The sequence below is a fragment of the Argentina anserina genome, chromosome 4 (genome assembly GCF_933775445.1).
Source record: "Argentina anserina chromosome 4, drPotAnse1.1, whole genome shotgun sequence".
In the NCBI taxonomy this organism is placed as follows: domain Eukaryota; kingdom Viridiplantae; phylum Streptophyta; class Magnoliopsida; order Rosales; family Rosaceae; genus Argentina; species Argentina anserina.
In genome coordinates, this window is record NC_065875.1 from 15,669,700 (window position 1) to 15,741,788 (window position 72,089).

At 38.1% G+C, this 72,089-nt stretch overlaps 4 protein-coding genes across 5 annotated transcripts in view; 1 reads left to right on the top strand and 3 right to left on the bottom strand.

Moving 5' to 3' along the window:
- The window catches only part of LOC126791211 (E3 ubiquitin-protein ligase MIEL1), a 3,002-nt gene extending 1,344 nt beyond the window's left edge, over positions 1 to 1,658 (bottom strand). Inside the window, exons 1-7 of the mRNA XM_050517632.1 lie at positions 1,442 to 1,658; positions 1,200 to 1,287; positions 1,049 to 1,105; positions 923 to 955; positions 749 to 826; positions 532 to 575; positions 364 to 404 (exon numbers count right to left, since the gene is read on the bottom strand). Coding sequence (XP_050373589.1) covers positions 364 to 404; positions 532 to 575; positions 749 to 826; positions 923 to 955; positions 1,049 to 1,105; positions 1,200 to 1,287; positions 1,442 to 1,491 — 391 coding nt within the window. The 5' untranslated portion in view covers positions 1,492 to 1,658. The remainder of the gene's footprint in view (positions 1 to 363; positions 405 to 531; positions 576 to 748; positions 827 to 922; positions 956 to 1,048; positions 1,106 to 1,199; positions 1,288 to 1,441) is intronic.
- Positions 1,659 to 23,537: 21,879 nt separating this feature from the next.
- Positions 23,538 to 27,867, bottom strand: LOC126791207 (lipase-like). The gene is made up of 10 exons (XM_050517628.1): positions 27,602 to 27,867; positions 27,129 to 27,214; positions 26,816 to 26,881; positions 26,691 to 26,738; positions 26,537 to 26,604; positions 26,172 to 26,244; positions 25,928 to 26,089; positions 25,078 to 25,272; positions 24,220 to 24,308; positions 23,538 to 24,088 (listed from the first exon to the last, which is right to left on the bottom strand). Exons 1-10 carry the CDS (start codon positions 27,669 to 27,671, stop codon positions 23,875 to 23,877), a joined length of 1,071 nt encoding a protein of 356 aa, XP_050373585.1. The 5' UTR covers positions 27,672 to 27,867; the 3' UTR covers positions 23,538 to 23,874.
- Positions 27,868 to 37,608: 9,741 nt separating this feature from the next.
- On the top strand, positions 37,609 to 44,960 carry LOC126791195 (ISWI chromatin-remodeling complex ATPase CHR11). The gene is made up of 25 exons (XM_050517609.1): positions 37,609 to 37,849; positions 38,559 to 38,690; positions 38,793 to 38,899; positions 39,041 to 39,153; positions 39,295 to 39,392; positions 39,583 to 39,762; positions 39,851 to 40,072; positions 40,339 to 40,473; positions 40,563 to 40,845; positions 40,932 to 41,005; positions 41,113 to 41,333; positions 41,453 to 41,540; positions 41,624 to 41,717; positions 41,807 to 41,995; positions 42,101 to 42,132; positions 42,277 to 42,350; positions 42,427 to 42,516; positions 42,614 to 42,683; positions 42,793 to 42,850; positions 42,928 to 42,986; positions 43,073 to 43,238; positions 43,776 to 43,954; positions 44,031 to 44,246; positions 44,377 to 44,478; positions 44,574 to 44,960. The coding sequence occupies exons 1-25, from the start codon at positions 37,646 to 37,648 to the stop codon at positions 44,589 to 44,591; spliced, it is 3,204 nt and encodes a 1,067-aa protein (XP_050373566.1). The 5' UTR covers positions 37,609 to 37,645; the 3' UTR covers positions 44,592 to 44,960.
- A 2,003-nt stretch (positions 44,961 to 46,963) lies between these two features.
- LOC126791200 (serine/threonine-protein kinase PBL27) lies at positions 46,964 to 53,054 on the bottom strand. Of its 2 annotated transcripts, none has more exons than XM_050517615.1 (5): positions 52,562 to 53,054; positions 51,541 to 51,744; positions 51,248 to 51,433; positions 48,268 to 48,659; positions 46,964 to 48,145 (listed from the first exon to the last, which is right to left on the bottom strand). In XM_050517615.1, the coding sequence occupies exons 1-5, from the start codon at positions 52,692 to 52,694 to the stop codon at positions 47,516 to 47,518; spliced, it is 1,545 nt and encodes a 514-aa protein (XP_050373572.1). In that variant the 5' UTR covers positions 52,695 to 53,054; the 3' UTR covers positions 46,964 to 47,515. The 2 variants fall into 2 exon arrangements, with proteins under 2 accessions (XP_050373572.1, XP_050373573.1); XM_050517616.1 differs by lacking the exon at positions 52,562 to 53,054 and adding an exon at positions 51,832 to 51,927.
- Positions 53,055 to 72,089: the final 19,035 nt, after the last annotated feature.

The window sequence follows — 72,089 nt, forward strand, 5'->3', positions numbered from 1 at the left end:
AAAAAGCATACAGTAATTCAATAATCTACATACGAGTGGCATAAAATTTATCGTTGCCACTCTTTCCATGTACAGGAAATTGCACACAAGAGGCTTATCTATCTTCCATAATTTACTACCCAAAAATGGGAACTCATCAAAACAATAGAAAATATGTTTAATCAACTAATTCTCTAAAACTTAATGAGAAGTCACTTGAGAAGACACGTACGAAATTCCAATATTCAAAATGTGTTTTCCAAAACTCATTGGTCCAGAAAAAGATGTTATACATTGGAAGAAACAAAGAATTGATAGAAGTACACTAAACACACATATACAATATCAGAAATCATATTTGTCATAATGATTGCAGGCACATACCACACTTCTTGCAGTGATAAAAATTTTCACGACCACCAATTCTGTATTCACATTAGAAGTCAGTTATAATAAGTTAGAAGTCAGTTAGACTAAGCAGTTTCTGTAATCTCAAACATATTACATGGCAATTCAGCCATGTAGCAAAGTAGATACTGAAATTGGACTAACCTGCAAATCCCACAATCATCACAGTGAAATTGCCCTTTATCGGTCTGCAAGTCGTAAATGAAAAGGCTTACTTTAAATAAGAGCCAAACACTCATACATAAGATCACACACCAATATCAAATCCGAAGCAGACTCTAGATTTGAGACTGTCAAAATCAATTAAATCAAAGACAATTACTTTCACTGAATTTGATAGAATTCGAACATCCCCACTTACATCATCATCATAGAACTTGCAAATATCGCAGAAATATTCCCCCATACTAACGCCACAGTTAGTACAAACTCGAGCCACCTAAAACCAATTCAGCCATTAAACATAAACCATAACCCACAAAAGCTTCTTCTTTCATCTGTTTATGGATCAAAATCAACACAAGTCCACACGTACCGGCTGCTCTGTGTCACAGACTGAGCAAATAACCTGAAACAGCACCACAATCACCACATGGGAACAGACAACCATATATTACAATAAAGAGAGCCTTTTCTTAAGTCATGAAGATGAATCACATACTTGCTTAACATCGTGTCGAACGAGCTCATGCCGATCAAAGGGGTTTCTCAACATGCTCTGAAGAAATCAAATACAACTCAACATAAGAAATAAAAAATCAACCAAAGCTAAGAATTGAAACAATGATTCAGTAAATATATTAATCAATCACCGTGGCTTCATTGTGACAATGACGACATGGGTAGATCTCGTTGCAGCACGGAGCTCGAATCCGGCATCTCCTTCTGTAATGCTTGCACCTACAAACGCATCAAAAACAAGACAACCCATCAAAAACACATCAAAAAAGATTAAAACTATGATCAAATCAACCAAATTTTATGACAAAAAGCAACAATCTTTGAGAAAATGAAGAGGGGAGGATTAAAGGGTTGTTAGAGACAGAACACGCACCCGTACCCCATCTTCCCAAAACTTTGACGTTCATTGCCTGAGCCTTCCATGGGAGTTGGAGAAGAAGGGTGGAAGTCTGGAAGACAAAGCAAAGAATAAGTTTCCCGATTTGGGAAGGATGGGATTGGCTTCTCTGTTTGTCTGAATCCCCCCTCAATTAGAAAGAGACAGCCAGCCCCATCATCCTTATGGGGAGAGAAGTCACCTTTGCATTACTTCCTCCATTAAAATAGTCCCTTAACCTCTTTTCCTCTTTTCCATTTTTTTTCTTTAATGAAAATATAAAACAAGCCCACAATAAATCTTGTTGATGCTATTTTGGGCAATCCCATGGATGCAATGCCCCACTTGAAAATGAGGATAAGGTGAGGAGGAAGAAAAGGACAGGCGCCGTTTTATGGGCGAATCAGAAAGCAGAGGAATGAGTGAGCAGGGTAACTAAATGAAGCAAACACAGTTGCAGTGGGGAGGGGTGCTATTATTTGATTCTTCCCTTTTTCATGGAGAAGGGGGAGTGAACCCAAAGACACGGATCACTGACCAAAGGTAGGTGTTCTGCTCTACATAACTCAACATGATTCACTATTTTAATGCCATTGTAACAGTATGGTCATTAATCTTTTCCTACAATTAGAGCTTGAGCTTGATGAGAGCATTGACAGTTTTGGAAAATTGTAGAGTTGGTCCAACCAGAAGATACATGTTGATGCAGCAAACAAGTTAAGGGTAGAGTGGCCACTCGTTTTCCCTAATATTCTGTTGTTGGTGTTGGGGAACTTTATGAGGCTGTGGAGGGATTGAGCTAGGGATAGGATCGCTGAACTTGGAACTTGTTTGTAACTTGTGAAAAGTTTAATGAATTCTGTGCATCTTGATCAACGTTGGATCATAGCAAGTCCACTGTTCTTGACATGGCTTGAAGTAAATGTCTCTATGTAAATGGTTTGATGAATCAAGGACAATTGTGTAAAAATTAGGACCGGTACTTCCATAAGCTAGATTGACTTAATTAACGATTTTCTCGGTACATTTTTCAGATCTTTCATGATATACTATTGTTGTTTACATTTTTCTTTTGAGAGGATAGACTTTACATAATAAATTATAAGAATACAACCATGAGAGATACCGGTGTGGAAAAAAGTTTCTCACACTCCTCACTATTTGAATACACCGACGATTTTGTGGAAAACAACATATGGAGGTTCAGTCGTGCAAAAATAAATACTAACTTGGACCGGCTAATCTAATAACAGTAACTTTTAGATATATATTTTTTGCGAGTTAGGTTACACAATAACAGTAGAATGTGATGAGTGTCTCTCTCTTTTTTTTGAGAAATTTTCTATTACATAATTAAAAAAACATGCATTTGATTAGAGTAAACATATATACATGAACCTTGCAGTTTGAAGGTTCAAACGAGATTGGCCGCCCAAAGAAACAAAGATGGATGAATAAAGAAATTGCTAGATCTAGATCGAGTAAAGGCCAGGAAGAACTAGAAGAGAATAGAGACCTTCCATTCTGGAAAATCTGAATGTGGATTACTTGGGTAACATGACATCACATGCATGTAGAGGTTGTATGGGAACTCTTTCTTTCTTGTACATATTTCCAACTTCTTCTGCCATGGATATACACTACTGCAGGCTCTGCAGCCTTATACTTTTCTAAGATATAAAGAAATGCAGCCTTATTTCCCATATATTACATCTCTCTCACTCTACCTCCTAGAGGTCTGTGCAATCGGATGTCATGTTGGACCTAAGATAAATACAATCTTCAATTCCTCTCTGCTTGTGCAGCGCAGCACATCTTCATTGGTGCTTGTTTCCTTCCCCATCTGCCATGTATCTTTGACTCTTTGAGGTCCCAAAAATTTGCAGACCAACTTTGGTACTTCCCAACTGATTTCAGCACTTTGTAACTTCTCAAAATAGAAAAGGAAACCAAAGGGATGGTGATGATCTCAGAGTCTTGGACTTCTAGGTTTCTTGCATGCATTACTTTATTATGACATCTGTGGAGTGTGGACCTCTACTTGCTTCTGGGAGTTCTGGCTATAGTGTGGAACAAGTCTTGCTCCATAGGAAGGGAAGAAACTCAAGGAAGGAGCATATCCTCCCTTAACTTCAGCTTCTGGCCCTCTGCTTGGTTATATATATGGTAGTCACCTGTGACAACTACTGCATTTATTTGCATGCATGTGACCAGCTTACTAGAGTAGTAGAGTCTCTGACTTTCAATTCTATGGGCCAGAAGAAAACGTTCATAACATTGAGTACAATATTGCCAATTTGAACCTGGTCATATTTAACCAAAAAAAAAAAACCTGGTCATACATGACAACACAATAGACTCATATTCAACACTAAAAAAATAGATCGGGATTTAGAAATTATCATCGAATGTTAAAATATTTATCAAATATGTAGAGATTATCTTTGCAGACATTAACAACTCGAAAATTATAAATATTGAGTTTCTATTAAGATGGTAACATCATGTTGATCAAGTGCATGACATATATGAAAGCGAGAAAAATTGTGAGGAAGCCAGGAATGTATGTTCAATATCCACTATTCTTCCATCTCACGGCAAAATTAAAGCGAGTTACGTACATATGAATGATGAATCAGTCCAGTAATATTAACACTAATCATAGGACAACTTTCTCACGTTCACTCTCTTTGTGACTTGAGTGTGTGTGTGTGTGTGTAATTCAGTACCCTAATTCCCTGAACATTTTTCTTGGAGTACTTCCAGGGAATACGATGAGGTTATTCCCAATGTACAAGCCAGATATCTTGGAATTTCAAACTATAAATGCGCAGTTCATGTTGAAATAATAGTGTTGGGTGATAAAAAGAAGGTACGCTTTAAAGTTTAAACCAACATTTCATTTGTAGTCTCATCATGTAGCCATGTTATCGTTCATTACATGGATGAAGGTATGAAGGTACAGACTAGTTTTTAACTCACAAACCAATTATATTTGGTGATCGAACATCGAATATATAGGAGCATTCTAGCTGCATGCATGTATGTACGTCTACTGTAGGAGGCTAAATTTTAAGAACAGTACATGATTTTTGCTCCACTAATAATCAAGGTTATTTTATTTTCAAAACTATCATTTAAGTACATGAATTACGTAATTCGATCTGCTTTTGATACATATTTCTATTCACTTAGTTAGTTGATATAGTTACTGATATACTTTCAGGAGTAAGTTGGTCTTCTCAGTAGTAATGAAGAAAAGAGGTTATTCTTACTCGTTTTACATTGTTTCTCAGTCACTTCTTTGTATGTGTAATGGAAATGTAATACCCCGAATTTTCGAGTTTGCGTTGTATAGATTCTTGTAAGTCATTTAACTTGGAAATTGAATAAAAACGCATTTTTCGTTTTCCTTGTCGATGTCAAACGAAACGAAACCGACTTCGGAAATTTAAATTGAAAATGTTACGTTTTCTTTGACTCGAGAGTCGACTTTTATTCCGTCGCTCGTCTCTGAAAAATTCATTCGCAAAAGCTGTAGAGCTCGTCGATACGAGTTCGTGGATACATCACGCACCTTAATCGGACGTCGTATGTGAAAGTTATTGTCGACGGAAGTTGGTTTCCGAATTTGAAAAATGTAATAAAAAAAGGTTTTTGGGAAACCCTAGTTTCCAAATACGGAAACACACACACACACACACACTCTCTCTCTCTCTCTCTCTCTCTCTCTCTCTCTCTCTCTCTCTCTCTCTCTCTCTCTCTCTCTCTCTCTCTCGACCCCATCCCTCCCTCTCAAAATTTCCTCTGTCGATCCCCTCAGCTCCGGCCACCGTAGCTCTCACCGCCGGCCCCAAGACCACCGGAAGCTCGACCGCTCCAACCCCCGGACGAGACACGCCCTCCCTCGCCGACGAACGGCGTTTTCTGCAAAAATCCAAAGATCCTTGCAAATCGATCCTTGGGTTGGGTTTAGCACGAAATTGGAGCTCAAATCGGAGGTTTTAACGTCGGAGGTGAGCTTGGAACTACCGAACCTTTCCAGCCATTTTCTGGCGATCTGGGTTACAACGAAGGTACGGTTGTGATCTTCTCCTCATGTTCTTCATCTTTCATGTTGGATGTTTGTGGTTTTGTTGAGTTTTGGGCGGAGGTGGTGGAGTGACACGTGTCGCCGTCTGTGGCGGCGCGTGGGAGGAGTTGAGGGCGGTAGGGTAATGGTTATCCAGCTAGGACGGCGTAGGAAGTGGAGTTTCAGGTTTTGGAGGTTGCGTGTGGAGTTCACGCGCGGCTATTGTTGGTGGCGCGACTGCCGGAGGGTGGCGCGTGAACTCCACGCGCCGCCACGTGCCGCGGTGCGTGAACAATGATTTTGTAAAAGTAATTTCTGAACGGTAACTTGTAAAAGTAATTTCTATATAGTATATCGGTGAATAGTAATTACGTGAACAGTAATATATGCACATTAATTACATGAACAGTGATTACGTAAAAACTGTAATTTTGCTAAACATTAAACAGTTGTATTGTTTTGGCATCTGAGGCTTTACGTAACGTTTCTAACCAGTTTATTATACAATTAGGTTACCGAAAAAACGAGTGAATGAATTGTTTTCGGTGTCGTGGAAATTTCGCTCAGGAAAATAAGTGAGTAAATCTCACTCTGACGAGTCTACCCTCGGCGGTAATTCATATTTATATTTTATTAAAGAGATCAAACTATGACATGTATATAATATAGTGGGTTGTGTATGTGTATAAAATGGTAAATACGATACATATATATGAGTTTCTATATTATATACTGTCACATTCTTATTTCCAAATGAGTTTTATTGTGGCAACTATATCTATATTATTTGAGCAAGAGTCGCTTGGTTGTTGTACAATAACATGTGTAGATTGTTATTGTACGTGGTTTTAACTTTGAGTCTTGTTAAAATGTTTTTCTGTCTTCGGAAGTGTTGGCAGTAATCGTGACCAAGCCTTGGTCGGGTGACAGTTACGATTTAGTTAGAACTCTAGTCTGTTTGTAAGTGTACTGCATGAGAGGTAACAGATGGGTTGTCTGGGTCTCATGATTACCATATTTTTGTACGATATTGGGTAACATATGGATTGCCCATTATCGGGCGGCGTACTGCATGAGGGGTAACATATGAGTACATGGGTCTCATGAGTATCCGTATTTTAAATGTAATTGGGTAAACAGATGAGTTGCTTAATGTGTCATTAGTGCTTATATTTTCAATTGTTATTGGATAACCAGATTGGCCGACATTTATTTTTAAATGTCTTTGGTATTTTCTTATCATGCGACATGTGTTATACTATTGGATTACTCATACGAGCTGTAAAGCTTACCGGGTTTATGTTTACAATCCCGGTGCACCTATTCGATGGTGTAGGGGATAGTTCTGCATGTGCGGATTAGCAGAATTTGAGGGCTTTCACTGAAGATTGTCGAAATTTCTTTATTCTATTTGTGGTGAGGACTAAGTGGATTTTACATTTCCATTTGTTATAATATTTGAATTATAAACTGGTTTTGTAATAATCAAATCGATTGAATTGTACTCTTAACTCAGTTTTGATACACTATGGCTATAAGATGATTTCAAATTATTTGAGATTGTTTTAGAGTTTTTCATGGTTTCGATTTCGAGTTTTATCACTTGAAAATTCGGGGTTGTAACAAGAAAGCTTCCTCAAAATTATGTTGTAAGTGTAATCAATAGGATTATTTGTCTTAGGGTTATTAACAATTTATCTCTCGGTATCTATGTCTTAGGGTTATAAATAATTTCTCTCCCCCCCCCCTCTCCCATCTTGCCTCTAAACCACAGTTCCCGTCAAATCTGGGTACTTTCCTTGCAATTTGCTTCCTTTCTCCTCCTCCTCCTCCTCTTGCATAATCTCAATTATTAGTTTAATCAACATGTTATGAAGGAGGAAGAGAAATCCATAAATTTCAAAGAAAGAGGAGGGGGGAAATTATTTATAACTCTAAGACCTAGATACCCAGAGCAAAATAACCTCAAGACCAATAATCTCATTGATTACACTTACAACATAATTTTGAGGAAGCTTTCCATTATGCAGAAAAAGAAGTGAGAGAGAAACAATGTAAAACGAGTAATAGTAGTTTTCCTTTCTTCATCACTATTGAGAATATCAATTTATCCCTAAAAGTATATCGGTAATCATATCAACTAACCGAGTGAATAACAATATGTATCAAAAGTAGATAAAATTATGTAGTTTATGTATTTATATGATAGGGCAATAAAGTAACCTCGATTATTAATAGGACAAGAGTCATGTACCGTTCTTAAAATTTAGTCAACATAGGATTACTGACGTAGCTAGTTGTTGCATATGCTTTTGGTATGTTTATGCTATGATAACAATTTACGATAGATCATTGAGGGTTAATTTACTTAAGTTTTACAATTCCTATTACCACGTCATTGTGTCCCATGCTAGGGGAAAATTCTATGTTGCAGCGTTGTATGCGTGCAGCGGTCCTAATCCACCACACACACCCCACGTGCATTTCAAGACAGCCCTCCATCCACCGTCCGATTTAGTTTGTATGGTATGCAGCACTGCACATCAGCTAAACCCCATACTAGGGACCCTTTTCGTGGTTATCCATAGGCAATTAAGTAGTTTATCTTCCTTATAGTTCATTAATCTTCTATATATGACCACTACGTACACTTGAGAATATATAGATATTTTGTTGAGATGCATACAACCCAAATAAGGATATAATTACTGAAAGCCTAGCTAGCTCTAACTCATCAAGTACGTGAAGTGCTTTGATCGAATCACCTAATTAAGATGATTGAGTTGATTTGATGGAAGCAAGGAACAAAATCTCCCCGATATCCTCTGATATCTCTATTTTTCAAAAAAAAAAACGATATATTTTAAGGATAAATATCTTATTTTTTCCCGTATCTGCGATATTTCTCCGATAACATAAAATATCTCCGATATTTACGATATATCCGAGATATCTTCAATATTTTAGAGAAATATTTGAAAATTTTCAGTTAAAAAAATTTAACTCAATTTGAGGATGTCTCAGACTCTCCTTGACCTGGATTTTTTGATCAATTAATCACTTCGAGGCTCGAGAGATATAAAAAATAAGACTAGAAGAGTAATCCTTTAATCGGCTAATTTTTAATTTTTCGTAAAAGATATCGAGATGAGGAGTGAAAGTTCAAGTCTTTACTCTTAAAAGTCAAGCCATATCAATGACCAATGTTCTCCTTGACCTTGAGAGAATCCAAAATAAAGGGTCACAACATAGTCTCACACTCTCATGACAATCATAAAAGAATATCCAGAATTTTAGTAACAATTGTTCTCCTCGAGGAATATAGAAAGAGTAGTAATTTTTATCTCCTTGACATCCTCTCAAATGATATCTAGATAAGGAGTGTTCTCCTTGAGCACTATTAGGGAAAGTAAGAAAACATGAGTCACATTGTAGTATTTGTCTCCTAGAAGTTCCCTCATACATTCGTAGATTGCTAGCAACCTGTGAACCCATCATGGAAGGATGATAATACTGAAATTTGACATGCGTATTTTAGCACAAACGGCTTCCTCTTCTGCTTGTGAAAGAAGTGGAGTACTTTTGCTCTTATTCATACAAAGCACAGGAATCGTCTTGAATATAAGAATTTGGAAAAACTCGTATGCTACTACTATAACATGAAGTTACGACTATGTGATAAACGAGCAAAGGATAATGTGATCAATTAAAACAACTATATCAATCTACTTCATGTTGCTAGTGAACCACTTCAGAATAACATTGATCATCTTCATGATTGGATTATGCATGCACACCTCGATGATGAAAATGGCAACCCTCCTCCACATGTCGTAGGAAATGCAACTAATTTTGAAATTGATGTAAACAAGGTATTATCTGATGAAGTTGGAGACCCGAGAGATGATTCTGATAATGCTAGTGTGTGGGGCGGTGTAGCAACTCCAGATAGTTCAGATAGTGATGATGATGGTGGTGGTGGTGGTGGTAATGGTGATGGTAGTGGTGGAAGTTGACAAGGTGGTGGAGATATAAGGTTTGAATATGGACAATTTTATGTAAGTGGAGAATTTGAGCAGTTTACTTGTGAAAGTAATTTTGATCATGCTACCAAAGATGAGAATCATGGATCTAGAGCAGGCGGTCATGGTGCGCAACAGCAGAATAGGTGCATAAGGAGGACAAGATGAGTCATTGATGATCAAAATATTTCATCTGATGTTAGTTCAGTTGCCTTAAGTTTTGATTCTATCAATTTAGGCACATAGCACAGTGGAATGTCAAACGAATCACATGAAGTCAACTATCAATTTGTTCATCCTATTTACAATTATGGACAGTTTGGAGACGTTTATGATCAATTATCGAGTTGGGTTCATCGTTACTATCCCATTCTCGGAAAAACTATTAGTAGCTCAAAAGAAATATATGACTATCATGTTAACTATTACAATTCGTACTATATGGCTCGTATGTCTTGGGTAAAATATTATAGTTTTGTTGACTAACGTGCATCTTTTCAAGCACCTAAAGTCTCTTTCTGGTACTAGATAAAATTAATAAAATTGTTTGTATGTAATTCAATAATAAATAAATAGATAATTTCGGAAGAGGAACGATATTTTTTTTCCAATATCCCCGATATCTCACTTTTTCAAAAAAACGATATATCTCCCGATACCGATATTTCTCCAATGTGAATATATGCATGAACAAGATATATCCCGAGTCGAATCTTATCTCACAGGAATTTTTAAAGAATAAACAAAGCAACTGAATTCCATGCCACATCGATGTTAAGCTAACAATGTTGATAAAACCATTCATAAAACAGAACGACGAAATCGGTGCCGGTGCTATATTTATAAACTTTCATGACACCAAATTACACCCATGAAAGTTACAGATCCAACACAAACAACTAACGAAATCAAACAAATCAACATCGCTCTCCCACATATTAAAAGGAAAGAGATTAATACATTGCGTCTCACTAATTATATCTCTATCTCTCTGACCTCAAATTAATAATGGGATGTGGGGATTCAAAGCTCGCCGTTGCCACCAGCAATGCCATCCTGTGCCGCAAGAAATCCAATGCCGGGGAGGCCACTAAGAAGAGCAAAGACATCGGAACCATCCCGGAGACCACCGCGGATTCTGACAACAGAGTAGCAAACCCTAAGGGACAACAACAAAAAGAGCAAGAGGCACAGGCTGCAGTTGTTAACAAGGACAATGTAAGTGATGTGGTGGCCGATGATGTGAAGGACATCAATGAAAAGGAAAAGGAAATTGAAGGTGGTGACAAAGAAATAATAGCCAAAGGTAACAATGTTTCAGTGGTTTCGGAGCATGAAGCCGGGAGATTGATAACATCTGGAGAGTCATTCTTTTCGTCAAGGAAATTAGATGATGAAGGGATTGATGGGTTAATTTCTGAGGGAAGATCAGGAACGTCTGATTATTACACTCCACGGCATGGACATGGAAGTAAGGGAGATTTGTTCTTCAAAGTGGATGATCAGGGAAACAAAGTTGTAGAGGAGGACAAAGAATTGTTGCCTGCTGCTGAAGAAACAAAACTAATTGTTGACACGACGTCCTCAAAAGAAAATACAGGTTTGTGATCATGACCTAAAGTCCTAAACATGTTAATTTATTTCTCTATTGCATAATAATGCATGCATTCAAATTAGGTCTATATCAATGTGGTAAAGCAACCAATTGGTGTTGGTGTACCAGGGACCTCTTGCTCTTAGCTCATGAATCACTTAGAGCCTTAGAGTAAGTTCACCCAATAGCTCAGGGTCACTTTTCTTAGGCAATGCCCCTCAAACACCCTCCTACACTCCTCCTTGGAGAAATTGCAGTGCAAGATGATCAACATATATAACATACCGGCGAGGACCAAAATCTAATATTTTTCTTAACTACATTGCAATGCTTATGACACCTCTTACCAGTGACTCGTCGGACGTCGGTTGTTTGCTATTTAAATAATCAGATTCACGAGTGATTATCTGCTTAGGTTTCATATGCTTATACATGTGGATTTATGTACAGGAGATCCCGCATTACTAGTGGAGGAGAAATTGGTAAAGGAAACTGCAGAGTTGGAAACCAAAACCACTACTGTTGAATCCAAAGTTTCTAGCCCTGCTGATCCTAGCCCTGCAGCTGAGGAAGAGAAGATAGAAGAGACGATAGAAGAAACAAAAGAAGATAAAATAAAAGAGAATAAAGAAGAGAAGAGTTAACGTGGGTGATTTACTTGACATGAATCAGAGAAACAAGCTATGCATTTAACTAACATGTTGGGAATTGTATTACTAACATAGTACTGTAGTACTGTGTATATATGACATGTGCTTAGCATCACTTCCAAAGTTTGAATTGTGAAATTTCGATCAAATGTGCAACATTTAACAAGCAGCTAGCCTCTTAATCAAACAGTCTTAAGGTAAGATCTGGCGAAACCAAAGTTGTGGTGAAAAAGAGTCCAATACAATTGCTCACTATGACAACACTGAATCGAGTATATCTATAGTCGATACAATCAAAACCTTCTAAGATCGAGCTCTCACTCCAGCAACGTTGTACTATGGTGAGAAAGCTGACCTTTAACCAAGATGTATTAGTCTACCTAGTTATAACTAATGATATTCCCATATTTACATGAGGATAATATGAACTAAGCCTCAGCGTAAATATATAAAAAAAATTGAAGAAGAAACCGTAACCAGAACGCAATTATACGTTCCTAATTGCAAATAACGTTCTTAATCTCATATCTTAACAACTATGTAGCTGCATGCTTTCCATTCCCCCAACTAAGATTTTCAGATTTTAGCACTAATAAGTAATGACATATATCATTACAGTGAAAGTCCACAAAATCTTTGGGATTATATGAACCCTGCCACTATCCTGCTTTAGTGAACACAACCTGTTTATATTCTACTACCAGGAGTCCAGGACCTACAATTATACGCATGCATGATAAAATTGAGGTTTTAGGGGTAGTTCTCGGCTTAAGAGAAGAGCGCGCACACACTCAGCTTAAGACGGGCCCTTGATGTTATTAGCAACTCAAACCAGTTTCCAACTTTCTGGCAGAACCTTGCCAGAGTGGTAACCCATTGTCTCTAAAAAAAAAATTTGAAATGTTTGCTAAATTGTTTGGCAGAACAATATTTTTCATTGATATGAGTGAAATATATAGAGACTTCACTTAGGAGACTTACAAGGTAATTACAACTAAGAAAACTAACCTACCAAATATGTCCTTAAAAAGGACAAAGATATATAGTTCCAACAGAAATTTGTATCTCCGACACCTATAAGGTTTTGGTGTACGCGTACGTGACTATATAAGCACTAGTTTGCCAAGTGAAAGCTCTCAGAAACTTTTGAATCTAGTTAGCCATGAGTGCATTCAAAGAAGATACAAAAAGAAGATAAAATGAAATATGTCCAACAGTTCACCGCTCGAAAAGATTATCAAGATCATCATCAGCAACATCAACAAGGCCATCCTCGTCGGAATCGAAGAATGCTTGTATCGATGATCTCCCTGACCTTATTTTGGTTGAGATTCTTTTTAGGCTTCCTTGCTACAAATTTGTTTCTCAGTGCAAGTTCGTGTGCAAGCGTTGGTGCACTCTCATATCTGATGTTCATTTTATTCGCCGTTTTTTGTATGATAAGCGAGCTCAAGGTACTATAACGCGCACTTTAATTAACTACCAAGGCCAAGAATTTCTTCCTAAAATGTAACGACCCTAAAATTTCAAGCTTAAAAACTCAAAATTTTAAAGTCGTTAAACACAAAATAATCTCAATGAAATCGAAATCATTTAAAATGTCACAGCGGATCAATTCTGAGTTCTCAATACAACTCAGTCAAACCAATTATTACAAACCAAATTTATAATCCATACATAAAATGGAAATGTAATAATCCTCACAATCACTCACAAATCTCATAAATAAAACCACACCAATTCTCACACACAAATCCACGCTAAAAACCTCACCACAAGTAGGATTCGAACGACTTCGAGCCTCCGGAGTTGTCACTCAATCTCCACTAATCAACACCTGCGGAATTATCCCATACACCATCGGATTGGTGCACCGGGATTGTAAACACAAACCCGGTAAGCTTATAGCTCGTATGAGTAAAATGAAAATATAATCGCATATCAATATATACGAAAAATCACAAATCATCAAATATAAATGCACTCATGAGTCAATGGACGGCCCATCTGGTCGTCCCAAAGAAATATGAAATAAAACGCTCATGAGAAATTAAGTAACCCTTCTGGTTACCCAAATGCATTTATATTACGGGTACCAAGAACGCTGGTACACATCTGTTACCCCTCTCGTAATACACCGCCGATATTGGATAGCCACCCGCTACCCAACATCCAAAACAATCTGAGTACCCATGAGCAGATAACCACCTGTTACCTCACATGCAGTACTAAGGCAGACAGACTAGAGCTCTAACTGTATCGTAACTTTCGCCCGGTCAAAGGCTAGGTTCCGACTTGCCAAACACGTACAATAATCTCACATCATATTGTACTAAATCACGTCCGAAGACAAATCAACATTTTAACAATCTCAATGTTAAAATCACGTACAATAATCTCACATCATATTGTACAAATCAAAATCACATGCTCGATATATCTTGTCATCAAAATGACATCATCACAATAAAATCATAACAGTATATTATATAGCAAACTATATATATATGTATTTATTTACCATTTATATGATATATATATATATATAATTCATTATATCTTATACATGTCATACTTTATAAACACGTCCGAAGACAAAACGTTAAACAATCTCCATATTAAACTCACATGCTTGTCATCGAATTAATCTAATCCAGATGAACTCATAACAGTATATAATATAGCAAATTATATATATATGTACTTATTACCATTTATACAATATATATAGAATCCATTATATTGTATACATGTCGTATTTCAATATTAAAAACTCTTGCAAATATGTGAGATTTTACTCACCTTATCGAGTCGAGCGTAATTCCACAATTTCCGAAGATAATTCCTTTCCTTGCTTTATAGATCACTTTGAAAAGATAAGAAAAGAATTTAGAAACGTTTCGTAAACCTTTAAATGCCGAAACAGTAATAAACTGTTACTGTTCAGCAATTTTTTGTTTTTACGAAGTTAATGTTCATGTTACTGTTCATGTATTACTGTACAAATACACAAAAGAATACGTATTTCTGTACGTATACATAACGTTTACGTATTTCTATACGTATACATACTATTTAAAATGTAAATACAATCTCAGTAAATAAAATTTACTAAATTACCTTTTACAAATTACTTTTTTACAATTACTGAAAGTAATTTAATTTACATTTACCGTACGTAAATAAAATTTACATTTACATTTACCGTACGTAAGTAAATTACTAAAATACCCTTCTTGAATACTGTTCACACCGCCGCACGTGGCGGCGCGTGTACCACCAACGGCGCGTGTCACGCTACCGCCGCCCCATTTCTCTTCATTTCTCCTCCCTCTTCCTTCCTACGGTCTCAGACCATCCCTAGGCTATCCCACGCCCCCCCACGCGCCATCCATGGCGGCGGAAATCTCCTCCCTCTCTTCCTCTGTTCTCCCACTCCGATCTACCTCAAAATCTCTCCAATACATCCACAAATTCACCAACAAGCAATTCAACAATTGAATTAACCAAATCTTTACCCAAAACACGGTTTGAAATCATTGGAGCTCATTGGTTGGATCAGACCGACTGTGCTCGGTTCTTGTGTGTCACGCCGAAGCTTCACGGCGTCGCTGGAGTCCGTGCCTTGCTCGGAGGGAGGTCGCGTCGTGGTTGTGAGGCCGCTGATGCCGGCGGTGAGGAGCACGGCGCACGGAGGGCGGCGATTCGTTGGTGAGCCGAGAGGGTGAGAGAGTTTTCGGGAGAGATGAGAAAAGGAGGCGGGGTGAGAGAGAGAAGAATGGGTTTCCAATTATGGGAACCCTAGCTGAAAAATTTCCTTTTATACCCCCCTCTAAAATCGGAAACTAACTTCCGTCGTTAATAACGTTTACGTACGACGTCCGATTCGAACGCGTCACATACTCACAAACTCGTATCGACGAGCTCTACAACTTTCGTGAAGGAAGTTTTCGCAAACGGGCGACGGAATAAAAGTCGATAATTTCGTTCGGAAACGTAACGTTTTTCTTATTAAACGTTCCGAGAACGTTTCCGTTTCCGTTCCGTAAAGTTGCAAACAATCATATTCATTTTAACTGAATTTCATAACTTTATAGAATTCAAATCAAATCAAATATTGTATTTGAAAATTTAGGGTTATTACATAGAATGTCAACCTCATCCAAGCCATTAGCTCCTTTATTTAATAAACTCATGAGTTCGTACCATTTGGAAGGAGAACCGCTTGTGGTAGGCACCTATAATGACTTGGTTTTGTGCTGCGCAAGTAGACTTAATCAACGCGATTACTACATCTGCAATCCATACACAATCCAATCGGTTCGTCTTCCTCCCGCGCCTCAAGTTGTCAACAAGTATGTGGTAGTAGGATATATCTGCGATTCTCCCTATTATGACTACGGTGATAACAAAGACCAACACAATTTTGTGAAGGTTAACTCTGAGTATAGATGCAAGGTTGTGAGAATAGTTTATCCTCATGCCGATAATTACAAATTATCCAGGACATTCAAAATGCAGATCTTCTCTTCGGACACAGGTGAATGGATCGAATCAGCAGTTATGTTATCCCCATCAGAGTTTAGATTTGATGGCTGGCTCAGCTTTGCTTATAATGGAATGTTATACTGGTGGAGTAAGGGTAAAAATTATTGGTCTGATGATCAATTTATTATTGGCTTGGATCCATTCGTGATAAACAAGAGCAAAACAAGCATCAATAGCAGCGGCACTACTGGTGGCGATGACTTGAATGATGATAATATCTACCGATGCCGTTATATAATATTTAACAAGTCTTCTGGGAACTACGGGCCTCCGTGCCATGGTGTAACTAGTCGAGGGTGTCTGCGGTTGTGTGATTACGACTGTTGGTCACCCACTATTTTTCGTGATTTGAGTGTAGATGAGGTGACCACGATCAATGAAGGAACCGGCCAAGTATGTGCGGAAAATAGTTATACCCTCGATGGTGAAGAAATGCCTCCCGATGATCAAATTCAAGAGGTTGATATGGTAGCTTTCGACCCCGATGACGGGGACGTCTTTTATTTTAGGCTTCTGGACCTAGACATAATCAAGTGCAACATTCGAACAAGAGAGTGGTCAAAGATAGTTAATCAAGGAGAGAGTCAGGTTAGCTGTAGTACGTACTTCTTTCCATTAGCGCTCCCATGGTGGCCAACGTACACCAGTGCCCACACTACCATGCACAACTAAGAAATAGGAAATGGCACATTCACAACATGCAAGTAACAATGTAAGTAATCTACATGATTGACGCCTCGTGAGTTTTGATCAAGTTCTCGTTACCTCGTAAATCATACAGCATCATTGAGTTACTTAGAATTAGATCAAGTTCTCTAAGATTTTGTTTGCTAGTTCATTTTGAAAGTTTGATGCTATATGCTTTGTCGGCATATATGAATTGAATCCATTCTCTTTCTGTGTCTGTAATTACATCAGATTGTTTTTAGATTGTATTGTCAAATTTGATATGCTCGTTAAAACTTGGCGTTGTTGTAGATTCAGAAACCAAAGGAAGGAATGATTTGATGTCTGACGCGAGTTGTAGGTGAACTTTCCCAGTGCTGTGTGATCAGCTCTACCTTTTTATTTTATTTTATTTTCTTGATGTTTTCCTTTTGCTCGTTAAAACTTGGCGTTGTTGTAGATTCAGAAACCAAAGGAAGGAATGTTTGATGTCTGACGCGAGTTGTAGGTGAACTTTCCCAGTGCTGTGTGATCAGCTCTACCTTTTTTTTTTTTTTTTTTTTCTTGATGTTTTCCTTTCTCTTCTGCGGAATCTATTAATTTGCTTAAAAACTAAAATGGAGCCCTGAGAATTAAAACATTATGTGTATGCAACTATGCACAAGAGTTATTAAGTGAAACCATCAATATGTAACTTCTGTATGGATGCATGAATATGAGAAGCTCGAGCGAGCAGTTGTATTGGCCTTGTAGTACTTTTTGTGATGTCTTCCAGGTTTAGTCGGTGTCCTGTTGCTTAAACTACTACGTTCTCTATTAACTCGGGGCTTCAAAATGAATTCTCTACGATTTTGATTGCTAGTTCGTTAAGATATGTATGACATGAATCACCAAATTATTTGGTTCATTATTGAGAGAACTTGATTGCAGTGAGAATGAAATGTACATAGTGACTAAGCATGAACATTAGCAGTTGCAAAATAGTCTATCTCACTACGTACACTAATTCTTGGGGCTTTCTATGGGGTGCTAATCTATAAGGCAGTCAAGCTGCCACATGAAGATGGTGACAGACTGACAGACACGAAAGTCTTCACCAAGTAGTCAGTATAATGCAGGCTGGCATTCTGGTATGATGTAGATCATATGACATGGTTGTGAATCGACTATGAAACCAGGTGACAAGCATCTCGCTCTTACCCTTTCTACATATAGCTTTCACTGCGTTAATAGTAGCAGATACAATATCTATCCGAGGAAAGCGAGCCATCTAGGATTCTAAAGTCTCAATTGTCAAACAAAGGGTATGCACGCATGACTAAAATGAGTAAAATCTAATACCCCATAGACCATAGTAATCTTGCAAGAACTATGTAGTTTAACACTAATAGCATGTCCGATTATAGCGAACACACCTGTTTGCTTCCTACTAACAAGACCTATAATTAAACTTATAATTATATTGGGGTTATTGTTGTTTAGATTATCGTGCACACCCAGTATAAAACCTTTCAGTAGAGCAATAAGTGCATGATATCCAAGTGCAATAGAAATGCAGAATTGCAACGCCAAGTAAAATAAGCATGGTTCCAGCATAAGTGTCATGCAAGAAAATCAGAATAAGCTAAAATATAGAAAGGCAACCCAGTGCAAAACAATCTATGCATCTTAGTGATCTAACTAACATGTTGGGGATTGTAGTATTAACACAGTACTACACATAACTTGTGCTTAGCATCACTTCCGAGTTTCAAAATTTGTGAAATTCGATCAGATGTCACATTTAACAAAACACCTAGCCTCTTAATCAAAGTCTTTCGGTAAGATTTGGCGAAACCACCACTCCGTTGATGTGTCTAATATAAAGACCGTGTAAGAGTTCTCACTCCATAAACATTGCATAAAGGTGAGAAAAGCTGAAACTTAAACTCAACCGAGATATATTAATCTACCTATAAATGATAATATTTCCATATCGTGATAAGTCTCCATTCAGAAATGAAGCATCTCATAATATCTGTGTATGAGGATCGACATATGAACTAAAAAATGGAGGAAGAAAACTAAACCAGAATGTAATCGTAGGGTAGAAGCACGCACCAGTGTATTTGGTTAATTGATGGGACATACTGCAATGAGGAGGGGAATTAGTGTCAAGTAAATTAGTAGCCCTCACAATTTTGCATGGTCTCCATATATATATTGGCTATTCAAAATAAGCTAAATGGTCCAGAACCATCTTCGGAACTCCTAAATATGTAAACTGATGTTGGTTGTTGTTGATGAAAAAAGAATCTGAGACATCAGAGCTTTTCCCAACCCATGAACAAGACTTCCCAATACTGAATTCAATTCATTCATAAACTAAAGACAGGGATGTGATTGATCTAAATATAATAACTAGGATCAGATCCTAACTACATGTATCATAAGTAGACAAACAAATCCATATGAAAGGAAACCAGATACCTCAAATAACTAATACTAAATATTGGCAGGAGCTGCCAAAGCCGGTGGGAAACAACAGGAGCCAATGAACCCTTCGAGAACATTAAAAGGGTTGCGAAAAGCTTGAACCTATATGGTATATCAGACTATCACTCTATCACAATGCACCAATTACTGGGGCACTCTATATGGTGGTAACCTGGAAGCTGCTTTTAAGAAAACCTAAACAGCAGTCAAGCTGCCACAGCAAGAAGGTGGCAATCATGGAAAGCCTTCATCAAGTAGTTTCATACCTTTTATTATGCAAGACCTATATCAAAACTACAGATGCAGGCATCAGGGTGAATTGCTGATGAGATAGCAAAAGGAAGTGACATGAAATACAGTCGCATGATGTGTCAATTACTAGCTAAGGTGGATAAATAAAAGTAAATTGGAATAGTTGTCTATCAATAACTAGGAAAATTAGAGATTATCTCCAGTCTCTTCCCAAGGAAGATTACCTGGATGTGAATCTACTATGAAACCAGGTAACAAACATACGGTAGCAAAGATAATATCCAAGGAAATAGCAAGCTTCTAGTATTTTGAGGTCTCAATTGTCAAACAAAGGACATCCATGACTAAACCTAATATTGTATATCATATGTCTCGCCAGTCCCTTCTCAACTTAAGGAAAATCGTCCCATACTACTCTTAACTTAGAAAAACTCTGCAGTTTTGCCTTCCCCTAACTAAGATTATCCAACAGTAACATTATTACTTATTAGCATCTCTGATATATTACAGTGAAAATCTACCCTCTACAAGATTGACGGAAAACTTGCTATCCTGCTCCATTGAACACACATTGTAAATATTATGAGCTTGAAAGAGTGTGCGCACAAACCTAATAGAGAAATAAGTGCATCACATCTAATGCAAAAGCAACACCAAGTACAAACGCATAGCTCCAACATAAGTATCATGCAAGAAAATCAGTATAAGCTACAAGCCTACAATATAGAAAGGCAAACTAGAATTAAACCCAAAAGCAAAAGTCAACTGCAAAAACCTCATAATGTAGTAGCTTAAATCAGTTTCTAATATTCAGTCACAACATTACCCAAGTGGTAACCCACTGTCTCTACTATGTATCTTTACCCTATACGTGTTATTTTTATTTGTATACCTTATAACTAACAAACTACCATCAACAAAAGTAAGAACATACATAGGGGATATGAGCTTAATTACTAACAACGGATAAACAATCAAAACAGACGCACCCCTAAAACTAAAACAGCAACTTTCCAGTGCAATTTTAAAACAGACAAAGAACTCCTAAACTAAACTTAGGAGAAACGGATAGCAGAGGGAAGCCAAATAACTAACTCTGTCCCACTAGATGTCTAACACTCTATCCCACTAGAGGTCTAACATTGTAGTCCTTCAAACCTAGCTCGCCATTCTTTTCACTAATTTAGATTCCTCAAACAAGTAGGCTCTGCAAAAAGCTAGATCACTCTATCAGCATCAGCCTATAAAGCTCATGTCTGTCATAAAGTCATTGAAAGGAAAAAATGACAAACACATGATCTGCATTTCAAGATAAACCAATAAGGTCAGAGAAACTACAAAGGTCATCTCCTTTGAACCAAATGACCAATATTCATCCTCCGATGGCTAATAATACAAACTACCACCAGTACATTCCTTTTAGAGGACCTCTGACCTTCCAAATTTCAAGAGAAGGATGGAAAAAGGGAAGAGAAGAGATGGACAATAATTGTTTTACAAGATAATACACCATTACACCTGAATGTTTCAACTTTCACACTGCGATCCAGCCTAGATGGAACTCCATCTGGTAAAGATCAGTTGAATGGTTGAAGTACTAACTCCAGTTTGAAAGTGGCAGAATCATGAGTTTAGAGGCAACAATCTAGGTTTTATCCCAAGGCAACAAGTTAATACAAGGTAGCAACATATATCCGCTAAAAATTGATCTTAATGGATCAATACCAAGGAAACTTGCATAATCGTAAACTTTTGAGGCAGCAATTCATAAACTCCAAGGCAGCAATTCATATCATCTGAAATGATCAAACTAGTTCAATAACTGTCAAGTTTCTAATTTGCAAACTGTGAACTTTAAAAGCAACAACTAATGAGGTTTCATCCTAAGGCAACAATGCAAATGAGTGATTGGTTCAATATCGTCTCAAGTTTCAGACATTCTCAATAATGACCGTAAGGCAACAATCTCAGTGACAGGTCAGTATGATAACTTATATGGATCAAATGTTGCTCAATGTAACTCAGTGATATGGACAACAATGGCAACACTCCAGAAGAAAGGAATATCACATATATTCCAAACTTACAGAAAAAATAGAATGACAAGTCCCTCAGAAATTCTTATGCCTGGTTTCGTCCTGAACAGTACAAATAAAATCAAAATGGTTCCTCCAGCCCAACAAAAGCTTTGTAGGAGGGGGAACCCATCTTTCAACCGTCAAATCATACATGTCCCTCATATATTAAAAGAATTTTCATCATTGGGATAATGCATAGGAAGCAACAACCATATAAATTTGATATAGATAGGAAAATCAAAAGGTCTAATGCAGATTATATCACATTATTTTCACAAGGAAACAATCTCAAAGGCGATAGCCTCAATGATTTCTAAAGTGCAGAATAATGAACTTTGAAAGGCAACAAAATCTCTCTTTTTGGGAGCCCAATTGACCAACGTCAGATTTGTTACTCAACAATATCTCTCATTTCGGGACATAACTCTCTATTTTCCAAGGCAACAAAATCCTTCCTTTCGGACAAAAATTGTTCTTTTCCGAGGCAACAAGCTCACTTGAATTGTTAAAAAGTATCAAAGTGCAGAATCATGAACTTTGAAAAGCACTAATCTCAAAGGCAACAATCTTTCGAGGAGGCAACAATAATCGTTCTTTCCAACAATTTTTTTTCTAATCCAACAATTTCTCGTAGATACCTTCTGTTTTTAGGGACCAATAGTCATGAATTGGGAACCGCCCAATTTTAAGACAACACGAAGAGGCACCAATTCATTTCGAACAGAATGAACCCAATCAAATTCTAACGAAACCCAACACTTTTGAATTCATCTACAAAAGAAAAAGAAAGAGTTAGAACCCTAGAGAATCAAGATTCGATTCTTTGTAGGAGAGTAGAAACCGAAATTTCGGCTTTTAATTGACCGAAGAGGAAGAGAGAATTTACCTTGGTTGTGTTGTGGGACTCGTAATCTGAAACTCTCTCTCTCTCTCTCAGAAACGGCGAGACCAAACTAGTTTGAAATTTGAAATAAAGGCAAGACTTCAACAGGTAGGCAGACTTTTCCCCCTCTTTTTTTCAGTGTCTCTGAATTAGTTTATAAACATTGATAATTAAGCTTTTCTATTTTATTTTATAAATTAAAAGATGTGTTCGACTAGAGAACACTATGGCACGGAATCATCAAATTGTAAATTTTTAATCCCAGGGAAAAAACGTATTTATCTCTACTACTATAAAATCAGCACCTCAAGTATTATTAAATTACGAACTTTTAAAAATACTCTTCCACTTCTCACATTGACGTACAAACAAATAGGGATTTTATAGTCAAAATTTAAATATTTTCAGAAAATCACATCTTTACAATAATAACCGCTCATTTTAGCAGTTTCTAGTTGTTAGTTAAATGATGATGTCATATACATATCTGAAGTGGGGTGTCATTTGGAGGTTCCTTGTAGCATTAGGGGCAAGGGCGGATACATGTGGTTGGCTCTATGGGCTGCAGCCTATACGAAAATTAAAGATATAATTAACCAACTGCAATTTTGTACTGAAATGAGCTCTCGTTTTAGTTGGCAAACCCTCCAGATCATTTCAATTCCTCTGAGGACAGAGGTTCGAATTCTCTTAGCCTCCAAACACAAACACTTTTTCTTAAATAATGAATTTTCCACTTATTTGTTACAGTTCTAGCATAAGTAGATTTAAATTTCTATACTTCCGTAGTATTTTTAATACAATATTCTTCTATTGAGACCATGCTACGGTTCTAAATCTCTACAAAGAAGAATGAAGAAAAAAGAGTATTTCCGATTAGCTAGACAAGTTTATAACGCTGGATCCGCCACTGATTAGGGGACCCGTTTGATTATATACGCACGTACTGGTGGTATAAAGAACTTCACAAATATCAGATTATTGGTTATTTACACAAGTAAACACAGCCTCAGAGGCAGCATTCATATTCCAAAGAATGAAGATGTACAGGTACAGATACATATATACACTAGCATCATTTGTAGCCCCAGCTCCCATCTTCATTGTTACGGCTTTTCTCTAAATGAAATGCTCTCAAGCATAAAGATGGAACAGCTTCTTTTTCAGGACACATTTCTACTGCTGACATTCTACAGAGGCTTTCCCCCGGCATCTGGTCGTGTTCTCAATTTGAGAACAGGAGTTGCAAGATCCCTGGACAGTACAAAATTTCCTTCCAGATCTGTTCTTTTATGCTCCAGTAAACCAGGACCCATCACAATTTTGCACGGTCTCCATGTCTTGGCCATTAATTCGACACCAAAATAAACTAAATGGTCTGAAATACTATTCCCCTTCACTGACCTGCACAAACGTCACAAACAATTGTAACATCTTAATTGACAATAACATTGTAGCTTCCATATTTCATATGTTACTCTAAGACCATTCAAGCATTATGGAAATGACTCAATATCCGGCACAAAAGAGATTACCTGCTGCAGGTTGGGTCCTCACCAGAGGAATCACAGATTTTCTCAACCTTATAAACAAGACTTCCCAATCCAATGTTATAAAGCCATACCTACAATAAGAACAAGGCTCTCTCAACGGTCTGAAAAGAATTAAACGATCCACATAATACCTAATAATCATATATATATATATATATATCTGATGTTCCAACATTATGATCTCAAGCGGAACAGGTAAAAGAAGGATTCAACTAAAAGTGCTCGTGGCATGTGTATTTTGGGTTTGGAGTCATACTCCCCCCCCCCCTTTTATTTATATACAACAATTTCTTCACGAAAACAGACAACTTATTCTGTTAACCAGAACCAATTATTCTCTCGGCTTGGAGAGTACCAATACACCAAATACTACATTGAGTGCATCAGGCACATACAACAGTCGATATATCTACTAAACTTATCTTAAAAGTGTCAAGTGTCAACCCAACACAGCACAGGTTAATGTGAACCCAGTTGATTCTAGAGTATACATACCAAAGCCAAAGTATGAAGGCTGGATGACCAGTATGCTTGAACAAGTTCAGACTGGGGAGTATTCAGAAACAAGTAGGAAAAGTGCTTAGGAGAAAATAGCATCCCCAGAAACTACCAGTCCAGACACCAAGTAACTTAAAGCAACGCGGAAGATAGGCATGTACAGAAGGGGAACAAAGCTTAAGTTGTCATTATTCTTTTACTTATAATTTAAAAGTAAAATTATTCTGAATTAACTGATAGGATATTATTAAGGAACACAAAACATTAACAGCTCGAACACAGAAATATCACAGGTTTAAAAGTAAATACAGAAGTAAGCTACCAGTGTGGGCAAAAACTTACCTCCCTTGGGAAGTGGTGGTATGTCTTCTGAGGAAAGTAAGTATAGTATGGAGGCAAATGAGGGACAGCGTCATTTCCATTTGTTATTCGTATAGTGTTTGGCACAAGTTTGCTATAGTAAGTTGCAAAGACTGCATTACCAATACGAGGTTGTCCAAATGTCATAACTTGAACATTTTTCTCTTTCTGATTGACCTGAGAATTTAACGAATAGAAAAAAGAAAATGGTCAATACTATGTCACTAGCTTGAAGACATGCTTCCATTCCAAACTACAATTAATATTCAATAGACCAACATGAGAGCATCAAGAACAACAAACCGCCAAGCACTAAAATACAAATTACACATTCAAAATTCAAGTCAGGTAGGCTTCCGTTAGAAATTCACTCTTGTAACCATTCAAGAATTCTGTTTGATTAGTAAAAGAGAAGGTGCCCAGTAGATTTTCATTAAGGTCTATATTAATAAGTAATTAGGCAGGATAAAATAAGTATTCAAGTGCTATATGGCTATTGCATATTAAGTCTTCAGTTTACCTGCCAACTAAAACACTATAACTTAACTTTTGTCCTGACAAATTGCCACAAGTTATTTTAAGTGTATACCATCATGTTGTGGAATATAAGTAAATAACTTTATGTAATGCCCACAAACTACTCCAGCAAAGAAAGAGACCTACTCCCCTCCCCTCCCTTCCCAGAAAACCAACACTAACTAAACCCCATTTCACAATCCGTAGTTATGCAAAACCTCATGTCATGATGCATAAAAGAATGAAAGAAAATGGACTAAAACTAAAAAGTTTACACAAGAGGAAACATCACGAAGACTGATATAAATAAAATTACCCTTAAATCAAGAGCACAAAATGAAGCCATTGCCCCTCCCATTGAATGGCCCGTCACTATGATGCCAATATCTCCATAAAACTCTTTGGCTCTTGCAACAGCATTCAGAATTCCAGAGCGTATGGTGGTGTTGTGATAAGCGCTATAAAACCCATGATGCACCTGAAACAGTGCAAAAAGAATGAGAACTGAACCCTCACATCCAGCAGGCAAACAAGAGGAGAAACTTCACTGAATTAAGTACCATTGAATCAGGCATGCCGGGATAATCTATATCAAGTTGTTTCCAAAATAAGTCTTCAATCCAATTCTGTATGCTGCAAGCATAAAATTAAATGTTAATCAACAAATAAGTCTAGTAAAAGCACAATTTAGAAAGTTTGTATATGGATATGATTAGAGGAAAGCCCACAATGGAATACAAATGTAAATTTTCCACTAAGTTATACAGAAGAAACATAAAAGGTAGTTCAACGGCACAATTGACCAGCACAGAACTAATCAGGATGGCCACTTCTACTGGCCAGACAATAATTTACAATAATAAAATTAGAAAAATAAAGATATTATTTATAAAAATTAAGCAGGAAAAACATAAGAGTAATCTACCTGTGTTCCTGAGTCCCTCTAAAGGCAATTATAATAGCATTAGGATCTGTTGCTACTCCAACAAATGCCTGAACACAAGTAAAGAAATGTCAAAATGTGGCAGCTAAGAGATGAACAAAAACAATTTTAACAGCAGGGAAGTATGAAATTTCACCTGTAAGCAATGCTGGATGTCAACAATCAGCTCTACCATTTCAAAATCCTGTTTCCATTAAAAAAAATATGAGGATCACAACTTTTAGATAAAAGAACTTCATATAATAATCTAAATTTGAGTACCTTAATCAAGCCATTACATTGGTCGCATGTCCAAGAAAACAGATCTGTCAAATCTGACACGTACACCTACAAGATACAGGAATAATTACAATTGTTACTGAACTTAACATCCAATCCACCAAATGTCTTTAATTTGAGACAGATTATATACTCCCTAAACTAGCCATTCTAAATGTCACGTTCAAGGAAGTTCAAGATAATGTGAAATGACAAATAACAAGATTATCATGTGCATTTACAACGAACATGCCAATCTGCTACAAAACCAAGATCCCCGTGAATGGTCCCAAAAACAGAAATCCATGAAACTTACCGTAGAAGCATACCGAACCAGTATTGTAGCAAGCGTATGATTGTATACAGGGCCATGGCCATGAACCTTGTGCTTCAATCTCAGCTCTGCATTAACAAAACAAAAACTTCCCTATCAAACATTGGTCCGAAATTTCAACAAAAACAACAAATCCGCGTCCCGACACGCTTGAAATCTATACATTCACAAAGCTACTAACTCAAAAGCACATCAGCAGCAATTACCCTAAGCAATTCACATCCCTATAACTCTCAACCCTGACACCAAAATGCCATGACCTTTGAAGTATCTACCAAACTATAATCAATTTACACCCTTCAAGCAAATCATAGTTACTACCATATCTAATCTCCCATTCACTCAATTACAGTATCTCTTACAATTATAATCCCAATTGACCCTAAAGTTGACTCCACCCAACTTCATTGAATAGTAAAGTAACAAACTGTTACTGCGGAAATTGAAGTATTTACCTCTCCCAGCTGAGCAACCAACCAGGCAAGCAAGTACTGCCAGCAACAACAACCATCTCCTTCTCTCCATGATCAACCCCAATTTCACAATCCAAAAGTCTTGCAAAGATCACAGCTTTAGGGCACAATTTGCCACTAATCAACGAAGCGACGCGGACCCAGAACGACCCGGTCGCCCGGAGGCTTCGGGGTCCGACAACTGCAGAGACGGGTGTGGCCTGAAACGCACCGTTTTCAAGGCTATCGCAGCGGTCAGGCGACGTAATGAGGAAGAGAAACAGAAATAAGACGTTTCAAATAAAAAGTTAGTTGGGTCCGGAATGGGAAGAAGGTGCTTATTTTATTGGATTGACGAAAGTACCCTCCTTCCCGCCGCTATTGCAGCGTTGAATTGTCTCGTTGCGTGTGAGGTGGCGGGTAGATGGGAGACGTAGTCGGGGGTGTTATAGTAAGTTGAGTGTATGTCACGTGTCCGGTTGACGTGCTGATGTGAATGTTTATTTTTATTTGGATTGGGTTTCCGGGTCGCGGTCAGATGTGTCCATTTATTCCCTTTCCTGTATGGGATCGTGAATGATATTAAGACGGAATGAAGGAGGAATGAGACACGGAATGAGTGATTCTTATTCATGTGTTTACTTATATAGAAATCGGAAAAAGAAACATAAATGACTTTCATGTGTTTATTAAAATTTAGGAATGGGAATCAGTGTTAATTTAATTACTAAAATGCTCATGTTATTTGTATACTCACACATATGACTTATATCATGCTACTATTTTGATATTGTCATGAAAATTTGGTAAAAGTGGGATTCTTGTGGTGCGTAAACGCATGTAAAACTTGAGTATCATGTTTGATATGAATTTGATCTAGGAACTTAATCAGCCAATTAAAAATTAAAAAGAAAACTTGATGTGCTAAAGTAAAAATTCAAACAACATACTTAATAATTATATATTACATGCATAATAAACAACACAGTCTCTGCATATCAGAAATCCACAGTCTCTGCATAATATAGAGAATGTCAAACAACACAGTCTTTGCATATTAGAAACCACAAATCCAATAAAATAGCACAAGGTTACCAACATCTGACATATTTAAATAAAACAATATTAGGTTCTACGAAAGACTAAATTCTGAAATCGTCATTCATCTTTGATCATGGTAAGCCAAATTGAAGTGGGTTGTTCACATATTTTGCTTGCCTTGCATCACTCATAGTAAATAACACCATGAGGAGATCATGTTTATGTGCGATATTGGTGGCATGGTACACTTGAATTGGAGTAAGAAAATCAATTTTGCTTAACTCACCATTAAGTTTGGATTGCAAGCCCATAAGGTCCTTGTCAGTGGATAAAACATTGGTCAAACCATCAAGCTTAGACATCATTCCAACCATAGCTTTTGTCATTAGACCAAAGTTCTTACTCATTTCATCAAGTGCTTCTCCTTTCCAGCGACTATTATTAGAAGTGCTGGTTTATGTAGGCTGTTGTTGTAGCGGAATTAGGGTTTGAAGACTTGGTTGTCTAAATGAAACACCAACATCCTCACCTCCTTCATATTGTGATCCCATATTTGTAGCAACTAGATTCACATTGTCAAAGAGAATGTCATCATCTAAAGTGACATCATCAACAACAACCTTCTCCCGCCTAATTTCTTTTTCATCATCATCAGCATTTTCCACATTCAACCCATTGGCACAGTCTTTTCCATAGATCTCCCCAAGAGTATAATAATGTCGAAACAACTTATCATATAATCCAACCGCATCTTTGTTTCTTTTCTATAATTACACAAAAAAATATCAATTGACAAGATAAAAGCAGCTTCAAACAGCCACTTATGTATATAATACATACTAATGTGTATATATATATATATGCTCATACGTATTTTGGAGTTTGGCTCTGTTCAATTATACACACACATTACCAAAGTGGTAAGTACACGTTACAAAAGTTGCATGGACACACAATTTGGTATAGTAATTTGACCATAAGGTGCAATGCAAAAATACCAGATGTGTTTCAATGCTATTCATGAAAGGTAAAAGTTGTACAGATCTTCATATAAAGCATATACATCAAAGAATTGTATATCAAATTAATATGTAAATATATAGAATTCAGAACTTCAAATTTACTAACGTGTCAAAGCATACCAACATATAAAGCAAAATACTGGACATATCACAATGGCTAAAATAAAAGTATTAGCAAAGAATTCAGTAATATACACACTTAGTATATACTTATCTCTACTCACTCAATGTAAACACTTTTTTCACGTACTAACATCATCTTTGGCTCATTCCAGCTGAATCTGCTATGATTTAACATCTCAGCTAAAACATAATTCACACTTAGTACATACTAGTTGTGTATAATTTTGTCTTACATAGATAAATTCGTATTAAAAGTTTTTACCAGGTATTACACTCTCCCCCGAAGTTTAAAGCAGATACAAGCCAAATTGATTCATAACGCTAACATCTTCCTTACTGACTTCTGCAACTTTAAAAAGAGATTGTGTAAGAAACATGGCAAGTATTTCCTTTTTCCGATAAATTTCATCGCTTATTATTGTTCGCTTAATATCGTTCAAAGAGACTATTATGTCCCAAATTTAAAACCTTATGACCTGAGATTTCCTGCGCACATGCTCTTGTTTTCATAATTACATATAGATCAAAAAGCAATCAACAATACATGGTTGCTCAATACACATATTTTTCTCTTTGACTCGTGAGCCTAAATATGATTTGCTTCACATTAGCATTAATATTATTTTGGTTTTTAATAACAAAAAACTACAACCCACATAAAATCACATACATATGACCAAAATATTTGAAACTGCACCCACATTTGATCATATATGGTGTTCCAATTTTAAGTAGTAGACATACATTTATGTAAGAAACCAAATTATAGATCTAACATCCATGAAAGGCAATCCATCCCAAGATATATTGAAAAGATTATGAACTTATTCAAAAAATTAATACAAAACTCAAAACTTATCTTGCAGTACCATAAGGCAACCAAGTATGACCATATATACTATAAAATATTGATAACTAATCCTATATTTTACTCAAATTTATCAAAACAATCACTGTCATACATGGTATTATAGATAAATAAAACCTATATACATATTTTTGGGACACTTGATTCAATAGAAACATAGTTTTATACTCATACAGTCTCATTCACACAGTCAGTAGCTAACCATGAAATTCATGTTTAACCATCATTGGATGTAAATCCAAGGGTTGAAAACAAAATAACTTAATTTTAAAAAGATTATCCTTACTTTTATATTTACATCAAATAGTGGTTGAACATAAATTTCATGGTCAGCTACTGACCGTGTCAAAATATGACTAGTCTTATTCTCATTCAAATATTGTCAAGCAATTACGAACAAGCTTAACAAACTTACTATAGATTACTTATATGCATTGTTACAAATATTTTTGGTTGCTTGATTATGTGGAAGAGTCCCTCAATTATAATTCCAAGTTTTAGAGTTATAACGTTGGACATGGACTATTCCTCTTGGAGACATGTTACATCCAATATTCATCACACAACATATCCATCAATATATATACATATATAGTCATACTTGAACTTACTCATGAGCTTCAATGACTTTAGCTCACCAAATTAATACAATAGCATCATGACCTTTTCAAAAGTCATCAACAGTACTCACCTTTTGTTTCCTCTTTTCTCCGGTTATGACTTTTTGCTCGAACTAAAGCTACCGAGCACACCCCGAACTACGCGGTATCCCAATCAGGTTTTGGTTTTTTCCCTTAGGAAGACACAATTCTTACTTAATTTTATCCCGCCTGAACTGATCCAGGTTTAGGGTGTCACAAAGATGGTACATGAAGAAAGGACCCGACACATAATATCACGGCATTCTCAATGATTTGAATTATTACCTTTCAGAATTTCCGAGGTTGTGTAGAGGTAAGAGATGCAGAGAATACTGAGGTAGTGCAACTGTCTCAATTTCTCTGAAACAAGCAATGTATGAGTGTTGTGAATGTAGGAGGTGACAAACAATGATAGAGGTTTATGGAAAGGAGAGTGACAATGATCAATCGGTCTCTTCCCCCCTTCCTTAGATCGGCTTCGAATTCCTCCCCCCCCCCTCCTCTTTTTTCTTTTTCCCCCTTTTTGTTTTTCTAATCCGTCTGGAAAATCTCTCTAGAAAACACCAGAGATATGAGGCAAGTGGTGCAACTTTGCGTCCCCTACCTCCTTATCCTTATTATCTTATAAATATATACTCAGATTAGTATAAAATAATGACGAAAAATCTAAAAGTTCAAATAGAGTCTTATAATGTGATGTTTTCAATTATTATGTTTTTCTTTCATAATTAAGTACACTAGTTGTGTATAATTTTGTCTTATACAAATAATTTCGTATTAAAAAAAATTACCGGATATTACACTTATGACATCACTCACATAAACAAGTTCATATAAATATGACAATTGCCTAAACATTAGCTATAATTGATAAATATGGACTTGTGATTCGTTTTCAAGTCCCTAAAAATGCATGAGTGAAACCAACAACACAAACAACAAAATAACCCGAAGGTAAATAATTAATTCTTTAACAATCACTAGTAGCTTATGTTTTGTGGTCAAACCTAAATGAGTCATTTGTCTACGAAATATGGGGGGGGGGACAAATAACAAGAACAATTAGTAGAAGTCTAATACAATGAAGCACATGTATATTAGAAGTACAATAAAATTAGTCTTCTACTAATAAAACTACTATTATTCATTGTTTTGACAAAATGACAAGTAGATAGATGCTAATGTGGGAAACAAGATGATCAAGGGTGGCATGGGGCATGCTAATTTAGAAGAGTTGAGATGATTACGATGATCAACCGAGTGGTTCAGACATCCACAATATATAGAGCCAAAATCCTTATGCTTTTGAATTCCCATCATCCACAAAATTTTGACTATGCAAGCATTACTTTAGTTATGCCTCAAATCTCATATGGCACTAATTTACTACCACAGTTTCACCAAATTTTAATACTTTCTACTCTATTAGGAAAAAGAAGAAGAAGAATGTACGTAATGAACGTAATCACTTTCACATTTGTAAAAAATTAAAACGATCAGATCTTATTATTAAGTTTTCCCCAATCTAAAAGAAAAAAAAGGAGAGAACGAATCAAAACAAGGATGAAATTCATAATTCATTAAAGAGGTAGAGGATGAATCCAAAAACATATGAGGATAGAAAACTAACGAAGGAAATGAATCAACAACTAAATTGAAAATTGAGAGTGATTCTGGTGGAATTCTTACTTGAACAAGGAGAAGAACGCGGAATTGCAGCTCATAAGTGAGTATGAAGTCTTTGAGTAAAGAGAAAGGAGAGAGGCGCGAGAGTGAAGAAAAAGGCGTTGAAAAGATATGTACGATTTTGTGGGTGAATTATGGGTTTTATTAAAAGACATAGATATTTTTGGAATTGCACATTTTCATTCACTCCGTAATTAGATTCATGACCTAACCCCTGCCTTCCCCCACCTAGGAATGGAAAGAGGTGAATGAAACCTGATTTTAAGTGGACCCATATTATTTTTCTTTCCTCAAGGGTACAAGTAAACAACAAAAATACAAGAAATGGGAATGAAATCACCATGAATCATTCCCATTGGGTGCAAGTAAACACACCCTTCAAGTGTTCAACGACGTCAATCATCTCTTCCTTTGGATTCTAGATCATTAAGCTGCAAATATATCATTCCAATCTATAGTGATAAGCAAGTCGGCAACTATGGAACACCCAAAAAAAACACAAATTCAATGTAAATAATAACTTTTGGAATTAGAACATAGATTGAGAATTTGGGATTTGAATTTTGGACTCTTAAATTTAATTAGGTGTTGAAGGATCTCAAAATTACCTCTAATACCTAGGCTCTAGATTGTATTAAAGCTGAAAAGAGTGAAATTAAGGCAGGAGGCTTAGAGGCTGCAGAGAAAAAATTGTTTGCAGTGGAGTTTTGTGTCTTTTGCAACATAGATGTTACTAACTTACTAATATAATTTTTTCTCTTATGCAAGGGGGATTTCACTCAACCATATCTCAATTATTGGTCTTTCTAACTTTTTGTACCTTACATTTTGAAACTATCGTATTGGTACTTCAAGTCTCTATCTCAACCAATCAGCCCAATTTTGGTTCATTTCATCAATTAACACCGTTAATGATTTCATTTCCCACCGATATCATGGGCATTTTTGTCACTTTGTTTCCCTCAGATTTCATCTTTCATTTCTATCCAATTTAATTTCTATTAAAAAAAGAACAAGTTGATTAATATATATATATATATACACACTTAGGAGGCAGAGCCTCCACCTGGGGACTAAGAGGTTTAAAAAGCAAAGATTAATTACTTACAACTCTTACGGCTCTGATATCAGAGACCACGAAAGCATGTATAACAAATTAAGAACCTTTATTGATAATTTAACCTTTACTAGATGACAGTTAAATTAATACACGAAAGCTAAATTAAATTTAAAGGTACTACAACAAAGGAATTGATTGTGCAATGGGGGAACGCCGCCCATGGACAGCTCATGCTTAGGTCCGATATACCTTTATTTGACTATGAACTTATGCATGAATTACAAAAAATGAATTATTACAATGAAGAAGCTCTCCGATTGTCGAGAGAGGGAGAGAAGAGATGAATTGAAAAATTTCGGGATGGTTATAATGAAGGAGAGTGCCTCGTTATATAAGAAAATAAATTTGCTTTTACTGTTCATGAATAGTGGTTCGCACGGGTGACTGTAGCTTATGTGGAAAATTAATTTCAACTGGTCTTGACTTTGATTGGGCTTGAGTCTTTATTGGGATTAAGACGTACTGTACTGTCTATAATTCGTATGGATCTTGACTGTCTTGGTAGTCAGCCTATCTGGTTGGTTGACTTGGAGCTGCTTCACTGTGAGCTTCTGATGATGAAGAGCAATTATCTTCATTATCTTTAGCTTCATTATTTCTGAAAAATTACTAGCCTGTTATGATAAGGTGACTGCTTGTTAAATAAGTTTGTCAGCCATTTTTTGTAGTTCTGATGCTGTGGTAGAGGTTGACTTTGAAGATGTAGACCTTTTTGACTTATTTTTCTAACTGGAGGAGGACGGTGCTTGGGCTGTGCTAGGCTGGACTGGGCTTATTGCAAACGGCTGGTGGGCCAAAATGACTTCTTCAGGGGATGACTTGATTGTGACATGACCATGTGTTGACTGGAGATTGACTAAAGTTGTCTTAACTGTAACTTGAATGAGAGGATTGTCTATGAATTATTTTTCAAATTGGGTGAGAATTTTGTCGGTGTTGAACTTGTCCCACTATTTAACTAGATAGTTGATAGAAATACAAATTTCATTGTGAAAGTCGTAATTCCATTTTAAGATCCAAGGAATTTTGTATTTGGATATGAACATGAGTGTTGGCTCAAAATTGTCTTCGTAAGTATTATGGGGAACTGAAACTTCAAATTTCTTGATTGCTGATTGAAGGGCAAGATGAAGAATATCATAAGAAGCATCATGGTACTCCTACCATTCTCTGAACCATAAAGGGAATTGGCTGATGAATTTACTGTCAAAATCGATAAACCAGGAATGACTGAAATCTTGTTTTTTATGAAGGAAATTTTTATTCCAAGCATCAATGTAATAAAGATTGAGTGTTTGGAAAAAGCATCAAAACCCCAATGAGATAATGAGATAACTTTTTTAATGTAAAGGGAATGATACAAAAGTTTTTTTGTTGGATCTTGATTTTCATAGATGACTTTAATTGAGATTGACTCATAAGCGGTGAGATAATTGTGGTAGAAAGATAATGGTTTACTAGGAGGATAATGGTTGATTGAGCCATAGAAAAGTTTAGCCAAAGCAAATGGTGATTTTAACTGTATTAGGGATGGCTCAGCAAAGAAACAAAATTCTATAGCCCTAAACTGGTAAGGTTATGATTTTGGATGATAGACAAACGCTGGGGGAGGTGGAGTTGTTTGGAGTTTGAAATGATCATATTCATTGACTAAGGCTGACTAATAATTGGGCATAGGTTGACTGAGAGTAGTTCCTAGTGGACTGTATCTGTTTGTGACTGGCAGGAGAGTATGACCTGCATGAGGAACAAGAATAAGAGATGCTGATGACTTAGGGTTTTCATTTTGTACTAAGGAGACTTTTTGTGGTGATGGTGACTCAATATTTACTATTTATAGTGAGAGATCTTTTTTCTAGCGATCACTATTTTAACTGAAATTTTACAAAGGTGATCTACACATTAGACTCTAAAAGTTATATGATGGAGATGTGAAAATGTAATCGAAAAGTTGGTGAATGAGCTATTATTATTTTTTTAACAAAAAAATGATTCCTCATTGGAAGTGGGTTGTGTATATATATATATATATCACTTCAACTTGTTCTTTTTTAAAAATGATATATATTATTCAATTTTTTAATAGAAGTTTAAATTGGAGAGAAATGAAAGATGAAATCGGAATGAAAATAAGTGATGAAAATGTCCCTTAAAATTGGTGGGAGATGAATCCATTAACGGTGTTAATTGATGAAATGAACTAAAATTGGACTAAAATAGATACTTGAGGTACCAATGCAATAGTTTCAAAAATTGTGAGGTACTAAAAGTTAGAATGAAAAATAATTAGGTACGATTTAGTGAAATCACCTCATACGTAATAACCCGCATATACACACACATCGTGAATTTTAGCCAAAAATCTCATATGAACTTGAACCCATAGAGCCTTCCACATCAATCCACCACTTAAATCTTTAAAAAGTAATGTGACATGTATTTAGATAGTGAACAAAATCAAAGGTAGGCGACAATTTTACTTCCATAAAATTTAGTTCTTTTTAGTCATAAGTATATTAATGGTTATACATTGTGGTATATAAGCAGTGGCAAATTCATAGTGAAAAGTTAGGTGAGTGAAAAAAAAAGTGATATCTAGGTTGGTTTTTTATATTTTAGAATAATGAATAATTTCATTAAGCATCAAACCAATCACGACTATATATTTCTAAGTCAGGTTGGAGCAAGCTCCTATAATGAAATGGAACAAGCTCATTATCCATACAACTACGAAAGATAAAAAAAATCAAAGTTCGAACAAAACTAAATCCAATAAAGAAATAAAGAAAGCAATAACCTACAATTTAGGGGAATGATTTGAAGCTTCAATCTCAGGCCTTCAGATAGCCACATATGTTGTCCAACCAAACCCAATTGCCCTTTTCCTGCACCTAGAATCGACGCCTTCATTGACCAACACCACCACATGAAGTCCTTCATCACTACGTAGTCTCTTAACCCCGAGTTTCACTTGTCAAGGACGAGCTTGCCTCCTTAGGACCCGCGAGCATCGCTCCCCCAAAAGGAGAGCGTCGCTGCCTTCACAAACTCTAGGAGGACGTGCTTTCTTTGTACTTTTAAGGCACAATTTCTTATTTTGCAAAGTTGTAATTCTAAATGCCACGAGTTATTTAAAACGTGGTTAATTATGCACATACCAAGATCAAAGCAATAAATAAACAATGCAACTACTTTGATCATTCATATTCCGGACAAACAAAACAATAAAACGTCTCTTCACATTTCCGACTAAAATCAAGTGTTCTTCCCATTAACTGATCAAACTCATCAAAGTGTAAAAAAAAGAAAGTAACCAAAGCAAAATTTTCCTGAGGGCGGGAAATTCACATTTCCCTGAATTTCCCCTATTATTGGCGGGAAAAATCCTCATATTTCCTCCAGACACTTCTCAGCCGCACATCACAGCTTTTCTAATCACACGGCCCTCACCATTCCTATAAATTCCCTTCGCCAAAAGCAGTCTCCTACATTTTTCCCCTCACACTCCCATAAATTCCCTTCGCAAAACCCTCGATCTCGGAATCCATGGCGCGCCCCCCGAAGCCCCAGCTCTCCTCCGACGAAGACCCATCCAATTCCGAGGAGGAGCAGCCGATCAACGACGAAGAGGACGAGGAGGAGCTCGAGGCCGTCGCTCGCTCCGCTGGCTCCGAGGACGAAAACTCCCGCGGCTCCGACGAAGAGGCGGCCCCCGCCGAGAACGATGAGGACGTGGAAGAAGGAGAAGAGGTATATTGTTGAATCTCTCGCCTTGGTTTGGTTGGATCTGAGCATTTGCGTGCCCTAGAGTTGTTTTGGTGACTTGTAGTTTGTGGAGTCTGTTTGCGTTGGGGAGTTGTGGTTTAGGGTTTGGTTAGGTTTTCGTGTTCGAATTGCGACGGAGAGAGATGAATGCTGGGACTTTGGGCTTTTTAATTGATTCTTTATGCATGTTTCGTTTTCGGAAGCTAGAATTGAGCAAAGGAGAAGATAAGCTTGTTGATTTGTAATGCTAAACTATAGTGAGAGATGCCTAATTTTGTGGTTCAGTGATTGCCGAGTCTTTAGGGACTTTTTTCTCCCATAAAGTTTATAAATTTAGTCTGTCTTAATGCCATTTTGAGGTCCAAAGTGCCTCCTAAGCTTCAAGAAAGTGCCTCATAAGCTTCCGACTGTTAGTTAGGGTTATTGTCACTGAAATGAGGGATGAATGTCTTATGCTGTTTAATTGCTTCGGCACTTGGACGAAAGTGTTTTGTGAAGCTATGTGAAATTGGGGACAACCCACTTTTGTGTGTGGCTAGTCGTATTTTGGGTTTGTTTCCAGGAATCCATTTGAATGTTTGTTCCTGTTCTATTCATGTGTGTTGAGTTTGATTGTTTGAAATTTGCTGTTGTAAGTGATCGAATAAATTTCGGTATATTTTTTTCATCCCTCATGCTCACCATTGACTTGCAGGATGGAGTTGATGAAAGCCATGCTGAAGTGAGCAAACGCGAGAAGGCCAGGCTTAAACGCATGGAACAATTGAAGAAGCAAAAAGTTCAGGAAATATTGGAAGCACAAAATGCAGCTGTGGATGCTGACATGGTGAGTATGTTTAATGGTTTGATTTGGTGGCTGTATTTTCTCGTTACTCACTATATGCAATTGTATAATGTATGGTAATTGGTTTTGGTGGTATGATGGCAGAACAATAAGGGGAAGGGACGGTTACAGTATCTTCTGCAGCAAACAGAGCTGTTTGCCCATTTTGCCAAAAATGATCCATCTGCATCCCAGAAAAAGGTGAAGGGAAGGTATGTTTGATTAGTTGAAGTCATTTCTATGTCAAATTGGTAGTGTATTGGGTAAGATCGGATTGAAATTTTAATCGGTTGCAACTAACTGCATGAGTGCATTAGATTGAATCTCACTAACTTTTCCATTTACACACTCAGGGGGCGCCATGCTTCAAAAAAGACTGAAGAAGAAGAAGATGAAGAATGCCTCAAAGAGGAAGAAGATGAATTAGCTGGGGCCGGAACCACACGGCTCTTGACACAACCTTCATGTGAGAGTTTTTCTCAAACTTATTTGCTTCACTTGGAATTTTAAAGTTTTAAAGTTTCGGCAATGTTTTTTTTCCCCTCTTTGGTAGATGATGCACTTTGTGGGTTGAAATTTGACAATTGTTGTCTCTTTGTGTGTGCAGGTATTCAAGGGAAGATGAGGGATTATCAACTTGCTGGATTAAATTGGCTCATACGCCTCTATGAAAATGGCATAAATGGAATCCTTGCAGATGAGATGGTAAGCACCCCACCCAGTGGTGGCCAGGATTGACTATTTTCTTCTGTTTGTGATGAACTATGAACTGAACTTTTGTTTTCAGTTGTGATGTCTCTCTACTGTTTCCTTTATCATTCATTTTTGCTTTGATGATTCTGAATACTTCTATTAAGCAGTAGTGAGATGAACAAATTTTGTTCTATGTCACCAGGGTCTGGGTAAAACTTTGCAAACCATATCCTTGTTGGGCTACTTGCATGAATTCAGAGGAATAACTGGCCCTCATATGGTCGTGGCCCCAAAGTCAACCCTTGGAAACTGGATGAACGAGATTCGGCGTTTTTGTCCTACTTTGCGTGCTGTGAAGTTTCTCGGTAATCCTGATGAAAGGGTAAGTTATGCTAATCAGTTGCCATTAGTAAATTTGATATTTGGATTATACTCTGCTATGTTATTCACCACTATTTTCTATCTTGCAGAAACATATTCGTGAAGACTTGCTGGTTGCCGGGAAATTTGATGTTTGTGTGACAAGTTTTGAAATGGCCATCAAAGAGAAGTCTTGCTTGCGCCGTTTCAGCTGGCGATATATAATTATTGATGAAGCCCATCGAATTAAGAATGAGAATTCACTGCTTTCGAAAACAATGAGGCTCTATAATACCAACTACCGTCTTCTGATCACGGGTACACCGCTTCAGGTATGATTGGGATATCAGTTGATTTTGAAGTTAACATACAATCTGTATTATCTTATGGTGTGTTTAAATTCTTCTTGTATTGAAACCCCGTTTTAAATGTGTTTATTTTCCTGTATATAATTTACAAAGTTTATTTATTTATTTGTGTTTACTTATTTGGAGGGTTAGCTGTGTTCTGTGGTGCTGGAACAACAGCATTATTTCAGCTCCGATGATTGATATATCACAAGATGTCTGATGTTTTCTCCCTGCATTGTAACTTGCAGAATAATCTTCATGAATTGTGGTCTCTGCTCAACTTTCTTCTGCCTGAGATATTTAGTTCGGCTGAAACGTTTGATGAATGGTTTCAAATATCTGGTGAAAATGACCAGCAGGAGGTTGTTCAACAGCTTCACAAGGTAGGAACTATATTTATATCAGCTGTTGAGTATCAGTGTTTCCATTTTCAACATTGCAATATCTTACCTGCAATTATGTTATCTTTAAGGTCCTCCGGCCATTCCTTCTGCGAAGGTTGAAGTCTGATGTTGAGAAAGGCTTGCCTCCAAAAAAAGAAACAATACTTAAAGTAGGCATGTCACAGATGCAGAAACAGTACTATAAAGCTTTACTGCAGAAAGATCTTGAAGTTGTTAATGCTGGTGGAGAACGTAAGCGTCTTCTAAACATAGCTATGCAGCTTCGTAAGTGCTGTAATCATCCATATCTTTTCCAAGGTGCTGAGCCTGGACCTCCTTATACAACTGGAGACCATCTTATCACAAATGCTGGTAATCAACATGTTGCAGGCCATTGACTTTGTTGATACTTTTTTATTCTGATCAATGAACTCATCTTTGATTATTTTTCTTTTTAGGTAAAATGGTTCTGTTGGACAAGTTACTTCCAAAGTTAAAAGAGCGTGATTCTAGGGTCTTAATATTTTCACAGGTTAGTACCAGTCTGTTGATTATTTGTTATGAAGCTTTGTAAATGCTGGTAAATACATGCATGTGTCGGAATATTGTATCATTGATAGGGTTATTGGTTCATATCAGATGACAAGGCTGCTAGATATTCTCGAAGATTATTTAATGTTTAAAGGATACCTCTATTGTCGGATTGATGGAAATACTGGTGGTGAAGACCGTGATGCTTCTATCGATGCCTTCAATAAGCCTGGTAGTGAGAAATTTGTATTCTTGCTATCAACCAGGGCTGGAGGACTTGGTATCAATCTTGCTACTGCAGATGTTGTCATTCTTTATGATAGTGATTGGTGAGCATTCTGACAAGTTATTTTTGTTCAGTGATAGTGACTCTTGCTCTGTCTGTCTATATCTTGGTTTCTTTATAGTGTTAATAATGATTGCCCTGATAATGTTTCACATGTTGTAGGAACCCTCAAGTTGATCTACAAGCACAGGATCGTGCTCACAGGATTGGTCAGAAGAAAGAAGTTCAAGTGTTCCGGTTCTGCACTGAGGTAAGAATATGTTCAGAATTATACATCTCAAGCTATTTAGTGTTGGTGTCCTCTAATATCTCATTTTGTTAATTTTCAAACAGTATACCATTGAGGAAAAAGTGATTGAGAGAGCGTATAAGAAGCTTGCCCTTGATGCTTTGGTGATTCAACAAGGACGATTAGCTGAGCAAAAAAGTAAGCTATTAAGCTTCTGAGAGACCTATCCTCTTCAATAGCCCATGATTTGAAATTTAATTCTTTTGTATTTTTCTTCTTTGATGCAGCTGTTAATAAAGATGAGCTACTTCAAATGGTGAGGTTTGGGGCTGAAATGGTTTTTAGTTCTAAGGATAGCACAATTACTGACGAGGACATTGATAGAATCATTGCGAAAGGAGAAGAGGCAACTGCTGAGCTTGATGCAAAGATGAAGAAGTTTACTGAGGATGCAATTAAATTTAAGATGGATGATAGTATGTATCTCAACAATGAAGCGCTCTTGTGTTTTGGTTAATTCAACTTTCCATATTTTATATGTTGTGTCAGACATTGTGTTAACCAGAAATTTTATTTTGCAGCTGCTGAATTGTATGACTTTGATGATGAGAAGGTACAGACTCTTTACCTGGTCTTTTTATTGTTCAAGTACTTCTTATGCATTACTAACTTACTATGGGTGTATGACTTAAATTTGTGATTCACTGTACATTATGTGTATTTATTTGTTCTAATTTTACCCTTCTACCTGGTGAAGGATGACAAGTTTGACTTCAAGAAGATTGTTAGTGAAAACTGGGTTGAACCACCGAGGAGAGAGCGAAAGCGCAAGTGAGTGTTTTATCTGTTGGTCTGTTGTTGTGCATGAGTTTTGTATCAATTTTTAATTATCTTCTTTCACTATTAGTTACTCAGAATCAGAATACTTTAAGCAAACAATGCGTCAAGGTGCTCCTGCAAAACCCAAAGAGCCTCGAATTCCACGCATGCCTCAGTTGTAAGCACCTCTGATGCTGGTTTCTTGTTGATTGTTCTCTGTGCTCTTTTATCTTTATCTTGAATGTTTACAAGATGTTATGTCTATTTGTCATCAGACATGATTTTCAATTTTTCAACACCCAAAGGCTGAGTGAGTTGTATGAAAAGGAAGTACGCTATCTCATGGTATGTATAAATTGAACTATACTCCTTTCCTTTCTGGTTGGCGGATATAATGATCTGAGAGCTTATACATCTGCAAATCATTTATCTGATTTGTCCTTAAATTTCTCAGCAAAATCATCAGAAGAATCAGTTGAAGGACACAACTGTAGAAGTAGATGAACCAGAAGGTATTTATTGTTTTCCCTACAGATGTGTTGCTGTGTTTTTATCTGTTATTTCTGCTAACTGTGTCTTGAATGTTTAGAAGTTGGAGATCCATTGACTGCTGAAGAGCTGGAAGAAAAGGAACGCCTATTAGAAGAGGTAAGTAAAATATAGATGCTGGTGTCTAGAAAATGTAAGACTCATCTCGGGTTTCTGTACTGAGTTTGATCATTGGTGGATTTTAGGGATTCTCTTCTTGGAGCAGAAGAGATTTCAATACCTTCATCAGGGCCTGTGAGAAGTATGGGCGAAGTGACATACAAAGCATTGTTGCTGAGATGGAGGGGAAAACAGAGGAGGAAGTTGAAAGATATGCAAAGGTTTTCAAAGAGAGATACAAGGAATTAAACGGTAAGTTGTTACGACACAAATGTTCAAGTTTAAAGTAAATGTGCGAATGCTGTTTCTTTCGTAGTTTAATTCAGTAGAGTCTGAGTTTGGTCGTCTGGCTTGACTTTTGGAGCCTCTGACCTTGTCTCACATTTACTGGTGTTATTTGGGCCTATGTTTCTGTTAATTTGTTCCTTGAATTTGTATGCGTTGCAAAACTCCTGTTATTTGAACACCCTCTTTAAAGCCTCTTCTTCCCCATCCTGAGTTATCTGAGCAATCTAGGTTAGAGTCCTTTATGATTAGAGTTTGAGTGAAACAAAAGCTTTATGGTTGAGGAAGTTGAGATGGTTTTCAATTTTTGTTTATAAACTTGTGAGATGCAACTGAATTGAGAAGGCACCGGGTTGGTAATGAATCTCACCTGTATGTCAATGCATGCATATGCAACATATTTCTGGTTTGCTTCTACAGATGACTGTTAAACAAATTGTTTCTTAATATTTTAGCTTTTTGACAAGAAATTGTCTTACTTTTTGACTCCCTTGATGCTTTCAGATTATGATAGGATAATCAAGAACATTGAAAGAGGAGAGGCTAGAATCTCACGTAAGGATGAGATAATGAAAGCGATTGGGAAAAAGTTGGATCGTTACAAGAATCCATGGCTAGAACTGAAGATCCTGTATGGTCAGAACAAGGGAAAGTTGTACAATGAAGAATGTGACCGTTTCATGGTACAGTTGAAAATAGCTTTCTAGCTTACAATTCATGCATACTACTGTTCTAGTATTCATGTGTTACTTGATACAGATATGCATGGTTCACAAGCTTGGGTATGGCAACTGGGATGAGTTGAAAGCAGCATTTCGCACGTCACCCTTGTTTCGGTTTGATTGGTTCGTGAAGTCACGCACGACTCAAGAACTTGCTAGGAGGTGTGATACATTAATTCGACTTGTGGAGAAAGAGAACCAAGAAGTTGATGAGAGGGAGAGACAGGCTCGCAAAGAGAAGAAGCTTGCTAAGGTTTGATTTGTGCTTCATGCATCAATTCTTGTCTTCAACTGTTTAGTGCCAAGTGAAGTTCAAATTAATATGGTACATATAAGTACTTCCTTCCAAATTGGTAACCGTCTTGTCGCATGTTGTGTTTCAGAACATGACGCCATCAAAGCGTGGCACGGGTAGGCAGTCAACTGATAGTCCCTCTTCAATGAAGAAGAGGAAACAATTAACTATGGATGATTATGTCAGCACGGTATGTTTCTTTTGTCTAGTTGCAATTTGTGTCGATATTTAATCCCAGTGGATTGTGGTGGCAGCTAATAACCAAGTCTTGTCCTTTCTGTGTAGGGAAAGAGGAGGAGGTGAATCTTGAAATTGAATTGGAGAAAATCTTGTAGTGGGGTTTGGAAACCTCATGTGAGTCGTGTCTGTGTTTGGAAGTGATGCTAGAGTTATTTTGTAGTCGGGGTTCCTTCCAAATGTTATTAGGCAACATTTTCCCATCATGTATCAGTGAAATGCTCAACTGAATTCACAGCTGTATATTGGGATCTGTAAGTTAACTGCTTATTAGGTTAAATATTTGGGAAATATGGATAATTGGTGATTCGAAATCCTTGCTTTGCACAAGGAAAAGCAATGTGGTGATAACAAGAAAGACTTGATCAGAGATGTCATTGTAGTAATTAAATGCTTAAAAAAGTGAATAACTGGAGTTTTAGTATGGTTTTATCAGTACTGTTTACACGGTCAATAGCTGATTATGAAATTCATGTTTAACTACAATTTGATCTATCTCTTCACTTTTGGATTTACATTTAATGATAGCTGTGCATGAATTCTTTAGTTAGCTATTAACTGAGCTACTAACTGTGTGAATGTGATTGATGGTTTTATTAATGCAATGCTTAAGAATTCATTACTAGCTAGAGTGGCGAGGCTCGTGTTGCATACTGTCTAACTCCAGTGCCCCCTCACCTGATGTTGTCGAGGCAGCGACGACTCGGGCGAGTGGAGCTGCTTGGCAGCGGAGTGTCAATAGTTACATTGCTCGAAGCTGGTGGAGAGTTCCGAAATCAGATGCAGAGGATGGCTCTGATTTTGGTCAGAGCTGAGGATGTAAAACGTTCATCTTTAGTTATTGCTCGCATGAGTAAATATTTTAGAGCGGCTAATATGGTTGATCACCGTTTAGCCAAATTAGCTCTGCTTTCTAGTTCTAGTTACCTTTCACCTGAGCTTCTAAGAATAATGGTTGCTCTCTAATCATGGCTCTTGGGAATGTGAGATTAACACAATCACAATCATAATAGACACATAGCATGACCAGATTTCAAGGCTTTTAATACCATAAAAAACAAGAATATTTTCTTTTAATCATTGAAGTAACAATGTTGAAGGAAGGAAGATGAAATCCCCAAAATAAGAGCTACTAAAACCAACCAAGACTAGGACCTGAATACCATAGGTCCAAAACCAACAGAAATAGTTAAGAACCTGACCAATATTTCACGGTAGTATACATCAACAATCCCATTGCCAAGACTATTGATAAGTGACCCTAGACCAGATAGAATTCCTTCATGAAATTCTCATTTTCACTTCGAGCAGCTAGGAAGGATTCAGTTATAATATCGGATAGGTGATGGAAGTCGAGACCAGGAGAATGTTTGACTTTTGGTATTGCTTAGATTTATACAGTGGAGCTCCACTTTTTCAGTTTAGTACGAGGGCTGGAGTGCTGGATCATATCACATGTGGAAGCTCAGACTGAGCTTGTACACTGCCGGTGGGGGATGTTGGGTGCCGCCGGGATGATCCCCAACATCCCGGTGGGATCTTCATCCCGGAATTCTTGACAAAGAATTGCATCCTCAAGATTCTCAAAATATGCACCTCCACCAAAATGCCAAAATCCAATACTATTCAACAAAAACATATATACGTATATAAAAAGAACAAAAACATATATAATTGATAAATAGGAAGCAACGTAATAAGACTGACAATTCAGTCTAACGAATGAAGATAAACTATGGAAAAAGGAAAAAAAAATGTAGGAGCAATGCATGGAAAATCAAAAACCACTTGTATGCCCATTCAGTCATTCATACTTGTACCAATTACCAAGTAACTACAACTTAGTTTTTTTTTCCCCTTTAATCTACTAATTTTGGATCTCAATGACTCCCTTGATTTTCACCCCACCTTGTAACAAAAGGATGGAGAAGAAACAAATTTGTGCTGAAGAAGCAGTACGATTGTTATGAGCATGAGGTTATATCATCAGCTCGTCTTTGATACGGATAATTATGTAGTTGTCGCAATCCATGACTTTTGTTTCACCTTGGACTTCATAAAATCAGGACAAAGGCATTGAACTTGCATCAAGGAAACATGTCTGTTTTCGGATGCTATACTTTAGATGTCAGATCTGGCGTATATTGAAGTTCATAGTTCAGAAACTGGTCGGACTATACAGTCCCCAATACTTCAAGAATGCAAGTACTTGCAGGTGCCAAAGAAGCTCATGAAGCAGTCATTTCTAAGAGGTTTGGCTTTCCCTTCAAGGCAACCGCATCGAGGTTTTTTTTTAAGCTTTGGATATCCATTGCAGAAGCTTTGGTTGCTAATGACCATTCATCCCATAAACAAGGAATGTAACTTAAACTAATGAAGACACGAGCACTAGTAATGTAAACTTAAGGATTAGCAGAAATGTACACAGATAACAAATGGATGAAACATTTCTGTATAGGCCGAAACATGACTCAGGAATCCATACAAGAGATTGTATGAATACAAGATGAAACAACATCCAAAACCAAACCCAACTAATTTCCCCACTTACAGACTATAACATGTGGGGCCAAAAATTATACATAATTCTGACTCCCCATTGTAATATGAGCATCAGAACCTAAATACAAAGACTGAACAATGTTGCATAACCATTTTGCTGGGGGGCGACCTGTAAATGCCCCCAAATCATGACGCTATTCATTCCCTTCCTCCAATGCTTTTCTCTTCCTGTGTTTCCATTTTTACCACAATTCCCAAGCATTTGCTGCTTTCCATAGTCGACTACAAGAATGACATACTAAAAGCAAACAACACCAATGTTGGAGGAAAGGAAAAATCACTTATTCCTTGGTAGATGCAAACCAAGACTGTCGAAGATTATGTGCACCCTTGCAACTTCTTCTCTTTCATCACAATGACCTTCAGAACTTTACAACACTGCTTTTCCCCAGAGGATAAGAAAATTTTGCTTGGCATGTTTGCTGCAATTACTCATTTGTACCATCAAAGCTACCACCCATCACATTTGCTCTTTTCTTTTCTCTCCAGTTTTCACCCCAAACCTTGGCCTCAGCCACTGCACGTTCTCTATCTAGATCACGATTTCGCAGATTTTCCCTTGCTCTCCCAGCACTCATAGGGCTGTCTCTCTGAGACTCTTGTCGCTCTAACCCATCTAGACCGCATTTCCTCCCAGAGCCATTGCCGCTCTCTATCCTCCCTAATTCAACACCAGAACCCAAATCCCTATTCGGATCCTTCCTTCTGAAATCAGGTGAGTTTCTGTATGAGTGGCCACCGTGCCGTCCACCTCTTCCAGACTCATCAGGGCTATCCAGCCCATCTCCCATGTTCCTTCGATCGTCCATGTGCCTCGGAGTGGATGAACCAACTCTGTTACTGTGACCACTAGCTGCATTTGGATCAAAAGTTTGGGAAGCCAAGTATGTAAGAGCAGTCACAACATCGCCTATTAAAGGCCTTGTAGCTGCTTGCTCCTGCAAACACATGGCTGCAACAGCAAGAGCTTGGTAAAGCCCCCGCATTGGATAACGGCCCTGCAGTAGTGGATCAGCCATTTTTGGGAACTTCCTGCGATCTTTAAAAAGTGGCCGTGCCTGCAGACCAAATATCTCAAATATTGAAAAAAGAACATAACAAATTGTGAAGGAAAGCCTTTCTTAACTAGAGACATGTTTTACAACTGAGAATTGTAAAGTTGGCAAGAACAAATGCTTACCCATGCAACAAGATTATGCTCTCCAGGACCTCGGGTGTTATCAATGGCTTTTCGTCCTGTTATAAGTTCGAGAAAGACAACTCCAAAACTGTAGACATCGGATTTCAGAGTGAGCTGGCCTGTCATGGCATATTCTGGAGCACAGTAGCCATATGTTCCCATCACACGGGTGGAGACATGTGTTTTGTCACCAACAGGACCTAGCTTTGCGAGCCCAAAATCAGACAACTTTGGATGAAAGCCTTCATCAAGAAGGATGTTAGAGGATTTCAAGTCTCTGTATATTACGGGCGGGTTTGCTTTATCATGCAAATATTCTAACCCCTTAGCAGCACCAGCTGCAATCTTCATTCTTGTATTCCAGTCAAGGGGTTCCTTTTCTGTTGGAAGATCTGAAAACATTGAATAAGAAAAGCTTAAACAAGTTTAAACGTCCATAACTATTCTTGACTTGTAGTTGAGTAGGAAATGCAGAAGAAAAAGAAGACAGTTGATAGGCATCTTAAGAACTGTCAGAACTAAAATAGTGAAGTAACAGGTATACAAACTTAATGACTAAGAGAACGATGCATCATTCATCCCTTCAACGATATTATTTATACTTCTCAGTACCAAGAATTAAGTACTTGTGATTTAGATCTCTTACATATGACATCCAGTACAAGACCGCCTTGACACACCTATCATAACATCTCCTATATCTATAAAAGCAGAAAAATATACACAAACCTCATAAATCTAGAAAATTGGCATCTTTAGAGTTTTAAAACCCAAGTAAATTTAATGACAAGCTAATGAATAGATCTAGAAATGAACATCATTGAATATATATTGATGAAAGATCTACTATAGTTTCTCCATATTAAGAAGTTATTACGACTTAAATCTGCAGTATTGAGTCTATGACAGTGAGACATGAGTGACCCAATAGTTGAGCTTGCAATGCAACCAAGGCTTGACAAATTCATTAACAATGCACTTTAATAATATGAAATGCATGTATATGTATTGCATTTTCAATGTGATCATCAACTTGAAGAATTATGATACTGTAGAAAAGGTATCAAACTAGTAAATAATATTTTATTATTTACAACTTTTACTTTAGCATTTTATTCTTTTGCACAGGGCTTGGTTGTTTAGGGTTTACTGCCTAGAAGGTACTCCAGAGATCCTTGGGCACAACTGAAACCAGGTTGGGATGTGGACTTTACCCCGGGAAACTAGTCAACATGTTTGGATATGAAAAATTTGATGTTAGAGCCTCAATATAAACAGCTTGAGGTTGACTGGACCCTTTATGCCACTTGGAGACTAATTAAGATCAATATAGCTCAAATGCAACTTTGACAGGTAGCATTTCTACTAATTTTGAGCTCTAGTCCTCCATCTTTCTTTTACTCACCTATGTCCTCATTCTGTCTTTGCTTATTTTGTCCAAATCATCAATTTTAAACCAAATTTGCAAATAAAACATATCTGGTATAAGCCAGAGAATACAGGGTAAAAGTTCAATCTATTTGGTAACAGTTCATTCTAAATAACCATCATTACAGCCATGTCAGCCCCAACCATCAAGCTGATGTACATCAGAGAGTTGTCTTCCTTACCCTACTAGTATCCTCAACTTGAGTACATACAATTGAAAATACAAAATGAATATGAAAATTTGACTGCTAAAAACCACATTTATCCGACAAAAAAAACCATATTTCGAACTACAAAAGACTCACACAATGTCCCACTACTAAAGCGAACCATATCAAAAGTCATGGGCCAAATAGATGTAAAGTGAATATTTTTTCAACATAACAATATTAAAGGTATTGTATGGTCCTGGAAGGATATGAGAAACAAAATATATGTAGGGAAGAGACACCGGGTGTTAACACTAAACCTAACACAGCACCAAAACCCAAAGCATGTTGACCAGGGCTACGAATAACAATTGATTGCACTAAAACCAAACCTATCAGTATATCGGATACATGAATGGTTGACAAACACACTGTCAAGTCAAGTGTATTTTGCAACTATTAATAGAAGCTACATACCATAAATCCTATGTAGTCAGCGTATGAACCAACATCAGCATTCCCATCTACTTCAATAATATACAGACTAACTTGGTATATAGAACTACATGACACTATTTATCTTCAAGCTTTCAGGTCCAGATAAGTAGATAACCATGTTATGAACTCCTTAAATAATAGTGCTCTCTAACTTTCTAAAACTAACACAGCATACATCAGTTATGCAAACTTAATAGATTTTACACTGCAAACTTCCTTTAAAAACTCGAATTCACAATTTAGAATAACTTCTCATATTCCTATGTAATCTTACCCACACAGTAACAAGAAGACTAAACTCTGCAATGCTATGCATGTCTCGTTAGATAAAACCCTGGGTGATACATGCTTCTCCTAGGAAATGGTGCTATAACAAGTCCCCTATGTTGAGTGTATGAATCCAACACGTGCTACACTGGAAGAAGGTCTGTACAACTCAAGAACACGTGCGAACACGTGCACCTTCTGTGATATGTTGGAACTGCAGAGTTAGGATGGATCAGGTGCAATCTGTTGCTGGCACAGTGTTTGATGATATTGATCTGTCAATAAGCGTAATCCCACCCATCTTAATACTTTCAACATTGTCACAGGGAGGATGCAATTTTTCTTAGGTTGCACAGACCTTCCAACACGAACTACCTCATTATACCTTTAAACAAACTAATCTTCCAGTGTACCACAAGTGTACTTCAATTTTAGCATATGGAATTCATACTCTCAACACCCTAAAACCTTATTGCTAATCCTAACTGCACTAGAAGGAACCTAATATTCTAGGCTCTTTCACAGGAAAATAACTCATTATCTAGACTGTGATTCTATTGTACATTGCATACGGTAGCATCTATACTAATAACATAAGAGTATATCATATTATGGATAAGAAAGAAAGTTAAGCTAACCGTGCAAATGGTCCTCCAAGGATCCCAAAGGCATAAACTCATAAACAAGCAGGCGCTGATCCCCATCAGCACAGTAGCCGATCAAATTGACAAGGTTTGGGTGGTGCAGAAGGCTAAGCATAAGAACCTCCACTAAAAATTCTCGATTTCCTTGCAGTCCATTCCTGTCAAGTTGTTTCACTGCCACTACCTGGAACAAATAATGCCAAAGCAAAGACACCATCATGGACAAGATGAGACTGGGCCATTGATGTGCTATATATGCTTCTCCAACTTATCTCAGCCTAATCAACCTACCTGCCCTGTGCTCTCCAAGAGACCTTTGTAGACACGTCCAAAACCACCTTCACCCAATAAACACTCGGGCCTAAAATTATTTGTTGCAGCTGCAAGCTCCCGGAAAGTAAATGTTTGTGCAGCAATGTGTGCTGTGGGACCATCTTTTGGAATAGGTGGTTCCTTCTTAGGATGAGAACCGGTCCGAGATTTTGATTTATCTGCAAAACTGATCAAATTAAATGCAAAACTTGGGCGGCACAAAGGAGTTATACAGGTATTTTAGTTAAAAATGAAATTGTAAATACCTAAGACCCAGGGTACACATCCTAGCAGAGTTACAGAATATATTTAGTATTTCAACGAACAAGTATCATGTATGTTCCATTGGTGCAAATAAACAACATACTGCTGCCGAATCAAAGAATTAGAATTAAAATTCAAGCAAGATTGTGCTACAATGAAAACCAGCAACATTACCAATACAGTGAACATGCCAATTAAAAAGCGCCAACCTTGAATTAAGGCATTTGAATTTTCAATTTTGAACTAATGCACAGTAGATCCTAAGAGCTGAAAAGAAATTTAGTCAAGCTTTCACTTGATATTCACTTGTTAGATTCTCCATCTATCACATTAGGCGATTAAACAATGAATAGAACAGGCCATCAAAAGAAAGCAAGACTCTTGAAACATCAGGAACTGATTGCAGATCTCCAGAGTTATCCATTGCAACTCCATCAATTCACAATTCAAACAAAAACAAAACAACAAGACCATCCACAAACAAGGAAACACTTCAACACAGAAAGCAGGAAAGACTCGAATTTCCAGACCAATCAAAACAACCACAGATGCATCAGATCAAAGTAAAACATAATTCCACCAGCAACCCACGCACAAAACACACCAAAACAACACAATTGAATCACTCAATTCAACAAAATCACAACACACCCAGTAACCAGACGAATTCAACCAAGAAAACCAGAAACAAGAAACACTCGAAAATTAAAGAAGACAAGAATTTCAATTCACCTGCGCTAACTCTGGTAACATGATGAGACCGAGTAGCTGAGCCTTCTTTCCCCAACTCCTTCTTACTCGCTTCCTTCACACCACCACTAGCCTCCTTGTTGGATGATCCAAAGCAAGGAAAGCACCCACCCATATCAAACCTCCAAACCCAAAATTCAAACCAACCCAAGCAACAAAAAAGAAACCCCACAAACACTTACATACAAAAAAAAAAGGTTCAAACTTTGCTCCTCTCACACAAAACCCATCTCAGAACCGCAATCAGAACTCAAACCCAAGCTGCCTGTCTCCTTCTTCTGTGGCCATTTAAGAGAACGATCGAGGCCAACATGTGTGAGGAGCAGATCAACAAATCGAAGAAACTGATGTTGTGTAAGAGAAGGTAAAGAGGAAAAAACAACACAGGGCCCCCCACATCACACAAATTCAATTCGGCAAGTAAAAAACTAAAATAAAGGAGACGCATTTGTAAATAAAGATTAAAACTTTATCCATTTAAGACCTCAATACTGGACTATGTCATCTAGAGATCTCTATTGAGAATAAGAAGAAGAAGATGCCTGATGCCACTAACCAAAGATAGAGCCTTTACTTTTCTTTTTTAACTTTTAACTTTCTACCTTTTACCCCTTTGGGTGTACTTTGGATTACGAGGGACTAAATAATAATGATCATCGCGGTCGGGAAGAAGAGTGGGGCCCGTCTTCTCCAAGGTGATCTGCTTCCACACATTACTAGCACATGTCTAATTGAAACAGCTTATGTTAATTAGGCTATGGTTGAAAATGTTTGTGAGGAAGAAGAAGGTACGTGGGGAGGGGATTGCTGTGGCGGGGTTTGATTTATTTGGAGGAAGATTTGGGTGTGAGCCGTTAGATTGGAGAGGAGGTGACGTCATGGTGTTTGATCCAATGTTGGTCACTGTGATGCTACAGTTCACTGTTACTGCAACTGATGCTGTGAGACATTTCCAGTTCAGACTTGAGAGTACTTGGGAGAACAGAAGAGATTCAATTTCTCATTTTGGGAAAATTTTCACAGAACCCAGATTGGTGGGCATACTCGTGGAATATGATTGCTCGAGTACAAACCCCTTTTGGCTTTGAATTCTTTGGATGCTTTAGTGTTGAGCTTGGATGATGATTACCCACCCATAATGTGTAAATGCACCCATAACTAGCTATGCCTAAAAGCTGAATCTTATTGTGCCACTAAGGCACTACCTATGGTTGTGATCGGACTGTGAGACCCTGGAGGAGGCTGGAGACTTAAAGCAAAGGACACACCAAAGCATGTGCTAATGTCCAGTTATAATTATAAAGAACAAATGCAGTTGACCACCTAACATATACGATCACAATGTTAATGTCAAAACCCATTACACTAAATAATTGAGTTGAAATTAATGAAGTAGCTGAAGCTATTCTCGACTGTGAAAGATTTGTAGCTAGAGAGTTTACATCCTTTTTTTCTTTTTACCAATCTATCATTTTAAGCATGCGAGGAGTTCTCTGTAACATTCTTCATATTCTAGTAACATCCCAAGTTCTGCACATTTGTCAACCAAAAATTGCAATTTATATCACATATACTGCTAATTCAACTCACACAACACTGCTAATTCCTATTAATTCCAGGAATATATACAGAGCTCTTCAACAATATATATACATATATATTTTGATACGGCAATATATATAAAAACAGATGTATTCATTTACCGATATAATATTATAGATTCTGATATGTTTTGTTTACGATTCGTCAGTCTAACCAAATTAAGAAAGAGAAAGATTCACATTTTTTAAGACTTTGGACACGATTTGTTTACGATTTGTATGGATATTGAATATGTTTTAGTTTGCTTGTACAACGCACTCAGTGCTAAGACATAATATTGGCTTTCTTGTATCACATTAAGTGCTTACTGTGCTTAGACATGCGGATGATACTGTTTATTTTTTCCCTACAATAAATTAGGTTAAGATAACTAAATTGACTAATTGAGTAAAAACTTTATGGTTTCCTTGGTTTCATGCTCAAGGCATTGGCCACCACGTTTGTTTTCTCCGGATGATACTCCAAGGTGAAGTCATAATCCTTAAGGAGTTCCATCAATCTCCTCTGCCTCAGGTCCAATTTTTTATGTGAGAACAGATACTTCAAACTCTTATGATCAGAAAAGAGTTGAAATTTTTCACCATACAAGTAATGTCTCCAAATCTTTAAGGCAAAAAACACTGGTGCCGTACCGGGTACCACATTAATGCAGAAATCCACAACTCTCCGAGGAGGTAACCCTGGTATCTCTTGGAACACCTCACTATACTCAGATACCCCCACAATGTCTGCAATAGTTACTTTCTGATCCACAGATTCCACGTGAGCCAAAACTCCTGTTCTCATGGCATTAATTGACTTGAGGCAACGATAACGAAACACTGGTTCTCCGGGCCTATGGAAGAACACTACCATGTCAAAGCAATCGATCAATGCGTGTTGCGGCCTCAACCAATCCATTCATAAGATCACATCATAGGTGTGGTTCGGAATCACTATCAAAGAGGCAGAGAATTCTCTACCTCCAATCATAATAGGACAAGCCTTGCAGATAGTCTCCAGTTCGAGGGACACTCTAAGAGGTGAAGTGACACATAGAGAGTTTCCAAGAGGTGTAGGAATCAATCCTAACTTCTATACTACCGAACTAGCAATAAAAGAATGCGATGCTCCTGTATCAAACAGTACTCTAGCAAGGTAGTCAAAAATAGATAAAGTACCTTATACTCTTGTGTCTCGCTGACCCACTGCAAACACTCTAGCTTGGCCTGCTGGTAACTATCTCTGCTGGTGTTCATGTCTACCCTGCGGAGGTCGGGTGCAGTCTCTAGTCATATGTCCCACTTGCCCACACTTAAAGCAGCATGTTCTCTTTGATTTCGGACAAGTTGTGGCGTAGTGCCCCATTTCATTGCAAAAGAAACACCTTACTGATGCTAACTGTCTAACGGGTGCAATCCTAGTAGATGGCGATGCTGCCTTAGCCGGAGTCTGGTAATGGGGTCTCGGCCTCTTCCAAGATCCACCTTTTGGTCCTGAGGACCCGCTGCCTAAACTGATTGCCTTGCCTTTTCCTCTAGTATCCCTATTTTCCACATCTCCTCCGCGAGTCTTATTCGCCTGTTCCAAATTCAGGGCACTCTCATACATCAACTCCTTGGTAGACAGACAAAGTGCTGATATGATGGTCTTGTACTCTTGCTTGAGTCCCCATAGAAATTTCTGAGCTAAGGAGGTCGCACCCATTGTCCTGACAAACCGATACAACTGTGCAAAACGAGCCTCATACTCCCTGACGGTCATATCTCCCTATACCAGATCAAGGAACTCAAGTTATAATTCCTCTTGCACTGTAGCTGGAAAGTACTTTTCTCGAAAGAGTGTCACAAAACCATCCCATGTCATAGTGGACACATCCACAGTCCATCTTGTACTCTTCCACCAATCCATAGCGTCATCTTTTAAGAAGAATGTGGCTATCATCCTCTTCTTGATCTCAGAGCACACCATCATCTCAAAGTAGGTTTCCATACTATCCATAAAGTGATCCACTACCATATGATCCAGGCCCCCATGAAATGATGGCGCTAACAGACTACTGATGTCCTTGATCAGCTTTAGCACACCCTCATCTCTAACGACTACCGCGGGGTCAACCTGTTCATCCTGTGGTGCCACCTCCTCATAGAGGTTCTCCACATTACGGACTCGGCCTCCAGCCCGTCCTCGGCCTTGTGCGCGGCCCTTCTCCAAATTCATCACCTTGAAACATTTAAACACTTAGTCAATACATGTGAAGTCTTGAGTCCAAATAAAAATAGATCCAACACATATTAACTTAGTATATTCAGAAAGAAGGTGAATCATCAAAGTATTGTCACAATACTTTTACTTAGAGGACCAAACCTTAAGGTGTGGCTCCTAACACTCTTGCGTACCAAGCGACATATCAATACCGAAGAGCATATGATGGGGGTCCGCTGCAGTCGGGCCATCGCTCCTGGATGATACTGATAGATCGCCAAATACACAACTTGACTCTGATACCAACTGTCACGACCCCGAATTTCAAGTGTTAAACTCAAAATCGAAGTCGTGAAAAACTCTAAAACAATCTCAATAAATCGAAATCATCTTATCGTCCCAGCATATCATTACTGAGTTCATAAAACACCTCAATCGAATCGATTATTACAAAACCAATTTATAATTCAAGCATTATATCAAATAGAAATGTAAAATCCTCTCAATCCTCACCACAAAATAAAATAAAGAACTTCGAAGTCTTCAGAGTAGTTCGTCAATTCTGCTAATCCACACATGCGAAACTATGTCCTACACCATCGAATAGGTGCACCAGGATTGCAAACACAAACCCGGTAAGTTTTGCAGCTCGTATGAGTAAAACAACAATATAACATGCATAGTAATACAAGAGTAAATACTGGAAACATTCACTTATAAATGTACTCATGAGTCACAGGACGACCCATATGGTTGTCCAATAATATCTGAAAATATAAGTGCTCATGAGAAATTGGGCAACCCATTTGTTTACCCAATTACATTTATAATACGGGTACTCATGAGACCCAGGTACTCATTCGTTACCCCTCATGCAGTACACTGCCGGGCATTGGGCAACCCATATGTTACCCAATATCCCAAAAATATGGGTACTCATAAGCTGGTAACCCAACTGTTACCCCTCATGCAGTACACCGGCAGACAAACTACAGCTCTAACTGAATCGTAACTGTCGCCCAGCCAAGGCTAGGTTCCGACATGCGAACAGGTCCGAAGGCAGAAAAACGTTTTAACATAACTCAAGTTAAAACCACGTACAATACATTTGTCACATGTTATTGCACAAAAAGCCAAGCGATTCATGCTTAAATAAAACAAATATTAGGGTTATAAATAAACTCATTTGAATGGGAATATGACAATATATAATATAGCAACCCATATATATGTAACGATTTTACCATTTATACACATATACAACCCACTATATCATATACATATCATATTTTGATCTTTTAAAATAAAGCGTAATTATGAATCACCACCAAGGGTAGACTCATCATAGGGAGATTTACTCACCTTATTTTCCTAAGCGTAATTTCCACAATTCCGAAAACAAATACTTTACTTGTTTTGTCGATCACCTAGATTGGATAAGATGTGATTAGAAACATTATGTCAAACCTCAAATGCCGGAACAGTACTAATGTTTTACTGTTCAGCAAATTTAGGTTTTTACGAAATTATTGTTCACATAAATACTATTCACGTATTTCATAGTGATAACATTCATGTATTTATTGAAATTGAAAAGCAAAGAAGAAGAACGAAAGAAACGCAAAGAGAATTATGGACTGTATATAGGATATATATGACTAGCAAATTACAATACAACCCTTTCATATTCTTAACACACCCCCTTAACCATATGCTTGGGGTATCAAGCATAATGGTTGCAGCAATGAACAACTGAAGCTAATAACGAAGAAGAAAACACAGATATAATTCCAAAATCAAAACCCAACATCTCCGTGACAATAAGAGCACATCTTCAACCCTTGGCAACATTAACAATAGAGAAACACAATAACAAATAGTAGATCCAACACATTGCATAATGAGATTCACCCAAGGTCGAGCAAAACCCAGTTTACTCATCACACATTCAAGGAAAGACCAGTCAACTCTATCATAGGCTTTAGAGATGTCCATCTTGAGAGAGACTAAGAGTTTCCTTATCAATTCTGTTGGAATAGACAGTCTCAAATGTAACAATAATGTTATCCTCAATGTTGCGATTAGGCACAAAAGCACTTGTCTGGGAGAAGATATGTGGTAGGAACTGTTTCATCCTATTAGCAATGGTCTTGGAAATCAATTCGTAAACAGTTGAACAAAGACTAATGGGACGAAAATCATTAACATGTTGAGGCAATCGACATTTAGGAATTAAGGCAATCAGAGTGTGATTGAAGCCGTCTAGATCTTTACCCTCGTTAAGAACTCCAAGGCAAAATTCAAAAACTGAGTCACCAACTATATGCCAATAAGTCTTACAGAAGAGAGCCGGCATACCATCAATTCCAGGAGATTCATAGTATCCTTCTTATTATTAATCGTCTAGAATGATTCAGAGGGAGAAGAAGAGACAAAAATTGAGTAGCTGACCCTGTTAGTTCTATTCAACAACGTACGAAAAGTTCCTTAATTTTGGTTTAGATCGATCTTAACCGGACGCTTAGGAATTCTTTATTTCTCCCCCTTTCAAAATCGGACGTGAAAATTTCCTCTCCTCTGACTCTTTTTCAAATTTGATAAATGTTGGATTTTTGCGCCGCCAAGAACGAAAGAAACGCAGAGAGAATTATGGACTACATTGTGAACATTCTTAAGTAATGAACAGTGTTACATCACAGCCGTATATAGGATATATATGACTAGCAAATTACAATACAACCCTTTCATATTCCTAACACTCCCCCTTAACCATATGCTTGGGGTATCAAGCATAATGGTTGCAGCAATGAACAACTGAAGCTAATAACCATAAAAAAAACACAGATAGAATTCCAAAATCAAAACCCAACATCTCCGTGACAATACGAGTACATCTTCAACCCTTGTCAACATTAGCAATAGAGAAATGCAATAACAAATAGTAGAGTATGACCAGTATATATAAAACCCACATGCACCAGAACTGATTCTTCTTTGAGGCTCAACATATTCACTAGCAGCCAAAACATACCAGGAGTACAGGCAATGATCTCCCGACAGTACCAATTCTTAATGAAGCTGAAATTGATAAGCAACAAAATGCAACATAGCCCAATACATCTAACAGAGGATGTAAGACACTAGCATTTGCTGCACATCAAATAACCAAGATATATAATCCGAAACACTGATGACTATCCACCTCTTGCATGATATAGACAAATACTATAAACAAACAAGGTAGATATTAAGGTCATCAAGAATCAATGAAAATCCAAAATATTCCACACTATTGTCAAGGCTGCAATAATTTCACAATCTTTCAACAAAACTCTACCAACATCATATAATGTGTAATGACCCGATTTTTCGGAGTCAAATACATTGAATTTTTTATAGAATTATTAGAGTTTGTAAAATTTATTTAAACGACATTTTTTTGCTTTGCGACGTTGTAAATCGAAAACGGAAACGTTATCGGAACTTTTATTTAGAAAAACGTTACGTTTCCGTGACATGAGAATCGACTTTTACTCCGTCGCTCGTTTGTGAAAACTTCCTTCACGAAAGTTGTAGAGCTCGTCCATACGAGTTCGTGGACACGTCACACATTCTAATCGGACGTCGTACGTGAAAGTTATTAACGACGGAAGATAGTTTCCGATTTGGAAAAAGGCTATAAAAAGGGAATTTTGAATATTAGGGTTTCCATTTTCGGAAACCCTTTCTCTCTCCTCACCCCGCCTCCCCCCTTCTCTCTCTCTCCCCGATTGCTCTCTCTCTATCTCTCCCTCAGAAAACCCTTCACCGGCGATCTCGCCGACCAGCCCGCCGTGGCCCTCACCGCCTAGCTCAGAAGAGTCGCACGGCCCTCCGCATCCGACCCCGAGCTCAACGCACCTCGCCTCGCCGCCGTGAGCTCCCGCACGACATTCTGAAGCTCGGAGACTACCTCCGCTGTTTGAGCACACCTCCGACGAAGCCACGGCTCAACGCAAGCGCTTCTCCACCGCTATTCATCCTCGGTGCCACCTGCAATCGGAGGGGGAACTCGAGATCGTGCCACTCCTCACCGCGAATCGAGCCCGGCCGGTTCAAGCTCTCCGACGAGCTTCAGTGCTTCCAAGGCGTGAATTAGGTGAAGATTTGATTAAATTGGTTGTGGTGATTGTTGTTTGTGAATTTGTGTTTGAAATGGAGTAATTTTGGGGAAGATTCGGAGGAGGAGGAGATGGAGGAGATACTGCCGCATGTGGGTGCGTGAGGGGGGATATGAGGCTGTGGAGGAAAAGAGGAGGAAAAATGGAGAGGTTTGGGGGTGGCGATGGCGAGCTACGCGCCGGTTTTAGAGTCGGCGCGTGAATAGTGTTTTCAAAACAGTAATTTTATAAAATTTATTTTTACGTACAGTGAATGTAAAAAGTAATTTACGCACAGTAAATGTAAATTTATTTTACATACGGTAAATATAAATGTAAATTACGTACAGTAATTATAAAAGTAACTTCGGAATGGTAAATAAGTAATTATTATTTACTGAGACAGTATTTACAATTGAATAGTACATAGAGGTACAAAAATACGTAAATAATAAGTATACGTACAGAAATACGTAAACAATATATAGTCATACATGAATACGTAATTAATATGTATTTGTACAGTAATACATGAATAGTAACTACGTGAACAGTAATTTTGTAAAAACCATAATTTGCTGAACAGTAAAACATTATTACTGTTTCGGCATTTAAGGTTTTACGTAAAGATTCTAAATTCATTTCTTATCTATTCTAGGTGATCGATACATCGAGTAAAGGATTCACTTTCAGAATCGTGGAAATTACGCTCAAGATTATAAGGTGAGTAAAATCTCATAGTGACGAATCTACCCTTGTGGAGATTCAGGAATATGCTAAATTTTAAAGAATGAAATATGATATGTATATGATATAGTGGATTGTGTATGTGTATAAATGGTAAAATCGGTACATATATATGGTTTGCTATATTATATACTGTCGTAATTTCCGTTGCGAATAAATTCATTTTGGTGTTGAAATTTATTTAATGAGCATGTTGATTTGATTTGTACAATATCATGTGATGATTGTTGGTATGTGGTTTTTAACATTGATTTTGTTAAAATGTTTTATGTCTTCGGACGTGTGTTATGTATTCGGACGTGTTTTCTGTCTTCGGACCAGTCTTCGGACGTGTTGGCATGTCGGAACCTAGCCTTGGCCGGGCGAAAGTTACGATACAATTGGAGCTCTAGTCTGTCTGCCGGGGTACTGCATAAGAGGTAACAGATGGGTTATCGGCTTATGTGTACCCATATTTTTGACATTGGGTAGCAAGTGGTTGTCCAATGTCGGCGGCGTACTACATGAGGGGTAACAGAGGTGTACTAGCGCTCATGAGTACTCGTATTATAAATGCATTTGGGTAAACAGAGGGGTTGCCCAATTTCTCATTAGTACATATATTTTCACATTATTAGACAACCAGATGGGCTATCTAATGAGTCATGAGTGCATTTATAATTGATGTTTTTTGGATTTTCGTATATATATTTTTATGCGAGTTATACTGTTGTTTTACTCATACGAGCTGCAAAGCTTACCGGTTTTGTGTTTACAATCTAGGTGCACCTATTCGATGGTGTAGGGGATAATTCCGCACGTGTGGATTAGCAAAAATCGACGGACAACTCTGAAGACTTGAAATTGTTTTCATTTTATCTTGTGGTGAGGATTTGAGTGGATTTTTATATTTCCATTTGACATAATGTTGAATTTTAAATTTGGTTTGTAATAATTGATTTGACTAAGTTGTAGTTTAAACTTAGTAATGATCCGCTGTGACATTAAAATGATTTCGAATTATTGAGATTGTTTTAGAGTTTTTCATGACTTAGAAATTTGAGTTTTATACTCGAAATTTTGGGGCCGTGACAGTTGGTATGAGAGCCTAGTTGTGTATTTGGCGATTATCAATATCATCCAAGAGCGATGACCCGACTGCAGCGGGCCCCCATCACATGCTCTTCGATATTGATATGTCGCCAGGTACGCAAGAGTGTTAGGAGCCACACCTTAAGGTTTGGTCCTCTAGTGAGTATTGTGACGATACTTCAATGATTCACCTTATTCTGAAATTTCATGTTAATATATGTTGTTCAGATTTAAGACTTCACATGTATTGACTAAGTGTTTAAATGTTTCAAGGTGATGAATTTGGAGAAGGGCCGTGGACAGGGCCGAGGACGGGCGAGAGGTCGAGGCCGAGGTAGGGCTGCAGGCTGAGTCCGCAATGTGGAGGACCTTTATGAGGAGGCGGCACCACAAGAAGAACATGTTGATCTTGCGCTGTCGTTAGGGACGATGGTCGTGTGCTGAAGCTGATCAAGGACATTAGTGGCTTGTCAACGCCGTCATTTCATGGAGGCCTGAACCATATGGTAGCGGACCACTGGATCGAGAGCATGGAAACCTACTTTGAGATGATGGAGTGCTCTGAGATAGAGAAGAGGATGATAGTCACATTTGTTTCTAAAAGATGATGCACTAGATTGGTGGAAGAGCACGAGACGGACGGTAGATGTGTCTACCTTGACCTGTGATGGTTTCACAGCGCTATTCCGAGAGAAGTACTTTCCAGCTATAGTGCAGGAGAATTTAGAGCTTGAGTTCCTTGAGCTAGCACAGGGGGATATGACTGTCAGGGAGTATGAGGCTCGTTTTGCACAGTTGTACCGGTATATCAGGCCAATGGGTGTAACTTCCTTAGCCAAAAAGTTTCTACGGGGGCTTAAACAAGAATACAAGACCATCATATCAGCGTTTTGTCTGTCTAGCAAGGAGTTGATGTATGAGAGTGCCATGAATTTGGAACAGGCTGATAAGACTCGCGAATGAGACGTGAAATATAGAGATACTAGAGGAAAAGACAAGGCAATCAGTTCTGGAAGCGGGCCCTTAGGGCCGAAGGGTGAATCTTGGAAGAGGCCAAGATCCTATTATCAGATTCCGGCTAAGGCAACATCTCCATTTGTTAGAACTACACCTGTTAGAGCATTGACATCAGTGAGGTGCTTCGTTTGCAATGAAATGGGGTACTACGCCACGACATGTCCGAAACTAAAGACAACAGGCTGCTATAGGTGTGGGCAAGTGGGATATATGGCTAGAGACTGTACCCGAGCCCGTCAGGGTAGACAAGAACATCAGCATAGACAGTTACCAGCGAGCCAAGCTAGGGTGTTTGCAGTGGGTCAGCAAGACACAGAAGTGGAATGTACCTTATCTATTTTTGACTACCTTGCTAGAGTACTGTTTGATACTGGAGCATCACATTCATTTATTGCTAGTTCGGTAGTGGAGATGTTAGGATTGATTCCTACACCTCTTGGAAACTCTTTATGTGTCACTTCACCCCTTGGAGTGTCCCTCGAATTGGAGACAATCTGCAAGGCTTGTCCTATTGTGATTGGAAGTAGAGAGTTCTCTGCTTCTTTGATAGTGATTCCGGACCACACCTATGATGTGATTCTAGGAATTGATTGGTTGAGGCTGCAGCACGCTTTGATTGATTGTTTTGACATGGTGGTGTTCTTTCATAGACCCGGGGAACCAGTTTTCGTTATCGTTGCCTCAAGTCAGATAATTCCATGAGAACATGAGTTTTGGCACATGTGGAATCAATAGATCAGAAAGTAACTATTGTAGATATTGTGGTAGTATCTGAGTATAGTGAGGTGTTACAAGAGATACCAGGGTTACCTCCTTGAAGAGTTGTAAATTTCTGTATTGATGTGGTACCTGGTACGACACTTGTGTCAAAGGCGCCTTATAGAATGGGACAAAACGAACTTAAAGAGTTGAAGGTGCAGATCGATGAACTATTGGACCAAGGGTTCATTAGACCCAGCGTTTCACCTTGGGGAGCACCGGTTCTGTTCGTGAAAAAGAAAGATGGTTCTCTGCGGTTATGTGTGGACTACAGGGAACTGAATAAGGTGACCATCAAGAATAGGTATCCCTTGCCTAGGATTGATGATTTGTTCGATCAGCTTAAAGGAGCTACGGTGTTCTCTAAGATTGATTTGAGATCCGGTTACCATCAACTCAGGGTGAAGGAAGAAGATATATCGAAGACAGCCTTCAGGACCCGGTATGGACACTATGAGTTTGTGGTCATGCCCTTTGGTCTAACAAATGCACCAGCTGTCTTTATGAGTTTGATGAACCAAGTCTTTAGCCCGTACTTGGATGCGTTTGTTGTAGTGTTTGTGGATGACATTATGATATACTCCAAGTCTCAAGAAGAGCATGTGGTGCATCTGTGGACGGTGTTACAGACCTTGAAGGAAGCAAGATTGTACGTCAAACTCGAGAAGTGTGAGTTCTGGAAAGAAGAGGTCAAGTTCCTCGGTCATGTCGTCTCAAAAGATGGAGTACTAGTAGACCCGTCAAACGTGGAAGTAGTAAAGAGTTGTAGTTGTCCAAAGAACCCTATAGAGATTCGTAGTTTCCTTGGTTTGGCAGGTTACTATAAGAGGTTTATCAAAGGGTTTTCTAGTATTGCATCGTCATTGACCAAGTTGACCAACAAAGATGTTTCGTTTGTGTGGACAGAAGCATGTGAGGCATTCAACAAACTAAAGACCAGTTTGACCACAGCTCCTGTGTTGACGATTCCCTCTAGTGGGGGCGGTTATGTCATTTGCAGTGATGCTTCGCTCCAAGGCTTGGGATGTGTGTTGATGCAACACGGAGGAGTTGTTGCATATGGCTCTAGACAGTTAAAGATCCATGAGAAGAACTACCCCACTCACGATCTAGAGCTAGCGGCAGTTGTTTTTGCCCTGAAGATTTGGAGACATTACTTGTATGGTGAGAAATTTCAACTCTTTTCTGATCATAAGAGTTTGAAGTATCTATTCTCACATAAAGAATTGAATATGAGGCAAAGGAGATGGATGAAACTCCTCAAGGATTATGACTTCACATTGGAGTATCACCCTGGGAAAGCAAATGTGGTGGCCGATGCCTTGAGCAGAAAACCGAGAGGTGTGATAGCGTCTCTTATGGTTCAAGAATGGTTTATGCTCGAAACTGCATCAGAGTTTGACTTGGTACCATCGGGAGGAGAACCAAGGGTCTTTCTTGGTAGTGTCACTGTGCAACCTACATTAATCTCAAGGATCATACAAGACCAGGCACAAGATAAATTCTCACAAGCTAAGTTGGTAGACCTTGTAGTAGATACGCTTGATGAATGTCCTTCAGAGTGGAGAGTTGGACCCGATGGAGGGTTGAGGTTTGGTGCAAGATTGTGTGTCCTAGATTATAATGATCTCAAGGAAGAGGTCCTTCACACGGCACATCGATCTCGTTATACCGTTCATCCAGGGAACACCAAGATGTACAAGGACCTATGCAAGCAATTCTGGTGGAACGAGATGAAGAAAGATGTCGTTGAATTTGTATCGAAGTGTCTTACTTGTCAGCAAGTGAAAGCAGAACATCAACGACCAGCTGGTATGTTGAAGCCATTGACCATTCCTCTTTGGAAGTGGGAACATATATCTATGGATTTTGTGACTGGACTACCTAAGTCCAAGAAGGGTCACGATGCAATATGGTTGATTGTCGATCGATTGACAAAGTCAGCACATTTTCTTCCAGTGTCGATGAAGTACTCAGTGGACGTGCAAGGGAAACTATATGTGGATGAGATAGTGAGACTTCATGGAGCTCCAGTTTCTATTGTTTCTGATCGAGATGCACGTTTCACGTCGAAATTCTGGGGTGGTTTGCAGAAGGCTATGGGTACTACCTTGGATATGAGTACTGCTTTTCATCCTCAGACTGATGGACAGACATAAATGGTGAATCAGGGGATATAGGATATGTTGAAAACTTGTATGCTAGATTTCAAAGGTAGCTGGGAGGATCATTTGAGGTTGATTGAGTTTGCCTACAACAACAGTTACCATTCTAGCATCGGCATGACACCTTATGAGGCTCTTTATGGTAGACCGTGTCGCTCAGCTATCTGTTGGGCCGAAGTTGGTGATGAAGCATTGATGAGCCTATAGATGGTTCAAGAAACCACAGAGAAGATCTCAATCATTCGAGATAGGATCCGGACCGCACAGAGTAGACAAAAGAGCTATGCATACCTAAAGAGGAGACAAGTGGAATTTGAGATCGGTGATCATGTGTTCTTAAAAGTCTCACCTATGAGGGGTGTAGTGAGATTTGGCAAGAAATGAAAGTTGGCTCCGAGGTATGTTGGACCCTTTGAGATTCTCGAGAAGGTAGGAGAACTAGCATATCGACTAGCCTTGCCTACTAGCATGTCGGGAGTTCACAATGTTTTCCATATTTTCATGTTGAGGAGGTATGTACCAGATGAGTCGCATGTGATCGATCATAGCACCATAGAGGTGAAAGAAAATGACACATTTGTGATTGAGCCGGTTCATATTCTGGATAGATCCACCAAGAAGCTTCGGAAGAAAGAAGTGGAGTTAGTCAAAGTGTTGTGGAGTCACCACGATGAGGGCGAAGCCTCTTAGAAACTAGAGTCGGATATGAAAACAAGATACCCTCAATTGTTTGTTGAGTAGTGTACTCGAATTTCGGGTCGAAATTCCTTTAAGGGGATAGATTGTAATGACCCGATTTTTCGGAGTCAAATAAATTGAATTTTTTAGAAATTAATAGAGTTTATAAAATTTATTTAAACGATATTTGTTTGCTTCGTGACGTTGTAAATCGAAAACGGAAACGTTATCAGAACTTTTATTTAGAAAAACGTTACGTTTCCGCGACGTGAGAATCGACTTTTACTCCGTCGCTCGTTTGTGAAAACTTCCTTCACGAAAGTTGTAGAGCTCGTCGATACGAGTTCGTGGACACGTCACGCGTTCTAATCGGACATCATACGTGAAAGTTATTAACGACGGAAGTTAGTTTCCGATTTGGAAAAGGGTATAAAAAGGGAATTTTGGATATTAGGGTTTCCATTTTTGGAAACCCTCTCTCTCTCCTCACCCACCTCCCCCCTTCTCTCTCTCCCCGATTGCTCTCTCTCTCTCCCTCAGAAAACCCTTCACCGGCGATCTCGCCGACCAGCCCGCCGTGGCCCTCACCGCCTAGCCCAGAAGAGTCGCACGGCCCTCTGCATCCGACCCCGAGCTCGACGCACCTCGCATTGCCGCCGTGAGCTCCTGCGCGACATTTCGAAGCTCGGAGACTACCTCCGCCGTTTGAGCACACCTCCGACGAAGCCACGGCTCAACGCATGCGCTTCTCCACCGCTATTCATCCTCTGTGCCACCTGCGATCGGAGGGGGAACTCGAGATCGTGCCGCTCCTCACCGCAAATCGAGCCCGGCCAGTTCAAGCTCTCCGACGAGCTTCGGTGCTTCCAAGGCGTGAATTAGGTGAGGATTTGATTAAATTGGTTGTGGTGATTGTTGTTTGTGAGTTTGTGTTTGAAATGGAGTGATTTAAGGTGAGTAAAATCTCACAGTGATAAATCTACCCTTGCGGAGATTCAGGAATATGCTAAATTTTAAAGAATGAAATATGATATGTATATGATATAGTGGATTGTGTATGTGTATAAATGGTAAAATCGGTACATATATATGGTTTGCTATATTATATACTGTCGTAATTTCCGTTGCGAATAAGTTCATTTTGGTGTTGAGATTTATTTAATGAGCATGTTGATTCGATTTGTAGAATATCATGTGATGATTGTTGGTACGTGGTTTTTAACATTGATTTTGTTAAAATGTTTTATGTCTTCGGACATGTGTTATGTCTTCGGACGTGTTTTTTGTCTTCGGACGTGTGTTATGTCTTCGGACCAGTTTTCGGACGTGTTGGCATGTCGGAACCTAGCCTTGGCCGGGCGAAAGTTACGATACAATTAGAGCTATAGTCTGTCTGCCGGGGTACTGCATAAGAGGTAACAGATGGGTTATCGGCTTATGAGTACCCATATTTTTGACATTGGGTAGCAAGTGGTCGTCCAATGTCGGCGGCGTATTACATGAGGGGTAACAGAGGTGTACTAACGCTCATGAGTACCTGTATTATAAATGCATTTGGGTAAACAGAGGGGTTGCCCAATTTCTCATGAGTACATATATTTTCACATTATTAGACAACCTGATGGTCCGTCTAATGAGTCATGAGTGCATTTATAATTGATGTTTTTTGGATTTTCGTATATATATTTTTATGCGAGTTATACTGTTGTTTTACTCATACGAGCTGCAAAGCTTACCGGGTTTGTGTTTACAATCCCGGTGTACCTATTCAATGGTGTAGGGGATAATTCCGCAGATGTGGTTTAGCGAAAATCGACGGATAACTCTGAAGACTTGAAATTGTTTTCATTTTATCTTGTGGTGAGAATTTGAGAGGATTTTTACATTTCCATTTGTTTCATAATGTTGAATTATAAATTTGGTTTGTAATAATTGATTTGACTAAGTTGTACTTTGAAATCAGTGTGATCCGCTGTGACATTAAAAATGATTTCGAATTATTGAGATTGTTTTAGAGTTTTTCATGACTTCAAAATTTGAGTTTTATACTCAAAATTTTGGAGCCGTGACATAACGTGACCTTCAACTCTTGTCTTCAACCCTTGTATATCACCACATTGCATGTACAACATAGCTGCTGCAGTTAATGTCTCCATCCGCATCGCATTTTGATTTTTGACTTACTGTGATATTTTTTTTATAAAGAGATCACTACCTTCATCCACAATTCCACATCTACTGAGAGGCCATACTACCTCATCCACATCTAAAGAGGATACTACATCCATCCACATCTACAGAGAGGCTATACTACCTCCATCCACATCTACTTAGAGGTTGTTCTACCTCCATCGACATCTACGTATATTTTTGTCATACAGAAGCGAGTAAACAACAATTTAGTAGTAGGAAAACACAAACAATAGCAATCAACCTTATGCCATTACCCACAAAAATTCATCACTTAGCAATTAATGTGGCGAGAATACAGAGAGATGAGACTTGAAATATCTCCCAAATATGAATACGCAACTAGCAAAGGAAATCACATCATCAAACTAAAATCGACATTATCACAGCTCTAATAACACGATTCAAATACTAGAAACATAAAACTGAGAATATATTACCACATTAGAGAAGACGTCACACACCTAGCACACTGATGGAAACAATGAAGCCCAAACCCAATTGCAGATGCAAAACAGAAGTGACAGATCTGAAGGATGAGTAGAGAGAAGGATTGCATTCTAGAGTTCGTCGGCAACAAGATTACCACCAGAGATATTACCACATGACTGCGACATCCACAACGTCTGTGGCAAAGTGACCCGAGAAGCGAACAAGGTCCTAACCAGCGATGGCTCCATAGAGGCATATAGGTCAGCCACCAATACAGAGACAAGCTATCAGACAAATCTGATGCAAACAGAGAAGAGAAGTAGGAGTATAGACTACTCCATCCCCTCTTGACGACACGCGCCAAGCACCGTGACTGTAAACGAAGTACAAAAGCTATGGATGACGGAAAAGGACGCCAATAGAGAACATCCATGGATCCGACCCACTGGATTCATAGACCCAAGCTTGAAGGAGTAAGCGATGAGATCGCGATGAGGTCGCGCCAACTCGGCTTCATGGACACCGACCAAGATGGCCGGGGAATGGAGGAAACAGGACAGGAGAAATAGAAAATTGGGGGTGAGGGCTTTGAAATTTGATACCTATAGAATTCGATATGCGGAAGCAAAGCTAAACACAGAAGCCACAAGGTACTGGATCGGATACCATGGGTTCTGATACCATGGTAACATTCATGTATTTATTGAAATTGAAAAACAAAGAAGAAGAACGAAACAAACGCCGAGAGAATTATGGACTACATTGTGAACCTTCTTAATTAATGAACCTTTCATATTCCGAACACATAGAAGCTTCAATTTCCCAACGCTCAAATTTTTGTGATAATGGATAATTTACTTGGTCCGAAACTCGTGGAGTGATCGATTGGAGAATGGCGTCCAAGTTGGATGTTCCTTCTGCTGAATAGAGAGTAGTAAAGTAGTTGAGAAAAGCTTGTTGGATCTTTGCAAGATTCTCACACCAATGCCCATCCTCATCAAACACCCCTGCAATTTTAGTCAGAGCAAGTCTGCATACTCAGATAGCTTGTAAATCTCATCTTTTATGGCGTGCCCCAGCTTTTGGTTATCAGAATATGGTCAATCGTAGTCTTATTCCAATGTCGAAGTTGGGAAGCACATTGAGCAATAGTACTGCTGAGAGATGAATTTGGATGGAATAGAGACCAACACTGAGATACAATTGACTCACATTGCTTTTCTTTGGTCCAAAAGCAAAGAACATGAATCTTTCGGTAACTTAGATTGCCTTGGAAAATTTGTACCCATGAAATCAAACAGAAGAGGTAGATGGTCACAAACATCAACGTCTACGTGATGTTCCAAGAGCTTGGGAAATAGAGTTGCAGCTTGTGCATTCATTATACCTCGATCTAGTATCTCAATCACCGTACCATTAGACCAGGTAAATGGGGGACCAGTAAAGTCTATATTTTGCAAGGAGCAATCTGCAATAACTTGAGTAAAGAGTTCCATTTGAGATACTGGTCGTACACGACCTCCCTGTTTCTCATCATTGCTCACTAATTCATTAAAATCTCCGAAAATAATCCAAGGCATTGCCTGGAAAGATCATTAAGAATTTAAGATGCAAGGAGCTGCGTCCGTCAAATAGGGGTCTATTCAATCTAGATTTTAATTGATTTTGTTTGACTCCTTATAATCCGTAGAGTCTTATTGATTTGCAGAATCCGGAGATTGTTTAAACTCCATGTTGAGTTTACCAGATTCTGTTACATTGAATTAGAAAGATTTGATTGGATTTTATTAAACTTTTATTAACTTTTCATTTTTCTTTATGTTCTATTATCAGTACCAACTGAATTGATCATATAAAAATTGATGTTGAGAACCGTCATAAGACATTAGTTGGAGGACCAGTAGCATTGCTGCATTTTGCATGTCTCTGATATGCAGTACACCATATAGAACAAGATTGCACATATAACAGTCCCTATAACAAATATCAATCATCAACATTCTGATTAGACTCGAAGACCTTTGCATCATCACGAGGGAATAACATTCACTCAACAAGACACATGTCAGGTTAACATTGTGACCTGGTTAAAACCAGCAAATATGATTTATGGTATTATCAACTAGCAATGCCTGGTTATCAATAATATGAAACTATAGCTCTGTGTCAAACCAGCATATTTGGCGACCATGAGATAGCCAAAAAATAATAATAAAGCAACACTTTCTCAAAGCAAATTGGATTTGAAACAAATGTATATTAATTCAGCTTGAGTTCATTTCAAGAATAAAAGGACTGGCATTAGACCAATAGAAAGGCAACATTGTCTGCATAAATTTTGACTTTTGAGAATCGATCGATTCCATTTGGCCCCAGTCCCCTGAGAATTTTTCTTGGCCCTGAGCTGATCTGATTGTGGCTCTGCTAAGTCTGTTGACCTTCAATATAAACAAGGCTACAATCAATAACCAAAGAAGCTATTTATATTGATTGTAGCTTTACGTATTATTGAAAAGAAGCTTGATT

Bases quoted from the DNA above. Each gene is read 5' to 3' on its own strand.
- LOC126791195 (XM_050517609.1), top strand. From the start codon at position 37,646: ATGGCGCGCCCCCCGAAGCCCCAGCTCTCCTCCGACGAAGACCCATCC. The intron at 41,541-41,623 runs GTAAGAATATGT...ATTTTCAAACAG, and splicing joins TGTTCCGGTTCTGCACTGAG to TATACCATTGAGGAAAAAGT. The intron at 43,239-43,775 runs GTAAGTTGTTAC...TGATGCTTTCAG, and splicing joins GAGATACAAGGAATTAAACG to ATTATGATAGGATAATCAAG.
- LOC126791200 (XM_050517615.1), bottom strand. From the start codon at position 52,694: ATGGGTGGGTGCTTTCCTTGCTTTGGATCATCCAACAAGGAGGCTAGT. The intron at 51,745-52,561 runs GTGAATTGAAAT...TCAGTTTTGCAG, and splicing joins TGTTACCAGAGTTAGCGCAG to ATAAATCAAAATCTCGGACC. The intron at 48,146-48,267 runs GTAAGCATTTGT...TTTGGTCTGCAG, and splicing joins AGCATAATCTTGTTGCATGG to GCACGGCCACTTTTTAAAGA.
- LOC126791207 (XM_050517628.1), bottom strand. From the start codon at position 27,671: ATGGAGAGAAGGAGATGGTTGTTGTTGCTGGCAGTACTTGCTTGCCTG. The intron at 26,605-26,690 runs GTGAAATTTCAT...ACTTGTGTTCAG, and splicing joins ACATCCAGCATTGCTTACAG to GCATTTGTTGGAGTAGCAAC. The intron at 26,090-26,171 runs GTACTTAATTCA...GCACTGTTTCAG, and splicing joins CCGGCATGCCTGATTCAATG to GTGCATCATGGGTTTTATAG.